At 37.9% G+C, this 60,948-nt stretch overlaps 8 protein-coding genes and 1 long non-coding RNA gene across 15 annotated transcripts; 5 read left to right on the top strand and 4 right to left on the bottom strand.

The window, feature by feature from the left end:
* Nucleotides 1-3,539: 3,539 nt before the first annotated feature.
* On the top strand, nt 3,540-7,269 carry LOC114725164 (uncharacterized). 2 transcript variants are annotated; one of them, XR_003738403.1, is made up of 4 exons: nt 3,540-4,836; nt 6,245-6,589; nt 6,712-6,787; nt 6,903-7,269. XR_003738403.1 is itself a non-coding variant. In XM_028911652.1 (3 exons), the coding sequence occupies exons 1-3, from the start codon at nt 3,898-3,900 to the stop codon at nt 7,005-7,007; spliced, it is 1,587 nt and encodes a 528-aa protein (XP_028767485.1). In that variant the 5' UTR covers nt 3,540-3,897; the 3' UTR covers nt 7,008-7,269. The 2 variants fall into 2 exon arrangements, 1 of the variants encoding a protein (XP_028767485.1); XM_028911652.1 differs by having other exon boundaries at nt 6,245-6,787.
* A 4,752-nt stretch (nt 7,270-12,021) lies between these two features.
* On the top strand, nt 12,022-13,635 carry LOC114725148 (phosphoglycerate mutase-like protein AT74H). Its single transcript, XM_028911633.1, has 5 exons — nt 12,022-12,568; nt 12,642-12,761; nt 12,847-13,060; nt 13,138-13,218; nt 13,298-13,635. Exons 1-5 carry the CDS (start codon nt 12,094-12,096, stop codon nt 13,389-13,391), a joined length of 984 nt encoding a protein of 327 aa, XP_028767466.1. The 5' UTR covers nt 12,022-12,093; the 3' UTR covers nt 13,392-13,635.
* A 1,369-nt stretch (nt 13,636-15,004) lies between these two features.
* LOC114725145 (BTB/POZ domain-containing protein At1g63850) lies at nt 15,005-19,102 on the bottom strand. 2 transcript variants are annotated; one of them, XM_028911628.1, is made up of 3 exons: nt 17,718-19,102; nt 16,351-17,393; nt 15,005-15,529 (listed from the first exon to the last, which is right to left on the bottom strand). In XM_028911628.1, exons 1-2 carry the CDS (start codon nt 18,705-18,707, stop codon nt 16,458-16,460), a joined length of 1,926 nt encoding a protein of 641 aa, XP_028767461.1. In that variant the 5' UTR covers nt 18,708-19,102; the 3' UTR covers nt 15,005-15,529; nt 16,351-16,457. The 2 variants fall into 2 exon arrangements, with proteins under 2 accessions (XP_028767461.1, XP_028767460.1); XM_028911627.1 differs by having other exon boundaries at nt 16,405-17,393; nt 17,718-19,101.
* Nucleotides 19,103-25,971: 6,869 nt separating this feature from the next.
* LOC114725150 (E3 ubiquitin-protein ligase RHA1B-like) lies at nt 25,972-26,725 on the top strand. The gene has a single exon (XM_028911636.1). It carries the CDS (start codon nt 26,022-26,024, stop codon nt 26,514-26,516), a length of 495 nt encoding a protein of 164 aa, XP_028767469.1. The 5' UTR covers nt 25,972-26,021; the 3' UTR covers nt 26,517-26,725.
* A 3,053-nt stretch (nt 26,726-29,778) lies between these two features.
* LOC114725149 (uncharacterized) lies at nt 29,779-33,606 on the bottom strand. Its single transcript, XM_028911634.1, has 8 exons — nt 33,288-33,606; nt 33,155-33,176; nt 31,513-31,569; nt 31,336-31,417; nt 30,859-30,954; nt 30,627-30,751; nt 30,524-30,542; nt 29,779-30,434 (listed from the first exon to the last, which is right to left on the bottom strand). The coding sequence occupies exons 1-8, from the start codon at nt 33,385-33,387 to the stop codon at nt 30,186-30,188; spliced, it is 750 nt and encodes a 249-aa protein (XP_028767467.1). The 5' UTR covers nt 33,388-33,606; the 3' UTR covers nt 29,779-30,185.
* A 3,666-nt stretch (nt 33,607-37,272) lies between these two features.
* LOC114725151 (uncharacterized) lies at nt 37,273-37,555 on the top strand. The gene is made up of 2 exons (XR_003738402.1): nt 37,273-37,355; nt 37,438-37,555. It is a non-coding gene; the product is annotated as an uncharacterized LOC114725151 (long non-coding RNA).
* Nucleotides 37,556-40,534: 2,979 nt separating this feature from the next.
* On the bottom strand, nt 40,535-42,583 carry LOC114725153 (uncharacterized). Its single transcript, XM_028911638.1, has 2 exons — nt 42,567-42,583; nt 40,535-42,458 (listed from the first exon to the last, which is right to left on the bottom strand). Exons 1-2 carry the CDS (start codon nt 42,581-42,583, stop codon nt 40,535-40,537), a joined length of 1,941 nt encoding a protein of 646 aa, XP_028767471.1.
* Nucleotides 42,584-44,310: 1,727 nt separating this feature from the next.
* Nucleotides 44,311-46,049, top strand: LOC114725146 (zinc finger protein CONSTANS-LIKE 4-like). 4 transcript variants are annotated; one of them, XM_028911630.1, is made up of 5 exons: nt 44,311-44,558; nt 44,592-45,133; nt 45,232-45,384; nt 45,494-45,622; nt 45,746-46,049. In XM_028911630.1, exons 1-5 carry the CDS (start codon nt 44,534-44,536, stop codon nt 45,848-45,850), a joined length of 954 nt encoding a protein of 317 aa, XP_028767463.1. In that variant the 5' UTR covers nt 44,311-44,533; the 3' UTR covers nt 45,851-46,049. The 4 variants fall into 4 exon arrangements, with proteins under 4 accessions (XP_028767463.1, XP_028767462.1, XP_028767464.1 ...); XM_028911629.1 differs by having other exon boundaries at nt 44,311-45,133; XM_028911631.1 differs by having other exon boundaries at nt 44,311-45,100.
* A 6,706-nt stretch (nt 46,050-52,755) lies between these two features.
* LOC114725144 (general transcription and DNA repair factor IIH helicase subunit XPB1) lies at nt 52,756-59,955 on the bottom strand. 2 transcript variants are annotated; one of them, XM_028911625.1, is made up of 20 exons: nt 59,800-59,955; nt 59,660-59,703; nt 59,494-59,563; nt 59,221-59,389; nt 58,862-59,084; nt 58,699-58,755; nt 58,020-58,160; nt 57,520-57,600; nt 57,291-57,378; nt 56,557-56,894; nt 56,395-56,470; nt 56,111-56,304; nt 55,626-55,789; nt 55,467-55,539; nt 54,736-54,849; nt 54,405-54,485; nt 54,226-54,285; nt 53,904-53,987; nt 53,680-53,822; nt 52,756-53,596 (listed from the first exon to the last, which is right to left on the bottom strand). In XM_028911625.1, the coding sequence occupies exons 1-20, from the start codon at nt 59,813-59,815 to the stop codon at nt 53,503-53,505; spliced, it is 2,310 nt and encodes a 769-aa protein (XP_028767458.1). In that variant the 5' UTR covers nt 59,816-59,955; the 3' UTR covers nt 52,756-53,502. The 2 variants fall into 2 exon arrangements, with proteins under 2 accessions (XP_028767458.1, XP_028767457.1); XM_028911624.1 differs by having other exon boundaries at nt 59,657-59,703; nt 59,800-59,954.
* Between the last annotated feature and the right edge of the window lie 993 nt (nt 59,956-60,948).

Here is a 60,948-nt window from a genome sequence, read left to right on the forward strand (position 1 = left end):
GTAAGATACTCAACCTCTTGGATCCGCCTCGGCCAAGCTTAAATTATCAGGATATATTGGGTGGAACAGCAATATGGTAATGTTACCAGGATCAGATTGGGCGTTGAATCGGTCAGCGTGTTGCTTTCAAGATAGTGATCAGACCAATCTCAGTTAACAAACTCTGATAATGGGGTGGAATTTTCACAATATTTTATAATTTAACAAAAATTGTTGAAATTAAGTATTTTCTGTAAATATTTACGAGGATATAATTTCTAAAACAGTTATTATTGATCATATATATATACACACACACTTAAAAATGAAGCATGATTTGTTAAAATCATAATATATAACGTGTAAAGAATTTTGACAGGCTGCAAATAATACAACTCCCTTTTCAGATATCATGCATTCGTATTGGTTAACCAATACAAAATACTCCTCTGGTCCTTAATATAGGAACTAATTGTTGAATTGGTTTTAGTCCTAAATATAAGACCCATTTCTTATATTTATCGATTTTATCTAAATTATCCCTATAAATATTCCCTCAACCATAATCAAATAGAAAAAGGATAAAGGTATTAAGAAAAATGATTATGGTGTTTTAAGAAAAACATGTCATATTTCTTATAATTAACTAATTTACCTAACTTTTTTAATCTCATCAAATTAATTAAATAGGTCTTATATTAAATATTGGAGGAGTGGTATTTAACACTCTCCTTAATAAAGACAAAAGTGAAAGATTTTATCTGTTTAATTTTTTTTAGTATGTGAAAAATTCCTTCAAATGACAAATAATAAGGACTAGAGTGATATAAGTCACTCGTAGAGTCATTAATGAGTTTTTTCTAATTTGTTTCTTAATAACTCAATAAATGCAAAAAGAAAAAAATAGGTGGAAGAAAACATAAAACACATTATTGACACCTTTTTTTAGTGAGAGCAAATGTGAAAAAAAAAAAATCAATATAACGTATTGTTTAATGTACAAGTTGAAAATATTAAAAACTTATAAAATGAGTGATATATCTTCCAATTTGTGTGCCAATAATGCTGTGGAAGAGTCTAATATGGAAGCCCGCTTGTCCCAAAGTCATTATGGACCTTGTTTTGCAACACTACGGGTAGGGATGTTCAAGTTGTCCTATCCCAGTTCCGGTGAGTTCAAAACAGGGCAGAACGGTACAAAAATAATTTCAGGATGGGACAAGTATGAGACGGGACGGGAATAGTGCCCGTCCTGAGATATTTGTTTTTAAAAAAATTATTTATTAATAATTATTATTAGATTATTCAATTTACTTATTAATAATAATTATTATTTTTATAGTGATTTTTAACTCTTAAGTTGTAGTATTATCTCAACAAAATCTCATTTCTCAGTAAAATAATTCATAAAATCATTATATAATGTTTCTTTTACCGTATTTTTTTACAGTATTTTTTTACACATTTTTATACTATATAATTGAGCTTTCTACAAAATAATTTTATAATGTTTTTATCTTTAGAAGTCCATAAAAAAGCATTATAACATTAAAACAAATTATATGAAAAATTATAATATTTTTTTTAAAAAAGGGGGAAATGGGACGGGACGGGCCACGAGACTAAAGCCCTGTCCTATCCTGTGAACACCCCTAACTGCAGGTGTGTTTGGATTGGCGTTGGGCAAAACTGACTTCTAGTCTAACTAATTCTTGTAACTAAAATTAGAGTAAAAATCAGTTAGTATAATGTGATTTGTGTTTAGATAGATGCTTATAAAAATCAATTAAAAAAGTTAAAAGTTGTTTGAATGATTAAATAAAAAAGTGAGTTCAATTATAAAAATCTATGAGAAAACGTGAAACTGTAATTTGAAATAGAAAAGTCACATTTTCCTTTATTGAGTCCAGTTGAAATTGAAAGCCACAAGTTAGTTGGGCTTTTGGCCCCATCCAAATAACTATTTGGTCATAAATAAATCACAAACTGCAGTTTCATGTTTTTCTATGGATTTTTTTCATTTCAAACGATAATCCAAACATGCTCCGCTTCTTCTTCCGTTTCCCCGTTAATCACTCAGTGGCATTAGAATTTGCTACAAAGTATCTGCCTGTGTCCCTCTTAACCGTGTCGGCATGTGTACTTGCTCCAATCCTATCCTTTTCATCCTACACCCAACACACCATCTTTTCCTCTTTTATTTTCATTATCTGTGTCCCTAAAATATGAAAATACTACCTCCATCGAATTATAAGTACAAAACTTCAAGACACTGACCTTCTAAATTTATAATACTTTGTTCAAAGTATTTTAACTGAGTGCACGTATTAAGAGAAAGTCCCAAATCGAGCAATAATTCTAATACACATGATTAAATAACATAAAAACTCACTTGTTATAAATAATTAAATTAATTAAACTTTTTAATATCAGGAACGGGAGGGAGGCGGTATTTAGTATTTCAGACATATTCTATTCTGACGAGCCTGCTGAGCGTAGGGCACTGCCTCTTTGTATTAAAGAAATAGGGAGCTTCCTGCTTATAGTAAGATACTCAATCTCCTGGATCCGCCTGAGCAGAGCTTAAATTAAGCGAGTGTCTTTTTATACGGAGACAACTCTTTCAGACCACCTTTTAATCCCTCACTGTTCACGATTCACGAACCAATAATAAATCTTCAATTCTCTGATTCTACGTGCACAGGGACGAAAGCCCAAAATGGAATTAACTTGGCATTAATCAACAGGAGTAATCCACTTGATCATAGCATTGGACGGAGGGAGGGCCCTCACAATTTGCCGTGCACATTACAAGTCCGAACCCCAACGTGGTTGAGGTGCTGGATTTGTAATTACAAAACCAAATCACTGGGATCATTCATTTATTTAGTTCACTTTATGAAAACACCGCTTTTTGTAATTTCCAAATGCTATTCACAAACAAACATACATCGCATTAGCTGTTATCTGCTAATAACTGGTTGTCTATATATCAACGTCTGTGAAGGTTGACAATGACATCATACAAAAGGGAAATTATTGCCATCCCCGTTCAAGGGGTTCCCTATTACCACAACTAACCTCTAATTTACTATCCAAAACTGGTAAAATTGTCTCCCATACGCTCTTCTGTTATTAGTATTACTCTTCGCTGAAAAAAACACTAGTCCTTTTTTTTTTTTTAATGAAGGGAAGATAAATTCGGGGGGACCACATCGAATAAGTGCGATCCAATGATACAAGCGTATTTGCGAAGAAGCTACAACCGCAGGGGAGGGAGACGAGGTGAGATATTAATCATCCACACCCACCGGTTTTGGACCATTGGATTCGGGGGGGTGTTGATTACGTACACAAGGGGGGACAGAGTGGTCCGCCTGTCATTCCCCATTGCGAGGGACCCTCTTCTTTTGACAGAATCCAGGATTCATACACGTGCCAGCAAACGACACTCACATATGCTCGTCCTCACGCTATAACTATCCCGCCAATTTTTTTTTAATATATTAGAGAAACCGTATTATAATTTTCTACCACTCAAGATTTGTTAAAAGAGAGTGTGAGACTTGGCACCTGTAGGCTTCGGCTATATGCATGCTCTCTCTCTCTCTATCGCCTTTACCTGTCTGCAACTACAGCTGCCATCTCCTTCGCTTCTTCCTTCATCTTGCTCGCCCTTTCTTTCTCTTACTTCCATTGTATTGTTTTCGCTCTGATCTCACTCCTCTGTTCACATTTCTTTTTCTGAATGGAGGTCGCCTTCGTTGTATTTTGTGCCCCCTTCTATCGGATCTGGCTCTCGTCAATCTGGTAGTTCTTACCAAAATTTAGGGCTTTTCAGCAATGCATTTGTTCTGATTTCTTCTTTTTCTTCCTCTTTATACGAAGAATTCACTGAAGATTTGAGATACTCGGGAAATGAAAGCGACCCAGAAAGATTCGCAAAAGTTAATTTGGGATGAGACGAGAAGCCCCTCCGCTTCCCCTATGGCAGGAGCTGCCACGCATTCGCGAACCTTACCCAAGCTGCTTGTGTGGCTCATCCTCTTCGTTTCTGTCACCTATATTGTTTACACGCTCAAGCTCGTTTCCACATCACGCGCTTGCGATGATGGACCCTTCTCTACCGACCGCCTCTCTTCATCCTCTGCCGCCACGCTTAACACTGTGCCCAGAATCAGAATCAATGTCACTGCCTCCAGGCCGATTCGAAATCCAACGTCCATAGCTGTGAGTCGAGAATCTCAAGAAATCAACAACCAAACGGAGCTCCGCCACGTGGTGTTCGGAATTGCCGCCTCCGCTAAGCTCTGGCATCAAAGAAAGAACTACATCAAGCTGTGGTATAAGCCCAAGGAAATGAGGGGCATAGTGTGGCTCGATGAACGAGTTAAGACCTATGACAACGACGGCCTCCCGCCGATTAAGATATCTGGTGACACTTCAAATTTCCCCTACAAGAACCGGCAAGGTCACCGGTCCGCTATTCGGATCTCTCGCATTGTCTCCGAGACTCTACGATTGGGGCTTAAGGATGTGAGATGGTTCGTGATGGGGGACGATGACACCGTTTTCGTCACCGACAACCTCCTCAGGGTTTTAAGGAAATACGATCACAACCAATTCTATTACATTGGTAGCTTATCGGAAAGCCATCTGCAAAACATCTTCTTTTCGTATAACATGGCGTATGGCGGTGGCGGCTTCGCCATTAGCTACCCATTGGCCAAAGCTCTGGTGAAAATGCAGGACCGCTGTATTCACAGGTATCCAGGACTCTACGGCTCCGATGACCGAATGCAAGCGTGTATGGCCGAACTCGGTGTTCCACTCACCAAAGAAGTCGGTTTTCACCAGGTCAGGTTCCTTGATACGCTCTCATCTGCTTCTGTTATTGTCACTCTGTTTCTCTATCATTATTGAATGACTAATTTTACTCAATTATTGTCGGCCATGTTTGTGTGCATCTCTTTGATTTGCCTTATTCGTAATTTCATTCCCTAATACAGTGTTGGCTTTTACGGTCTTAGTGACCCTTGTACGGTGGTTAAAGCTAGAACTTTCCATTTCAATGTTACTCTCCTTACTGGTTTTTGGTCCCTATACGACGAGTGTAAGCAATGGCGTTGTGTCGGTGGATTTTGCGATCAATTTATTTTGGTTTTTCTTAAAGCAAAAGACTTCTCTCTTCCGCAATTAATTTCTCTATAGTGGAATTTAATTATTCTCTGTCTCCTTGCTGGTGCTGTTCAATGTTAAAGAAAATGCGGATTCATCTTGTGCGAATAATTTCCTAAACAGACAATAATAAAAACAAACATTGAGGTCCGTCTTTTATGACACATTGACACCCGCTGCATTCACTTTTTGTATGGGAAAAAATTGAGGCGAAACGTTACCATTTTTTTAACTGTGAACCGTGAAAGGCATTTTGTGGACTCTGTATGCTTTACTGATAACCTTACGCTTCAAAATGACTGAGGAGAGGAATGGACTTAGCAGGGGTCCTGTCTAAGTCTTACATGTTGGTGAAAGTTCTATTTCACTTTCCTTAGTGAAACCTCGCAGCTTATTTGGAGGGGGATTGAACCAGGTTTGGATCCTCTCGAAATGCAAGATTTATGATGTGCAAGAAATCATTAGGTTTTCTTCAAAATATGTCTACTTATATGCTTCAGTTAGTAATACCTTTTAGAAAATTCAATAAAACAGATATACTAGTTCCTGAAATCAATTTTTTTGATGTTGAACATTTGACCCGCCAGCGAACGTCATTGCATAGACTCCCACATTTTTGTGAATGGTTGGAGGGAATGCTCTGTCCTGTTGGGCCCCTTATCTCTCAAACGACATGAGTATGAAGAATTTTGCTTTGTTACATAATTATTGGCGTGCTATAACTCCATTTGCCGTAGATAGTTAAGTGTTCTAGATTTGGACTTTCACAATTCAGGTCTTTTATTTGTTCCTTGTGCCCTTGTAGCCGCGGAAAGGGAACATAAAACGATGATGGTTTATGTCTTGCCTCCTAATGCATTGGTAACTTGTTGTGCTCAGGCATGAAGAATTGAAATATAATCATGCTGTCATTGACCCCTCGGTGGTCTCTGAGAGGGGGAACTCTGTTGTTCTTCTTTTGTTTGCTCAATGAACTAATAAAATGGAGCTGCAGTTTTTTCTTTTTCAAAACCATAATTAATGTAGTCATGCTTGGTGATGTCTTAGTTTTACTACTAACATGTACTTCTTGTTTAATTGAAACCAGTATGATGTGTACGGGAACCTGTTTGGGCTTCTTGCAGCTCATCCTGTGACCCCACTTGTTTCACTGCACCACCTTGATGTTGTTGAGCCAATCTTCCCCAATGTGACTCGATTGGAAGCCCTTAAACGGCTTACTGTACCAATGAAGTTGGACTCAGCAGGTCTGATACAGCAATCCATCTGCTATGACAAAAAAAGAAGCTGGACCATATCAGTTTCATGGGGTTTTGCTGTCCAAATCTTTCGTGGTGTGTTTTCACCACGGGAGATAGAAATGCCTTCGAGAACATTCTTAAATTGGTACAGAAGAGCGGATTACACTGCCTATGCATTCAACACGCGCCCGGTTAGCCGAAACCCATGCCAAAAGCCTTTTGTGTTTTACTTTTCAAAGGCAAAATTCAATTCTACAAAGCAGCAGATAGTGAGTGAATATGATCGGCATCGTGTCCCCCACCCTGAATGCAGGTGGAAGATGATTGATCCTTCGACTTTTGACAAGGTGGAGGTATATAAGAAGCCTGATCCTTATCTCTGGAATAGAGTAAGTACTCACAGCTTGATGAATGTCTATGGATTTGGAGTTTTCTTTGTTTTGAATCTTGGTGGTGGAATTGGTCAGAGATTGATGCGGATCGGTTTTGCGTCTGTTTTTGCAGGCTCCCAGGAGGAACTGTTGCAGGGTGATGAAGTCAAAGAAGTCAGGAACAATGGTAATAGATGTGGGTGTATGTAGGGAAGGGGAGGTCAGTGAAATCTTGTGATGACTACTCTATTAATAGGGAAAATCTTTTTTTTTTTTTTCCTTGTTTAGATCCTTAGCTTATTTGTTTAATTTTTTGTTCCTCAAGTCGAGTCAGCAAAAAATTTTGCAATTTTCCTCCGGGTTAAGTCAACTGCCACGCAATTATTTAAAAGGGAGAGATTGGGGGGGAAGGTCAATGTACAAAAAGATTTGTAGTTTAAACAGGTTCTATTATATTGACTCCCTATAAGTTTAATTTAATTTGTAATTTTATTACACCATCTCCTCTGAGGAGGGAGGCTATTTTTAAACTGGTGAGTGGTGAGCACATAAAAACTGGTCTGTGATTCTGAACTGTTGTGCTTTCCATGTTTGGACTGTGAATACAGTGAACTCTGTAGTGGGGGCAATGTTTTAAAAGCCGGACCGGAAATCAAACCGGAAAGATCAACGGGTCATGGTTCAATCGGTCGGATCGGTTGGACCGTTCGGTTAGACCGGTGACGCAATAATTAATTTAAAACAATATTATATACATATAATTAGTATATACGAAAAATATCAAATTATTAAATAATTTAGAAATGTATTTAAATAATCTAAAATTATAATGAAATCATTGAAAATGGACTAAAACCTTATATATTTAAATTTATGTATGTTTAAAATATTTAATGATATTACAAATTATCAATTCATTCAAATCAAAATATTTTTTAAAAGATAGACCAAATATCGAAATAAAAAGACTAGCGACTCACGATTTTAACACCACAATATATGAAATTTTCAATGAAATAATACTATATGGTTATAAATAGTCTAAAAATATATTAGGATATTTAAGGGGATCAATTTTTTATTTTTCTTCTATTTTTTAAAATTTTTTTAGTATTTTTAAGTCAGGCTAAAAAACCATCCGGTTTTCTGAAAACCGTTCCGGTTTCCGGCTTAATAACGGCTCAACTCCGGTCCAATCCGGCTCAACTATGTGAACGGTTTTTTGGTCCAAACCGAGCCGTTAACGAGTCCGGGTGATGGTTCAACCGGTCCGACCGTCCGGTTCGGTCCGGTTCTTTAATCATTGAGTGGGGGGATAATTGCTGTCATTTTGGAGGAAAGGTAAATGATTGAATTTGATGCAACAATTAGAGGGGTCCGCATCGGTGTTAGAGAGCGTCGGTGGCAGGTGATTGCCTTTTCCGAAAATGAAAGGGACAACGAAAAGGAAAGAGGTGTTATTTTCCCTTTTCAACGGTGCCGGGTCGTTCTAGGGTAGGTAATGACCAATAAATAAATCTATAATCCCCGACGCTCGTCCAAACGCATTGGACCCTTGTGTCTCTGCTAAAAATTCAGGAAGGACAGGGTTCCAATCAATGATGTCCTTTTATTAACATAGGCTGAATTGCATTATCGCTTAACTTCTAAAATTCGATGAGAAATCTCCATAAATTTCTAAATTTGTGCAAATAATCACTTTGTTAATATTTCGCTTACAAAACATCATATATCATTAATGATTCATGTACCTTAATTTTGTGTTTAGTTCTGGAAAATCATGTGATAAAAATTGATTGTTAAGTTACCTTTCATTAGACATTATAAGTGTCGTAGGAAAATTGATTATGAGAGATCTGTTTGAGAAAGCAATATTAACCAGGTAGCCAACGTATCTGGTTCTTTCCCGCCTCATTTTTCCTTCAGAACTTTTTTGATGTTACATGAGGATTATGATCTGAAACTTCTAATTTGCAATCTCAACAATATACTACTACTAATAAATAGGGACTCCACAATACATGAATGCAGAGAGAGAGAGAGGGAGGGAGGGAGGATTGGAGGGAGACATTTGACAAGACTGCGTAAGCTGGCCAGAGATGTCACTATTTCAATGACGTGCGTAATGACTAGGATTGTCTTCCCAATTATTTTCAACTTTCATTTAATTATCACTGAACCTCCCCATTTATCATTTATTGATTTATCACCCCTCCTCTCCCTTCTTCCGTCCCCCCGTCATCCATGTCATTAATATTTATTAAAACATCCAATATAAAATATAAAATATATTAAGGGGGAGTTTATTTATCGATTTATTTTAAAAAGAAAAGGTGATCTTAGTTGGGAGAGTGGGAGCGAAGTAAAGAGGAATTGGGAAAAATATTTTTGAGATGAATTAGATACAGAGATGTGTTATGATTAATTTGTTTTTAACTTGTTTTTATAATTAAACTAAGCGAAAAATATACTTAAATGACAGACTAATATGTATTTTTAAAAAAATTAAAGAAAAACCGATCCTATATTTCCCACAAACACGGCAAACTTGATCCTCTCTCAATAGAAACAATCCCTTTTCTATTGGTCATGTGCAGAAAGCCTGGTTTGTTAATTTAATGGAAGCATGGGTTAAATCTTAAATGACACTCATATACCAAATATAGGGAACACGCATTTCTTCCCCCCCTTTTCCCCCATCATGATGTGATTTGATTCCCGACTTGTTTGCCTTTACTCCAAGAAAAATGAAAATAATTCATGAGCGATAAAGAGTGCCTAAGTCAGCGGCGCCTATGGCTATATAACAGTTATGATTATCAACAATCATTACAATATTAATTATGTCTCTCACTAATAATTAATTATCCTTATTGCCACTAAATTATTTTGACGCCATTTAGTATTAAAATCACATTAAAAACCTCTAGTGTTAAAAAAAATAAACAAGCAAAAACTATTTAATTCAGTGTGTTGTAACCCGGGTCAAGGAAAAATGATGTGTTGTGACCAACCAACCCACAAAATAGGGGCTACGTGGGGGTTCATTCTCCTGTGCTGGCCCCTTCCTTTTGGGCTTTTCGTCCTTCTCAGAGGTTTTCTTTTAATGAGCAGTAACAACCCTATTTGGCAGGACCTCATAAAGCACTTATAAATATACGAGTATTTTATATAAATTCAGATAAAATTTTGCTCATATATTTCTTTCATATTTTATAAATTATGATTAAAAAATTATTTATAAATTATTCTAAACAGGCCTAATAATATCAATGGTCTGCCCAAAGGAACAGCATAACTACTGTTTTCCACCTAAGGTGAAGAGCAACAAAAAAAAAAATTGCTTTAATTTTAAAGTTAATTTAGGGGCAGAAGTTAGTTGTACAAAACGCAATACCAAACATGAGTTATGAGATCGAAATAGGTTGAGAGCCGCAAAATCAGTTTGGGACAATGACATGTGGTTTCAAACACAACTCTAACGCTCTATGATTTTTTTGTGACGTGGTTTAACCAACTATTTACTCTCTTTTTTTTCCCCCAGCACAATCCCCCACCAAATGCGAATAACATGATGAAAAAACATTTCTAACATAAGGACGCAAAGCAACTAACCGTGATTGGCTCGATAGATATTATGTTATCTTGAAGGGTATGGAATGTGAACTGGGGACCACAAACCATTAACACCGAATTAGGATACATAAGAGTTAATTAACTAATTTAATTATATCAAGAAAATTTGTTAAGTTAGTTATTTATAATATATAGGTGCTGTCTTTCTTAAAAATATTTTTGTTAATCAAGTATATTAGCATTAACATTTGATGAAATATTTAATATGTGTAATTAGAATAAGGATTACCTTAAAAAAAATAAATAAGAGATAAAATAAATTAAGATATTATATTTAGAATTAAATTAAAAAATATATTTTTTCAGCGTAATTCCGAATCATAACTCTACAATTAAATTTTAGTTGTCCTTTTTGACAGTTTGATGCTGACAGGGCACTCATTCATCGGTAGAGAGAGGTGGAGAGGACAACGTGTCGGTGAAGCTAAACACCATACTGACCAAAAAGGCGGGAAAACGGGGGAATTAATTACCTTCGTATGTTCCCATAAAAAACAAAAAAAAAAAACCTTCGTATGTGCTTCAGTCTCTTGATGATGCTAATCCCATTAGAGGCCATGATTTATGAACAATTATTAGGCATTGATTACTTATTAGATAATCCCTCCGTCTTTTTCTTATAAGCGATCTTAAACTCCATCACGTAGATCAAAAAATTATTTAAAATTAGTTAAAGACAATAATAGATAGAAATTGAAAGTTTTTCTTCAAAAATACTCTTATTTATAGGATAAAAAGAGTATAAGAAAAAGAAAATTATTATAATAATAAAAATTATGAAAGAAAGAGAATGTGTGATGGAGAGATATGATGATTTGAAAGATAAGATAATAAATATATTTAGTAGTAAAATAATTAATTAATAGGTGTAAGATAGAAAATTTGCTATAAAAATTTAAGACAACTTACAAATGTTATTTATATTTAAATACAAGAAGAAGACAGTAGTTGTTGTTTATAAAAAAAGACAGAAGGGATATTGATTAAAGTAAAAATGCACATTACGTCCTTTAATTATTGCACTTATTCTAATGCTATGATTTTTAAGCTGATAATATCCAGCCTACAACAAGTCACATTTATTAAACAAGCAAAAAAAAAAAAAAGAATAACTCCTTTTGGATAATTTTTGAGAAGCTGCGGGCACATTGTCCATGGGCCCAAGTGGATGAGACCTTTTTGAAACGGGGAATCATATCATGTGCAGTTTTTGTAGTAAAACAGAAAGACATCAGTGTGGACAGTAATTGACACATGAAGGTGAAGCCCATGTACAACAGTGGATCACGAAGCCCGGAGAATACCCACAACGATGAGTTAGCCTTTCGCGTGTGCCGTGGCTGGCTCTGTGCCGTCTGATCAGTGAACTCAAACAAGGGAGAATAAATACAAAACGTCGTAAATTGACAATTGGATTTGTATTATGACATGACCCCTTCACACCTTAATGGGACCTACTTTCAAGCCTCTTTCCAATGTCGTCCTTGTCATCACTCATCTCTCACAGTCATTTGATCCATTTCCACCTCAATTTTTTGGCCAATTTCGACTTTTCACAAGGTTCTCATTGCTGCCCAAAGCTAGGCCACCAGATTTTACCAGGAGGAAAAGAGGCAAAACTGTAGGAATCACAAACTCTGGGAACTTGTTTGGTTGTCTTTTAATGCACACTTGATAACAGTCAACTCATGTCTGCTCTTACCTTCACCTCTATTTTTCCAGTTGCTCGGAATTTCAATCGGATCCAATGCTGCAACGACTTAGGACAGACCACGAAGCTACCCAACAACAACAATGGAGGGGCGAGATTTCCTGAGAAGAACGTTCTGATCCATCCATCTTCCATAGCACCACCTCCGAGGCCTCGAAGGATCATCCTGGTACGACATGGACAGAGCGAAGGGAATGTCGACGAGGCTGTCTATACCAGGGTCGCTGATCCCAAGATTGCTCTCACCGAGAAAGGCAAGGCTCAAGCAGAGGAATGCGGATACAGAATCAGAGACTTGCTTATCAAAGACGGCGCTGAAAATTGGAAACTTTACTTCTATGTGTCCCCTTACAGAAGGACTCTCGAAACCTTGCAATGCCTGGCTCGTCCATTTGAACGTTCCAGAATTGCAGGACTGAGAGAAGAGCCCCGTCTCAGAGAGCAAGATTTTGGTAGCTTCTCTGCTCTTTTACGGTACTGATTTCTTCAGCTGTATATTCATGTTCTTTGTCTACGATCGTGAAGGGAATTTTCAGAATAGAGAGAGGATGCGAAAGGAAAAACAAATGCGCATGCTTTATGGTCGTTTCTTTTACCGATTTCCCAACGGAGAATCCGCGGCTGATGTCTATGATAGAATCACAGGTTAGATAATCCTCAAAATAATTTATATATGATCATTGAAAGTAGGAGCTTATTATTGTTGGCACGTTGGGAAAACGCCAAACAGGATTCAGGGAAACTCTGAGAACGGATATTAACATTGGGAGGTTTCAGCCGCCTGCTGAAGAGAAGATAGACATGAACCTAGTCCTTGTGTCGCATGGTCTCACACTTCGAGTATTCCTCATGAGATGGTACAAGTGGACCGTCCAACAATTCGAGGGACTCAACAACATGGGCAACGGACATATGCTCGTCATGGAAAAAGGCTATGGTGGAAGGTAGTAACTTTTCTGAATCATCTATCAGTAGTATTGTTCTATGGAAATCTGAACTGTATACACTTATGAACAAACAGGTACAGCTTACTGATGCACCACAGTGAAGAAGAGCTAAGAGAGTTTGGATTGACAGATGAAATGCTAATTGATCAGGAATGGTAAGAACACAAACATGACCCGATATTATTTGCTTTGATTGTCGTTGTGGCTGAAACAGAGTATTTGTGGTTGGTGAAGGCAAAAGTTCGCAAAACCAGCTGATTTGAACTATGAGTGCCCAATGGTCAATTACTTCTTCCCGCATCTCAATGAAGAATTAAGCAGGACATAAGAAGCGTGATAGGCAGATGTTATCCTTCCTTCTCAGAGGCAGTTAAATCTTGTAGTAGCATGAGAAATGATCATATTAACCCTCTTCTTCCTACTTACTGTAAACATATACATGGGAATCAGGATTTAAGTTTCCACTGCCAATTTACTACTTCTTTGTTGTAATCGATTAAACGTTTAGGAACTCTAACTTTCATAATCGAAATAATCATGGAATGTTAATAATAGTCTCTTTTGAATGATCATTTGCAGTGAGGTAGTTTCTTTATCAATTGAGAAGTTTTTCCTGAGAGAGATCAAACATATTGTGTGCGTGATCGTCAACCAAGCAGAGATCTTTCCTAACTCTTAACCCTCATCTACAAGCATCGTCCTTTGTCAGCATCGAACAAACCTTCCAATTGTCAACCTTCTCCCATCTGCAAGAACCATTCATAAACTACCCTCATGCACCCAGCGGCTCTTCCTTTTGGAACGCTTGTGATTTTCCCCCCCACATTTTCATCAAGTTTGGCAACGGACAGCAGCTTGTCATAGGAAAGGTTCATGGGGGAAAGTATAAGTCTTCTTAATCATCATATCTATAAGTCAGTGTTGGTATGGAAATCTCAACTTTATCGATAAACTCATGAACAAACTGCAGTTTACCATTACTGATGACAGTGAAGAAGAGCTGAGAGAGTTTGGATTGACAGATGAAATGCTCATTGATCAGGAATGGTAACAATATGAACATGACCATATCCTTTTTGCTGCTTCTGATTTTACAACTAGCTGTCACTGCTGCTCAAATTGACGTGTTTGGGGGTTGCTAAATGCTGATGGATGAAGGCAAAACTTTTCGAGACGTTCTGATTTGAACTATGACTGTCCAATTCTCAGTTCCTTCTTCCCAAGTCTTAGTGAAGAACTGAGCAGAAGCCAAGAAGCATGACAGGCGGGTTATCCTTCATTTTCACCTGTAGTGATATCTTGCACTAGCATGAAAAATGATCGTACGCCTTCCTTTTACTGTGCATATACATGGGTTGGCAAAAAAAAAAAAAGGGAGTTGACGTTCATGTTTCCAGTGCCAAAAGCTTTTTGGATATTTTTTCCCAACAACTTTGTGGGTCGAAAATAAGAATGGATGTGAATTAACAAGAGGAGTTTTTTTTTTAAAAAGAAAAAGGAGGGGGAAGGGAGGCCGGTCACCGGACATCTGGCATGCTAAATCCCCAACACAAAAAATCACTGCGCACTTGCCCAGTAAATGACTCCGAGTCCGACCAATGATTTACTAAATTCACTTTCAAGTTATTTCTTCACAAAATCATCATTGTAAACCCCGCACATTATTCATGATTCATATAAAGTACAACTCATCTCCCAATGTCAACGTAATACTTTAGCCCACATCATTGGGGGGAGGGGGGGAGGGGGCGGGGGAGGGGAAGCAGAAAAAGTCTAACAACCCACGATCCCAATCACAGAATAGTTTAGAATGGTAGGCCGCAAAATAGTCCATGATTTTTTATTTTTTCCATCCTGCTAAATTAATTGGAATGGCTGTTTCTCACTTTCCCGCGCCAGCGCTGCCCGCCATGATCAACTTAATTGCGACTTCCACAGTGCTAGCATCACGATTCCAGGTTGTAATTTTCACTCAACGAAATTATAGAATATAGACCATAAATTTCGTGTCTTCCGGTTCGATACACCACACAAACCAAGCTCAAACTTTCCCACCCCTCCAGCTAGGAAAAAGGAAAGGGGAAAAAAGACTCATCGGTAATTAAAGAAAAAAAATCATATTCTTAGGTGTCACAAGTGATTATATTCCCCGCAGCTAAACTTCCATAGAAGTTATTCCTATACAAGCAAAATCGGTTCAATATATTGAGACACATGCCCATATTTAAGGATCAACATAGACTACTCTGCAAGGAAATACAAGTATATCTCCATCAAGACCTTTCTTGGCTCCAAAGCTAACGGATGCTGATCCCATTAAAGAGATCCGCCTCACCATCCTCTCTTTACCTGCCAAGAGCTGCTGTGTTTGTTACATTTTAACGAAGGACCAACCCTGCCTTCACTACCATGCCCTCTTCTGCAGTTTTCGTGTCCATCCATCACAAACTCATTATCATCAATAAACTGTAAAGAAACGAAAAATCATATCAAAACAGATATTTTAGGAAGGACTAGCAGGTGGTAGGTAGCAGTACAGAACATGGCAGTCAAAGGCATGCGACTGCAAATATTAATGCAGTTCAGAATTCAGAAAAGAAAGACGCAACATTCTGACAAAAAACAAGAGAACCAAAAGAGCTAGCATGACGGTAGTAGCTGGCTAATTTAGCAACTTCCAATCAAAGCGGACAGTAACGGAAAGAACACAAAAAAATACTACAAGTCAGTGCATATAATATCAAGCAACTTTATGATTCAAATGAAGCGCCGGACAAAACCTAGATGGTTTGCTCCGGAATAATCGACTAGTTAGCAGTATATAGGTGTAACAATAAGCAGTATGCTCTAAACATCTACCAACAAGTATTGCACACCAAATGTAGTTTATTTGAAGGTGTACGATACTGATTGATAAGCTGTTCACCTGTTTCATGGGTGTGTTAGGAGTTGGAACCTGAATTTTTACTGCTCAGCTAGTAATGTGTTATTTACTCAAATTTATCCTTCTTAGAGAGTGTCTTCCATTCACCTAACAAGACAGACTTCATGATTTAACATGAGTGCAAATCAAATAGAGCAGCGACAAAGAGAGAACCAAAATGATTCTAAGCTTCCAGTCAACCCATAACAGCGATTACTTCCAACAGGATAGAAGCTGCGTAATGATAACTGATTTTTTCCGCCATAGAAACTGAAGACATCAAGTCTAACACACTTCAACCAACTAAAGTCCCCAGGCACTCTATTTAGCTTGGTTTTAAAAGGAAGAAGATTTAAATACTAACCATCATGGAGTAAACATAGTAGAGAAGATCATGAGAATGTATAAGGAGACAGACCCAGTTAAAAACATTGTGATGTGATAATTCTTGCACCCCGAGATCATCGGTCTTCAAGGGTTGTCTATTGTGGCAGTTGTAATTCGTAGATGCTGTGCCCGTTCTTGCTCTCCATTTCGCTTCCAAAAAGCCCGTCTCCACCAAATTTCGAAACCTCTTTGTATGTTTGGGCAGTCTTCCCCAGAATTCAAGAAACGGTTAAACCAAGCAAGCAGGATTTCCTGTTGCCAGGAGAGTGGTAGAGTGAGGATGGTGTTGCTAAGGCCATCCTCAATTAGGTGACGATCAAGGCCTTTGGATCCCCTCCTCATCCAACCAAAATCATCATAGAATGGCACCAACCATGTTTTTAGTAGTAAACACCTGACATCTTTAGAAGCTAATAGTTGTCCCTTCCCAATCCCAACAAACAATCTTGCTGTAACCCTGCTAACCTCAAACCTATGAACTGCAGGCACTTTAGAATGAGCTTCAGACAATTCAGATTGAGATGCCCACGTTTTCAGGAAATCCTCAGCAATCTGCCTATCAATTAAAATATCCAAAATCCAGTACAAATTATCTGCTTGTCGGGCAATTTGACCCACATCTTCCAAGTCAGAAGCTGCAGCTCGCAAAAAATGGTGACTGAGCAGTTGCAGACAATCATCACAAGCCAAGTATAAGGACTCTTTGCGAAGATCATTTTGAGATGAATTCTCACGAAGCATCTTTGACACTAACCCTTTCATTTCACGCCTGGCCTTTTCATCTTTTCCTTCAAGTACCACACGAATAAGTTTTAGCAGTACTTCCTCACTATCATTTGCCTCTTCATTTCCATCAGTAACTTCTGTTGAAACCCTCTTCAAAACTTCCCCGGCAGCTTCAAGACGAAGCTCGGATAGAAGTGAGGCCACTTTCTCTTCTTCGTCCTCTGCCCACGGGGCTGCTTCCAAGTATTCCAAACAAGACAGAACCCCAGCATCAAACCCGATGGCCGCAGAAACCTAACAGACCACAACAGCAGCAATGCGTTCTATGTACGTCAATCAGACAACCATAAACAAGGAAAATTTGAAGGAACTATTGAAAAGGGGGGGAAAAAAGAACAGACTTAGAATTATAAAATAATTTTTATGTGACATACACAAACTCACGATGTAAAAACTTGAACATTAGAATCTCTACCCCACTGAGTTTGGTAGCACTTTTCTTCCTTAGTGGCATAAACAGTTGACACCTCAAATTCAAACTTCCATAATCTACCCAATCACAGCTTATAGCACCACCTAAAAGAAAAACGAAATCTAAGACATTAAGAATCGGGTTACCTTCAAGATACCAAGAACTCTGGAAACATCCTCCTTCATTAGCTTCTTCCTAAGATCCTTACAGTACATCAACCTCAACGTCTCAATGTAAATTTCAACGTCATCGCAGTCAGCGATTTCAACAATGTGCGGCAGCGTCTGCCGCTGCTGCTTCGCCCAGCGATCAGAGAGCTTGACGGAGAAGAATCTGCTATGGGCAACAAGAATTTGTCGGTGAACGTTCATGGAAACGCTGATTCCATCTCTGGAACTGAGTGTGAGCTTGATATCACTGGAGGAGGGATCGTTGAACTGGTTACCAGGGCTGCGGGTGGCCAGTATGTCCGATATCCGTTGCATCATTAGAGCCTGCCTATCCTGCACTAGAATTTGGGGCTTTTGCGCGGAGGAAGGAATATTGTTTTGGGGGATCTGAGTTCTGGAATGGACGTCGGGCTCGCTGGCCATCATTTCAAAAAGGGTGGGGCTCGATCGAGCTTTATCGGAAGGGGGCGGCGGCGACATTGGATTCAGCAACCCCGCGGTGAGGGCGGAGTTGAATTTGGTAAAGCCAGAAGGGAAAGATTCTTGAGAAGAGTGCCCATTGGCGGGGCTCCCCGAGTAGCTAAAATCCATGGTCGGGGAAAACCTACCAGGCGAGAACCGAATCCTGTAGGTGGACGGCGAATCCGAAGGCGAAGAAGGCAATGTGGAACGGCCGAATGAGGAAGCTTCAGGAGAATTTATAAGACGGCGAGGGTGGTCGGAGGGAGCAGGGATGGGTTTAGAGGCGGGGCAGCACCAAGACTGGTTGGGGGAAACAACAGTGGGAGGATCAGGGTAGCGAGAAGAAGAGGAAGAGGAAGAGGAAACGGCGTCGTTGGGAGCGGAGGAAGAAGCAGGGGCGGAGATAGTGGTTTCGCGATGCTTGCGACGCTTGGGCTTGGAGGGTTGGTTTTGGACCTTGAGGAAAGCAGTAGTGGTGGTTGTTGTAGTTGTCGTGGCTGCCATGAAATGTCCAAGAATTCCGTTTTGTTGTCCTTTAGGGCACAGAGGGGGGGGGGGGGGGATTAAATGGCGATGGAAACGAGATGATGGAGGGAGCAGGAAGGAGTCAGTCAGATACAAGTAAAAGACATGAGAACATCGCAGGGTGACTGAGAAAAGGCCATTAAATTAAGAGAGAAAGAGAGATTGGCAAATCAAGTGTCTTGTAGTGAAGAGGGTTTTAGGAGCATGGTCCTCATATGGAGACTAGAGTCCAAATCTCCAGTAACGCTCAGCTCAGGTAATAAGGAAATTGTTAGCGTCGTGAATGAGACGCTGAGACAGCAGGGCGCGGGCTTCCCCCTTTGTTTTTTTCCACCATTCATTTTCCAATTCAGTATTCAAAACCGTTACTTGCACTCTTTGTTTTATTTTTTGGGAGGGCATTTTATCATTTATCATTGTGTCGTCTCCATCCTGAGAGTTAACCATCATTTGTTTATTCATACATGCGTGCCCCAGCTTTCTTTTCTTCCAAGGAATATGTACGCCTCAAGTTATTATTTTCCATCATCAAACGTGACATGTGTTCCTCTCCCACTTTCAGTTCCATACTTTCTCTCAAGGCCAGTGGCCCCATGCAGCCCTTCCATTGCTGCAGCATTCCATTCAATCTCCTTTGCTTAACTACTTTTCTCCACGACAGAACGACGCACTCAGTGTCTGATGGAATTGGAACTTGGCCATGACAAGAAACAAGAGCTGGTTTTACCTGTTAGGGTCTTGGGTCTTTTCTTTCCTATTGGGAACTGTGGTTGGGTTTTACTGTGTATGGAAGATCCTAAGAAGGATGGACTGCAAGATACCAGAAAGTTTGATTTTGATATGAAGGGGGCTCTGGGTAATTAGGCAACATGGTGAGTTGGTTCAGATATGGACCCCTCCTTAGATCCCTTTCACAACCCGTTCGGCAGGATATACATATAGCTGTGTGGCTTCACATGCTCAATATTCCACTACAGACACTGTTATTTGAGTCGGTGGCTATGGATTAAATGTGTCCAAAAAGACTTTCTGAAGGATCCGACAAGTTCAGCAAAGGATCTTATACGCACTGCTTTACTTCACTCGAAGGAAAACTATAATTGCTGTAAACACAAGCATCATGCCAATTTCAAGCTGTTAAAAAATGACGCCCTCAGTAGTTTTCCACGTCTTGGCTGCTTGCTGATTCCAGCAAACCAATGCTTGTGTCTTTGTTTTATGATATGGGTCTCGCTGACGAAGTGAATTGGGTTACGATCGAGCTCGCTTTTGTGTGCCTGGTTGCTCTTTTTCTCAGAGTGGGGCACAAATACTTTACTTGATCCTAAATGTGGCTTATTATATTGAACTATATGGACAAGAGGCCAAATATATCAATTAAGAAAAAGGGGGAGAAACGAGCATTTGTCCTGTTCTTCTATGTTGAGGGGTAAGCATCTGTCATTCCAAGCTTTAACAACAAAGCTGTCTTCTTGGCTGGTCTCCCTCGTGAATTTGGGGTCCCATCTCTCAATAATTAAAAGACCTGATCATGGGGTACTATTGCTGGCCCATTAATTTAATATGCACCTCTTAACCCACTAGAACAGGAGAGCAGAATGCGGAAAGTGCAGTGCTGTGCTCTTGTACTAATTTATTTTGCTGACATAAAGGGCATTGTTTCACACAGGCAAATGGCAGAGTTAGCCTGCCACTAGTGGATTGGTTTGTTTGACGGAATAAGTTGGGCTTATAGGCCCACAAGTCTTTGGATCTTTCATTATTTGAATAGGATAAAATAAAGGATGGTGGGTCGGCGTCTTTTCATTTTCGGCCCAATTAGGTGGAGTTCAAAAACTAGATTTACCATCCATGCACCCAAATAAGAGCTTCAATTAAATGGATACAACTCTAGAGGCTGTTAGGTCCACCCGAAATTTCTTTTCAGTAATAAGAAGAATACTTGCTCTTCATAATTTTTTTAAGGATTTTTATTTAAGCATTTTCAATCAATTACATGCTTTTTGGAACTAAACAACGCAAGAGAGTTAACAATGACTCAAGACTGGTTTTACGAAATAAAAAATCAAATCCCTTATTTCACAGTAAGAATCAAAGTTTATAAAACTTCAAATAAATCCAAGAGGACCCCAAAGAACAACAAGAAACGTGGCTCATTATATATATATATATATTATATTAAAGAAGAACAGATGGGAAGTAACAAGAATTGAGATCAAATAATTAGAGGATTGGTGTCGTTTGGATCTCAACAAGCATCCATTGATACAAACACATGCAGTAGTGATAGAAATGATACTGTACGTAGAGAGAGATGATACATAAAATACGGAAACATAGGCAAGTGGGAATCCGTGGGAATTCACATGAGTGTTTGGAGACACAGGAGGTGAAAGCACATTTAGATTCTCCAAAACGGCAGACACCCCACGTGCCAACCTGTCCCTACCCTTGTCTCCTTCTCCTCTTTTACCCCTCCCCATCCTCCTCTTCCCTTTCCTCTCCATTATCATTATATATATATATATATATATATATATCTCATTCAAACACTATATATGCTTCACCACCAAGCCAAGCAAAAACCAGATATTACAGCTTAACCATACCCATACCCAGTGTGATTATTCCACCTTAATTCTCACGGCTTTCAAAACAAACGTGGGGACGCATCATTACTCATTCGGAGCCATACACCGGATTGTACTGCCTGTTTCTTTAATTGATTTTCCACTATCGATCCCCCTGGTCTTTACGGTATACCTATACGGGACTTCTCATTTTCAGACTGTGGTACCCTCATGTGCACTGCTTCTCTATTCTCTGGATCAGATTGAATACGTACAGTACTAGCTAGCTAGCTTGCTTGCTTGCCTCTCTCTCTCTCTCATATTATTTCTTTATCATTCAGGCTATGTCAGAAGTGCACGCCTGCATTTATTGCGTAACAAGATGGAAACGAAATTTGAGGTGAGATCGATGGATATAACGGCATAGCTGCTTCGCAATACGAAGGAGAGACATCGAAATGAAACGTTTCCTGTGTATGAGGCTCAATGATTAGCGTTTCAATACTCCAAAGATTCAAGGAAAATAAAATAAAAAAAACAAAGGACATACGGAAAGAAGAAAGTGCGCATATGGTCCTCTCTTCTTCTCTCTGCCTTCCAACCTCGCGTGTCTTGTGTTATTTTCTTGTTTCTTGCTGAGTTTTGAACATTCTCTGTCCACATCAACGTGCTCTCACATGTCTGATTAAGCAGCAGAGAGATAATATCACATAATAGTCACAGAGAACCATTCTGGTTATGCCCTTTAAAAATGTGCAACTCGATGCGAATTGTCTCATAAATTAAACTATCTGGTGATACACCAAATGAAGGCCTTTGTCGTGAGGCACGGACAGTATCTGACAAGCTTGGTTGTATAGAATTTCATCTTCAAACCTACCACTAACATAGGATGTGATTAGCAGTTTCAAGTTTGAACCTAATGGCAGGCAACTTCTGATTCCTTGATGAAAGCTTTTGGAAGTAATAGCCAACAAATGGGGCGTTCTGCCTGAAAGATATGACCGAATTGACTCACATGTCAGCTGAGAGTCAGATATCTTTCTTTAAAAAATCAAGTGGGAAGAGGGAAGTAAACTAAACATTTGTACTTTTAGATTCTAAAGAGAAGCAATCATAGTTGGATTTAGCTGGCCTAATGACCTGTTAATCCTATCTAAAAATACAGCCATATGCCAGAAAGCCTGACCAGAATTAATAAGGAAAGAATCATCTGCCTCACTCATTCATTAACCGGCTGTAAAGGCGCAGATCACTTGAACAAATCAACAAACACTTCACTGTAACAACAATAATATATAATTATAATAATGCCGGAAGATTTACTGTAGTCGCGTAGCAGTATACAAGCCAGAAATCTGGTATATGTATGCATATGCATATGACAACACAGAAACCGAAAGTAGAGCTAGAGGGACAAAAATCAAAAGAAAAACCGAAAGGGTATCGCAATAACCAAAGATGAGAGAGAGAGTCAGGTGAAGAGAATAGAGGAAGAAAGAAACAAAAGGGAAGATGGGGGGGTACGTGGATAACAGTGAGGGAAGGTTGGACACTGGACAATGAATGGTTTGAATGATTCAGGAAAAATGGAGAGTGGACCAATGTTGTCTTGGCTGTTTTCAGACACTTTGTCAGACCAGCTAATTTACCCCCATAGCAATATAGCATTACAAGTCCTTTTCTTGATGTGGGGTGCGTATTGGTCAAACACGTTGCACCTTATAATAGCCTCTTACTCTCTCTCACACCTTCATCTCCTTTCCAACCCCACCTTCTCATGCTTCTTCAACGAATCTTTCTACTTAACCTCACTTTATTGAAATGAAAAACGAGTTTGTGTAATTTAATGTTGTTCTGAAGCTGTCATGGACGGACGTACGTACATATCAACATGGCAATTAATACTAGGTGCCTCTGTGTGTGGCTGTGCCTTAACTTGTCCCGGTAGATCAGATTACCATGTCAACAAGGTCGATGCTGCGCCACGACAAACTCAGGATTCTTTAGTTTATGCTCTAGGGGATCTCGTTACAGATTATACGATTAACAATCTTTTTTCTTTAATGTTTTGGAGTAAAACCTATAACTACGTAACGTGTGTATGTATATAAGCCCCTCTTAAAATTTGAATATTCATGGCCGGCAATTAGCAGAAATGCTTAATTACGGGGTCGGACGATGATCGGAGACATTCGATGTTTAGTTTCAGTTTTTTATTGGATTTTAAAGCTAGGGTTTGTTGCCCACCAGCGCAAGACTTTAAGAAATTGAAATAGATTATGTTTTTTCTTCAAAAAATAAAAAGACTTAATCACGTCAAGGGAAACTGGAGATTTAGGACTTTCTCAACGGCCAATCTTGAAAAAAATTCCAATGACTTGATGACCAGATCGAAATGTGATGTGAAGTCAAACGTAACAGTGACACAAAAGCGACTCTTTAGGTTCGCTCCCTAAAATGAGTGGGATGAAACTGGCAATAAGAACCCCAAGAATAATGAAGACAAGTGAGAATTGATGCCGGGGTCTTTGATTTAAGACCTTATTAAGAATTGCAGCATTCCAGCTGCTGATGATGAAAAAAAATCTCAAAAGTGATTGAAGGCATTAATTGATGGCAGAGATGCGCTAGTGACGATAATATTATGATGCACCCAATTGCAAGATACTCCCTCCCGTATTTTTTATAAGAGCCAAAAATTTAAATTTTCTTAATAAAATTTCTTCTGATTGTCTAAACATTTATCATATTTGTACTATTTTTTGTCTCTAATTAATTTTATATATTACATTAATTAAAGGGTTTACTATGTTCTCTTTCGTTTTTTTTCCCCTTATTTGCCTTTTATAAATAAGAACTTGCTTGGAAACAAAAAGTTTATTTCTTACGTACATATTATTTTTAACTAATTTTAACTACTTTTTTAAACTATATAATTTAATTATCATGTTGTTATGAAAAGGACGAAGGGAGTATATAGCTTGCTTGATTAGATTATGTATGAGCCCACCACAAGCTCTATTTCTAAGAACAGTGTCATTAAATGGGAGATTGTTGAGGCCATTGTCATAGGATCTTCTCTTATCTTTGCGTATATATGAATGCTTTCTCCACTGAAGCAAACAAATCATTTAAGATCCTGAAGCTGATGACAGAAAAAAAGGGGAAATCATTGAAAGAGCCGGAGCTGGGTAAAGTTGGTTGGTGTGCTCTTAAATAGAACCAACCCTCGACTTCCTTCGTCACCACTGATAAATATATCTCACTACTCATCATTATGCACACCCATTCCGGATACGATAGCGATCGGTCGATTTAGTAGCTGCAAATTCATCACCCACTTTAATTTCTTGCCTTTTCTTCATCCTCTCATGCCTTCCCAAATTGGATATACATGAGGTGTTGTTTTTAATCTTGCCACTATCTTTATTATCTTTCCCCTTTATCTTTCTCCAAATGAACAGTTTTGTTTTCAACAACTTAACGTCTGGCAAGTTCAACTTTCCGTCGTATCATGCTAGATACTGTTCTAATGAACTAAGTGTCTAAGCTGTTTTTGAGGCCAATTACAAAATTTGAAAACTCTGATAAAAAAAAAAGTGATTTGAGAAAATGAAAAAGAAAGCAAGTTTAGAAGAGAGCTCAATCTTAAAGTGATTGAAGACATTAAATCAGGAAGGCAAACAAATATAAAACATGCATGATACCTATAGCAGATCGATATATCGAAGTGCAGGAAGATAAGTGTCATTCATATTTATAACGCGAGGTGTATTATTTAGTAGCAATACTCACAAATTTGGTCCCCTTTTCAGATATAGTATTAGGAAATATGTCTGAAACAACAAAGCTTGGGAATCACGCAGCTTAAGCAATTAATTAGGAAAGAGACTGATCCAAGAAACCATTATTGAAGCCGTTGATTACAATAAAGAGCTCTGGTTTAATTTTGATTCTTCATGATGAAGCCAACTACTATATTTAGTAACACAAAGCAGATTAAGAGCCGTGGATCATGCCCTGCGTGCGGACGCTTAGGAAAACTGCTGGATGCAACAGGACACAAATCCCTTGCTTTCTCATCTTTCACTATGTTTTGTTTCCTCAAAAGCTGTGACCCTTCACTATCTATTTTCACTATCACTTCAGCTTTTACTTATTACCCCTCTTTTGACCAATGATTGAGATTGTTGCCATTCTTTTATAAAACATCCACCCAAAGATCTTGCCTTTCGCCCTTTCCCACCTTCACATTAACATAGGATCTTAACATCTCAAATTATTTTCAAGTAAAAAGGAAAAGAGAAAAGGGACGTGAGCTCTCTGAATTTCTTATGCTGTTATATTTTGTTCATTCATAGTAAAATTATGAGAACAAACTACATCTTTTTTTTTGTAATTTCCCCAGATTTGCATCCATGCAATTTGGAAGCTACATATCTTTCACATTCATGAATAAGACATCAGTAAAAAGTGGTCTGGGGAGGAAAGAGAAAAAAGATCACTCACAGACATTACACCCTTATCTTATTTTAATGAAGATTTGTCCCGTTCCCACATTGTAGCCTCCTGTCATTCTCCACAAAGTCGAAGCCCATTTTTGTCATTTCAGCCTCCTCACTTCAAAGTTCTATATAAACCACCCTTCTCTCTCTTTCTCACCCTCTTCTTCTTCAACCACAAAAGCAAGCGAGAAAGCTCCCATATCTGTCTCTTCCTCATGGGATTCCCAGTGGGCTACACAGATCTCGTCTTCCCCAAGATATTCCTTCACGTCCTCTCTCTTCTGGGTTTCATCCGAAAACTCATCACCATTCTCTTTCGCTACCTGGGTCTGCACGATTTTCTCGAGCCCGACATTGTTTGGCCCCACCCGGTGCCCGAATTTCACTCGGTGTCGGCCATGCTCATCCGCGAAATCCTGCCGGTCGCCAAGTTCTCCGACCTGGTGGACCCGCCGGATAGCTGCGCCGTCTGTCTCTACGAGTTCGAGGCCGACGACGAGATCAGGCGGCTCACCAACTGTAGGCACATATATCACCGGGGATGCCTGGACCGGTGGATGGGTTACGATCAGAGAACGTGTCCCTTGTGTCGAACACCTTTCATACCTCACGATATGCAAGCTGCCTTCAATGATAGGCTCTGGGCTGCTTCTGGCATTCCAGAATTCTACGCTGATTCTGAAGAATATCCTCATCTTTCTTCTTTTTAGCTCTGCAAATACTCTTCTGTGGTTTTTTTCTTCCTTCTTTCTCATTAGTCCTTAGGCTTTACAGGGAAGAAAACCAGGAGGGAAAAAAAAAGAAAATTGTACTGTTGAGATATCTGTATATATACAGCAGAAAAAGAGAAATCCAAAGCGAAGTCTCTGTAGTTAGATGAATTTGTAAAGTTTATTCTCGCTTCAGATTTTGGATCTCAGTTTCTGGCCTTTGATATTTCACTTCATATTTACATAGATTTGAAAGAGCTGCGAGCTCTTCTTGCATCGTACCAGATTTAGACGAAACGCTAAACGATGTATCCGGTAATGAGATGAGAGATTCAGTGTGTTTTTTAGGCGCAAATCCATGGATTAACGCAAGACTGAGTAAGTTCCAGGGCGGTTCCAGGCGCCACCTTACATTTTTCAAGTTTCTTTAATTTAATCTGTTTTTTTTTTTTGGCCTTCTCTTTTGGGTAAATGTGAAACCGTATACGTAAACAAGCCTACTAAAATATATTTTAATAATGATATCAACTAATTTTTAACGTTGATGGGGACAGAGAAAACCTAGTTTTTATTGTTATCTACGCCAAGCACATATTAATTTATTGGGTGAACAATCTTTCTGGGGCTAAAAAAACGCAGGCAATTAGGTGTAAGCAAGAAAGTGAGATGCACAAGATCGAAGACATTACTATATATACTAATATTGATTAACCAACGCAGAAAACTGAGTTTTATAGATGAAGCAGACCAAAGAACCGCAATTGCCTGAGAGAATTCAGATCTAATTATGATATCGTCGGAAGCAAGGAAAAAGATGCGGGGAAAATCATTTCCGCCTACAACAATTTAGTTACTAAAGGGTGGTGAAAAGAATAATAGAAAGTGGTTATATGTAAGAGACATTGTAATCAAATCAAACATTTGAATCTCGTAAATGGGGGAAAAAAATCACTTTAAAGATGTTCTTTTGATTCATGATACCCCACACAATAATAATATCGGATGTAATGTATAATCACATCAAAAAAAGGAAATAGAACAATGATTCAATCATTCTTTATTTTTCTCCATCCAGGACTCTGAACCCACAGGCATGTATTGAGAAGAATTGAGCAGCCTTTTGTTTGTGTTTCCCTCTATACGGGGGATTAGGATCATATATACATATGTGCTTTATTTCTTGCTTCAAGAAATGCCTTCACTCAAAAAGTGTATTGGTGAGTATTGCTTGTTCTTTTGTTGATTCTCCTGATATAATTTACAATGACACCATAATAGAATAGAGGCCTACACGCAATCATATAACTTCCAAATTTAGCATCACATGATTAATTTTTTAAAAAATAATCACAAATATATATTAATAAAATTGAATGAAGTGCTATATATGCAATGTAAAACGCAACAGATAGAGAGAATTACAACTAAAGATATGCTCACATGAGATTAATTATCTTCCCGGTGACTACTCCTCCCATCAGATATAAATAGCCTCACACTACTTCAGTTTGGCTTAGCCTCACTCGATGAACTTCTTGTTTTTTCTTTCTTTCTTTCTTTCTTTGGCCTTTAAGGCTGTTTCTTTTTCTTGGCAGGTCCACAGCTTATTGAATGTAACTTTTGACAGATAGTAAAAAATGATGGATGCTAATTAACGTGGTTGAAGAAAAAGCAAGCTAGGTTATGATATCCAAGACGACAAACCTAGCTAGTGAAATATAAAAGCCATCAATTTTCACTAATGACGACAAAACTAATAGTGAATTACTGATGGGGCTCATGCTCTGCTTAGTGAGGGTTTTTGGCTATATATGGCTCATCATGCGGCCTAAGTTACTGAACCTGTTTCCGGCAGGTAAGCTGCTAGCTGTTGTGTTTGTGTAGTCTTTTGTTTACATCATCAGATTCTTGCATCTGCAGCTACTCTACTCTTCTCGTCAACCATAGGAAGCACTTTCACCCGTTTCAAAGCTGAGATTTCTGCCGTCAAGCCCAAGAGCTTTGGCAAATTCCCCACAACTTAGTTACTGGCGGTTAAACTTCATTCCTGCCCCCGGGGCATAGCTATACTTTTACCGTGAGCAATTTTGTTTGAGAAATTATTAGGCATTAAATATAAACGCCTCTCTCAGCAAGAATTCAAATATTAATTTGTTATATTGTAAGAAATAAACTCCTTCCATTGTGGTGATTAAACATTTTTTTTTAATATGCAAAAGTTTAGGTGAGTCATGTCCGTAAGGGCTCATCAAGGCCAGGTCATATCTCCAGGTCCAGAGAGCGTTTACAAAGATACTTATAGATTGTCTACCAACAAAGTTCTCACGTTGACAGTAGGATTCAAACTCATGACCTTATAAATTATAGGCCGATTTCTTACTAACTGAATAAACTTTTTTTTTTTGGTTGCCCACCCAGTTCACCGGAGCTTTGCTCCGACTACATCTAGATCCGACCCGCGTCGCGCACCTGGCTATGGTGGGTGAGTCTCCCAACAGAGATTTCTACATACGCTGAGGCTCGAATTCGAGACCTCACTTAAGCGGTACCAAGCCGCTTACCATTTGGACCAACCCCTGTTGGTAACTGAATAAACTTTTGTTAGTTGGTGATTAAACATTTTAATGCCGAAGACAAACCGTAAGACAAAAGCCCAACATTGATGGGAATATGGGCTGGGGATGAAATAAATAGACCATGACACCTGGTGCTATTATTGAACTTCCGCTGCTATGATGGCAACTCTTTATTCGGTTTCGATAGCCCTTTTTTTTTTTTCTCCCCGACATCTTTCATGGCTGAAACACATCATTTTGCGGACATTGAGGCGGAGAATTGTTTTCTTCACACCTCATGATTAAGGGAAAGGATTCTCTTCTCTTGCTATTCTCTTTCCTTCAGTCCCCCCCCCCCCCAAAAAACCATTAGACCAATATTTTAGTAGTTCAAATTTAATAAATAATTATATCAAAATTGGTAAAATCTAATCTGAACAATTCAAAATGGCAATAAAAAAAAATATTTAATCAAATTTAAACTGTTTAAATGTTGATCTCATAGTTAGGGAGAAAACAGAGAAAAAGGATGAAAAGAAAAGAGTAGAGAACGTTGTCCTCACAATCAAGCATCCTCATAATATAACCTCACCTCTCATCTTCAAAAGGCTCTGAACTCATTATTCACCCACTCATTACATGCCAGCCCATACTCCCACTCGGTATCATATCCATATCAAGCCATTGAGAATAAAAACAGAAAAGAATTATCCAAAAGCAAGTTTTCTTAGTATTGTCGTTGTCGAAGAAAGCCAGAGCTCATTGTTATTACATCCTTGAAGTCGGATGGGTAAACTAATAATCTACCTCACATTCACACCATGACATCGCAAACATATCGTTAATTAGACTACTACTAATTGCACATCATCAAACCCAAATTGTTTAAAGAGATCACAAGGGCTCAGAATGAACAACGCTACAAATAGTCTCGTCATTACAGAAGATATTAAATCTGTGAGAGAAATGTAACGTAGCCATTGCATTTCGGCCCACAATGCTACTGCCTGCACATGTTTACCCAACTAGGCAAAGTTTGAAATGGTAATGCTTTGACACTGAAAAACTCAACCGGAACAGGAGAGCAGGAAAAGGCATTCTATAACAATGTCGATCACCTACTGTAACCAGAAGGGGGATATGCCGGTGGAGGATAGCCAGCAGGGGGGTAATTTTGTGCAGGATAGCCCTGAGCTGGAGGTGGATAACCATAGGGCTGTCCGTATGCAGGTTGCTGTGGATATCCAGCTGAAGGAGGAACTGGTTGATCAAAGCGTGACATCTGTTGAATAGGAGGAGGAGCCGTTACTGGCTGAGGCCCAAACTTGCCATCTCGCTTGTCCATTTCAATCTTGTGCTGAGTCTGCAAATACAATTCGCTATGTGTGATGTAACACATTACACGATGTTAAGATACACTAATGGGTCGTGCCTATTATTTAACAAACTCACCTGCATGCATGCACAGACCCTGCATACAAGATTTAACATACATCAGTAAAATGTCCTCTTGAATAAAAGTGCAAGATGAAAGAGAAAGGAAAGGAAGCCTTACGTGCAGTACACCATATCAGCCAGACAGTTTAGCAACTGAGAAGCTTGTTGAATTTCATCACTTCCAACAATCATTGCGATTATGGAAAATATGCATGCAACTTGTTGAAGGACAAACATAAAACCCTAAACATGTAAGGAAAGTTAAACACTGACAGAATATCACCAACAGAATATTGGCATTAGAGTTCATGTGCATGCGTTTGTGAGTGAGCGAGAGAGAGAGAGATTACAATAATGCAATTGTCACATTGCGTAGTTTGGATGTTAAATTCATCTTGCAACAGAAAGCGAGTTGAGGCCACTGAATTTCCAAAGCAGAGGAAAACCTACAATAATGGAAGCATCATAGCAAAATTAACAGGAAGAGAGAGCACATGTAAATTAACCAAAGAGCGTCAAAGTAGAGAGCAAGTCTCGAAAGAAGAAAAAAAAAGACCATCCTGAAAATGTCCAAACATTGCATGCTCTTTATTTACATAACCGCCAATTTAAATGTCACTTTCTGTTTTTTAGTCAATTTCTTTTAAGCAAAATCACCTGATACATAAACTTCAGTACCACACAGGCACAACCTTTGATTTTAAATCTAGCTTTTCAATTAAGTGATAACTCAACAACCTATAAAAAAAACACAGAGCGGAAAGCCATTTTAACACCCATGGCTTCTGCCGTACATTAAGGTGAGAAACACACACAGAGTAACATACCTCAGTGCAAAGACAAAATTCAGGACATCTACTTTCTCCACACCTCCCACTACAAGGCAAGTAACCAGCACAACATGTGTATCTGGAACAAAAAAGACATCAGCATATCACAATAACAGGTTATGTAAGTCAGCTTACAAGCTTAAAAAACTGAAACAGCATCAAGCTAACAATTACCTTGACATGTCATCGTAGAGAGCTCTTTTGCGGAGCAGGTATGAAACGCATGGTGCACTATAATTAAACAATATCATTAGATTTCTTGAAGCAAAACACATACACAAGTATGCTTTTACAGCTGTTGTTTAAAAGGTCAAACGGATGAGGTTATTGGAGATATAAAAAACACTATTATAATTTTATGACTGAATTGACAAGCACAAAAGTAAAAGATCACATATACTGAAACAGGTGAAACAACCAGGTCATTCAGAAACTTTGGAAAGTCCATAATCTTATTTGGGAATGTAAACTTCTTAATGAAAATGCCTAAAGAACATGTCATGCGGCAAGGACACCTGGTACTCTCCAATAAACTGATAAAGCCTGAAGGTGAATTCGCTGTCAATGACAATTTGGTCCGTACTTTTAGCCTTGACCACATTATGGAAGAGATGGCTCCTATGCTCAAGGTATACAGTATCCACAGAAGACATGCTATGATCTAATCTAACAAGAACTTTACAAAGGAAACCCACACCACTTCATGAAGCAAGACAACATATACTTCGTCTTTCCATTCTTTTGGATGAACAAGAAATATTGACAGACACTAACTGTGCCTCAAAACAAAGTAACAATATGGTTTCCTTATAGAGACAGACTAGTTTTCTATAATCCACTTTGAAGATAAATGACGCTATTTTATCTTTTTACAATGATGATACATATTGACGTAAATCCTATCCCCTGATGGAGAGTAAAATTTCATGAATTATAACAAGTAAGTTCTCAGAAGTCTACGATCAGTCTCAGAAAACGTCAAATTTAGTTTCAGAAATCACGAGTATGAAATTGCTAAGAAAAGGAAGCACCATCCATAGGGTCGGTACTCCGGGGTTTGAGCTATTAACAGCAGTTCCCTCAGGAAACCGCGCAATACACCAAGGCACAATCACCAGATACCTCTTCACTCGGGACCTATATATTATTATCCCATCGTCTCGATGGCTAAAGACTGAGATCCCCAATAGCCATTTCAACAACAGTCCACCCTTTCCTGGGATAATCTGAACCCTCTGGTTCGCCCCCGACATGCATTGCGACAGCACAATCATGATCAAATAAAGAAATAATACTCAGCTACCGGCATTGAAAAGAAATGAAAGACACAATTTTTAGGTATGGATTCGACAAAGTGATTTAATTTCAACCGTGACCTTCCATCTTCAATATTATACTCACTGGGAAAGATATACTTCGAAAGTCAACATATGTCAATGCAAGTCGCTCTCAATCCAAGATTTAAAAGTTTAAAATGATAAGCAGCAGGAAATCAAAAGCGAACTTCCATTCTCTCCGAAAATTTGAGGCACAAGGTCTAGTAATTTGTATCCGTATATCATTGTCTCCACGAGACCAAATCAAAGTAGGCATACAGTAGCCAAAAGACCCAGATTGCATATGGAAAGATCGGTGGCTTATGGATAGATAATTCGCAGAGTCATGACGATGGAAGTCAAAAATCTTAATTCTAGATCTGAATCTCTCGATGACAAACAGCTGGGAATCGAATGCGAACACCCATTCTCTAGGAAAATAAATCGTCTAATAATCAATAACCGTGCAGCAAGATAACGAAAAGATCCAGATCGCTTACCACCACAACGCAAAGCAACAATCTGCACAAAATTTAATTTTACAGTCAGTTTCAGAGAATCAAATATAATAATGGTGGGGGCCGGGGGGGTGACATTCCCCGTCACAAACTCGCAGGGGAAGAAATTTCATACAGGGGGTGTCGGCCTGGATGGTCCTCATGAGATCGGTGTGCCAGAGATTCCGATAATTCTGACGAAGCTGCATCTTCTCAAGGTGCTCCTGCGACGCCATGTCTTCCGCCGGTCTTGACAGCGACTAAAACTATTACCCCCCAAAAGCAACCGTAGAACCGATAATTTTCAGGGAATCCTGCAAATGCAATGCCACTGTATATACACACACAAAAGGAACCGGCTATCGAAGACAGAGTCAAGGAATTTCGAAATTGGCTTCCACGAGACTTGAACAGCACAGCTCTCAATTGGCGTGCTCGCTCAGCCACCAGCCATATTGACCACGACGCAGCTGACCCGTAAAGGCCCGAGATTTTTTTTCCCCTTTTATATTATTAATTTTTAATTCATTAATAATCACTCCTCTGATTTTTTTTTTTTTAATAGTAACATCCGAGCTGATCATGCAAATCAAAATACTAATTAAAGTTAGTTAAAAATAATAAATATATAAAAATAAAATTTTTTCTATAAAATATCTAAGAGGAAGAGTATAAAAGAGATAATAAAAAAATTATTATAATAAAAAGAATTATAGAAGAAAGAGAATGTGTAATGGAGAGATGATAGTTTGCGAAATAAGATAATAAATATATTGAATATTAAAATAAGTAATTAATGAGGGCAAAATAAGAAATTCTCTACAAAAATTTAAGACAACTTATAAATGTTGATTATATTTAGGAACAAAAGAGATATGGTAGTTGTTGTTTATAAAATAGGATTGAAGGAGTATAATTTTAGCCTGAAAAAATCATTTTTAACTAATTATTGCCTCCAAAGTTATCATTTTCTTTGTTTCGAACTTTCACAACTGATTTTTTCAAAAAAAAAAAAATTGGAATGATCATAATTGGTTATATTTTGGGAGAATGACATTGAGGTCCCATGGAGAACAAAATACATCAAATTGGTCCCCTGAAATCTGATAATTTTTTTGAAGTCCCAAAGGGACTTGGATGCAATTTTTAGAATCTTCAAATGACTTATTTGCCCTTACTCATGATTTCCCATTCGAATTTTTTTGGACGGACCATTCGAAATTGCTGAGTGAATTTGAAACCCCGACCGAAGAAATCGTCTGGCGCCTTCGTCCTGTCCGAAATCCTTCGTGCTGAGAATTCGGCCACAACCCACCGTGCTGCTTCAAATCTACTCACAACCCACCGGAAATCGTGACCGAAGTCCTTGAAAGCCTGCCGTGGTGGCTCTGTTTTGGCGTGGCGGAGCGAAGCGCAGCGGAGCGAAGTCCCGGTTTTGGAAGGGAAGCGGAGCAAAGTGCTGGCGTCTCCGTTCATCAGTGTTTGAAGCAAAGTGGAGGTCGTCCTGGTGTTTGAAGTGAAGTGCTGGCGTCTCCCTGTATTGAAGACCGAAACCGAGGTTGGAATCATCATCGTCGTCAGAGGTCGGAATCATTGTAGTGAAGACCGAAACCGAAGTCTGAAAGCATCGTCGGAGGTTGGAATCATTGTTGTCACGGTAAGCAGTAAAGCAATGGATTTTTGTGTTTGAGTTTGGTATTTGGTCATTGTTCGTTGTTGTAGCTCTGTTCGGCAATGTTGAAACTTTCAGGAGCCATAATGATTGAAAAATAGAATTACTTCAAATTGGATAACTGATTATTTGAACCTCTGTGATGGCTTTATATGTGGAACTTTGTTGTTCGGTAACCTTACGATACAAATTACAGGGCACATGCATTAGGTTGTATGATGAAATACCAGGGAAAATCCAGCCGTTATTCACCCACCCGCCTTTATGTCTGTGTTTTTAGATCCTTGTATTAAACAAATATTACCCTCCACTTTGAACAACAACAATGAATATGCAGGGCACGGACACAATAAATTTGTATACCATTTAATTAGTGAATTGATAGTATTGAAAAATAGCCTCTTAAAAGAAATAATTTTGGCATGATTGATGGTTTTATTTACAGAAATGGATTTAGTGCTGTTTGATCCATAACCTTTAATTTGATTCATCATTTGTTATCATGCCACATCATCAAAAAAGTGTCAGAATTTTTTTTCTTTGTTTCGTAGTGCTTTTAAAAAGATGGGGAAGGATGGAACCAACAAAAGTGCACAACAAAGAAGCTGTAATTTTTCTGGGTATGCATTATTCACAGAGGAATTCCATAGGAAAGGCTCAAGGAAATACAAATCACTTGAATCTAGGAATGAACATGTGAGAAATGCTTGGGACAAATTATCTAAACAGCAAAAAGAGGAGTATTGTAACAGAGCTAAGGAACAAAGAGCTCCCACAAAGTCCAAGAAGTATATAGTTCCTTTCTACACTAGATGTGCACCAAAACAATTTATGCAAGTTTGCAAGATAATCAAAGAAAGGAAGGATCTAATGGACAGGCTGAAGAAGATAGGTTTTGACAAGCTAGTGGAAGTATGTTGCCACACAATTCAAAGAGAATTGTGTGGAGAGTTTATGTCTGCATTGGATCTTGCATCAAAAAACATTTCAATAAGAGGGAAGAGAAGGGAAATGAGGACAAAAGATGTGCATGAATTTTTGGGGCTACCATTTGATGGAGAAGAGATTAAAGTAGTTGTGAATAATGAAGATGAAGTGTTCAAGCAGTGGAGGAGTGTGTATGGCAATATTCCATACAAGAAGATAGCATCATTGTTGAGTGAGGAGAACCAAGATGAAAATTTTGAGGTGCTGTTTGTCATGTATGCATTGGGAACATTGTTATGTCCTAATGCAAGTATTTGTGTCGGTGATTATTTGTTGAAGGTAATACTATCAACAAAGGATAGATTGGATAAGTTTGATTGGTCCTCTTATGTGTTGCATGAACTATATAAGGGGATTGGAGTGTACAAGAAACAATTGGAAAAAGGCAAGTTGACTGAGAAGAAGAAGAATGTGCCAGGTTGTCTATACTTCCTAATGGTAAGTGCTACAATAATTTGTATATTTCTGTTGTCATTTGATGGTGTGAATGTTGTCAATGGTTGCTGTTAACTTATCATTCATGTCACATGCAGTTATATTGTCTACAAAATTTTCCATTGGGAGAAACAAAAGCTGCACATGTAAAGGATGCTGTTGCATATTGGGATGAAAAGAAAGTGCAGCAAAGAGTTAAGGAGGAGAAGGAAAGCAATCGAGGACTCTTGCATCCGGCAAAGCAATCCACCAAATTTGATCCTGAAAATTTAACTCACCCGGTATGTGGACTTGTGGGCTTAATGATTAATTTTTTGTTTTTCTACTATTGCTTACTGTTCTGAATTTTATTTGTATAGGAGATAAAAAAGACATATACTCGATTAGTGTCTATGCTGGGGGAGGAAATGATGGCCCTTCAGTCAAGACTAATGGAGGGTAGTGGCAATGTAAGTGAAGAGGACAAAGATGAGGAAGAAGAATCTGAAGCAGAAGAGGAAAAAGTTGAGAAAGGAAGTGATTCAGAGGATGAGGAAGAAGATGACAGAAATGAAGAAGAAGGATCTGAATCACAAGATGATAGAAATGAAGAAGAAGAGCAAGAAGCTCAATCAGAAAAGGAGATGGGTGGACAAGAATCACATGACAAGGAAAAAGAAGAGGATGAAGAGGAAAAAGAGAAGGGAAATGAGGAGAAAGAAGATGAAGAAGAAGATAAAAGAGGAGAAGAAGATGAAGAGGACAAAGAAGTGGATGAGGCCACCCAAGGGGAAGGGAGTGAACATGTGAGGAAATCTACAAGGGTGATAAGTAAGGGGAAAGCTCTTAGGTCTCCATTTCTGGAATTTAAAAGCAAAGCTGGGAAAAAGAGAACAATTGATGACAGGCAAGCTTTATTTGACATGTGTACAGCAAGGTGTAGCCAAGAGGAGCAAGAGAAGTAAGTATTATGTTTTGGTGACCAATTTTGTATTATGTTACAGAATTTACTGAATTTACTAACTTTATAATTGTTTCATTTGTGTTAGATACTTTGTATCGATGTATGGATACTTCCTAACCCGTGGTGAGTTGCAATGTCTCCAACGTAGAAGATGGATAAACGACAGGGTGAGTCACACGTACATAGTTAATAATATAGTGAGTTATTGCATGCTAAGTAGTTGTAATTTGTTTGTATTTGCAATTTCAGTTTATGACTATGGTGGCGAAGACATTCGTTGGAGATCAAAAGGAAAAAGATGGGCGAGTCAACCGTCATATATTTTCTGCAGATTTCATGCAGAAAATGGTGGCGAATCCTTTAAGGTGGAAATGGGAGGACCATCAAAGAGAAATATTACCTGAATATATTGGATACAATATCGGGGATTGCGATTTCATTTTTGGTCCTACTCTATTTGAAGATCATTGGTTTTGTTATGTTTTTGAGACAAAGACCATGACCTTCCACGCCCTTGACTCGTTGGTTGATAGCATCACATTCATAAGATTACAAGCCGAGGAAGAAGAAGCAAAGAAGAAGGGGGTGAGCAACATGACGCAAAGAAGAAGAAGAAAAGGACAAGTAAAAGGCAGTTCGACCCCAAACAGTTCATGGCAACACAAACTGTGAGTAGTTATTTACAGCTTTTACACTTGTCAATGACTATTATAATTGTTAGTAGCAGTCTGCATAGTTCTCATTACATGCTCTGGTAGTTGTCACTGGAAGCTGTACTAGTTGTCACCGGATGATCTGTTACTTATCACTGGATGCCATGCTAGTTGTCACTGTATGCTCTGTCCCTTGTCACTATATGCTGTCGTAGTTGTCACTGGATGCTGTGCTAGTTGTCACCGGATGATTTGTTACTTGTCACTGGATGCCATGCTAGTTGTCACTGTATGCTCTGTCCCTTGTCACTATATGCTTCGTAGTTGTCACTGGATGCTGTGCTAGTTGTCACCGGATGATTTGTTACTTGTCACTGGATGCCATGCTAGTTGTCACTGTATGCTCTGTCCCTTGTCACTATATGCTGTCGTAGTTGTCACTGGATGCTGGGCTAGTTGTCATTGCATGCTCTGGTAGTTGTCACTGGATGTTGTGCTCGGTGTCAGTGGATCATTTGTTAATTGTCACTGGATGATATATTAGTTGTTAGTTGTCACTTAATGATCTGTTACTTGTCACTGGATGATATATTAGTTGCCACTGGATGCCCTGTTAGTTGTCACCAGATGCTCTGTTAGTTGTCACTGGATGCTCTGTCCCTTGTCACTACATGCTCTGTGAGTTGTCACTGGATGTTCTGTCCCTCGTCACTGCATGTTCATTATGCGTGTGTGTTTTTTTTGCAGATGAACTGTTTCCATTTAATGCTACGTGCTGTTAAGCCAGAATTGTTTGTCAATGAGGACAAAATTGACAACGAAGTGAAATGGGCTAAAGTCTATGTGCAGAATGATACGTAAGTGTAGATGTTCTGTTCGATTGTGTTATGTTGTTTTTGTTCACAATAACAATTGCAAGGTACTAACATATTCAATTTGCTTGGTAGTGATTCATGTGGAGTTCATGTTATCTCTTGGCTACAAGAGTGGGATGGCACCGTTCGGGATGATGCAGGATATACAATGCCACGATACTCTAATGATGAGCTACAAGATTTGAAGGTTGGCTGTTTGTGGTGGTTGGTAACCCATCCAAGTAATGAACATGGGAGTGAAGTGATGTCGATGCTATCGGACTACAACAAGACCAAGAAGAGGAGATAGAGTAGTCTATGAATTTTTTGTTCTCTTGCCCATGATATGTGTTGTTAAGATGATTAGCAAATAGGTCATTTTGTAACAAACTGATCAGGTTATGTTTATAATATTATTACCTTTGTCATCACATTGTAATACTAATTTGTTAGGGTTTTATTACATTGTTAATTATATTTCTATTATATATGTGCAGAGATATTATGGTTGGTTATGAAATTAACAACGTCAGTTATCCAAAATAACAACTAATATAACAGGAGTTAATGACAAGTGATATGAGAATTTCAAAACAAGTCACAGTGCTCCATTGACAAGTCACAGTGCCCCATTGACAGGTCATGGTGCCCTATTGACAGGTCATGGTGCCCTATTGACAAGTCATAGTGCAACCATTGACAAGTCATGGTACTCCATTGACAAGTCACAATGCTCTCTTGACAGCGACCATTGACAAGGGACAGTGTTCACCAAACAAGTCACAGTGCTCCATTGACAAGTCACAGTGCCCCATTGACAGGTCATGGTGCCCTATTGACAAGTCATAGTGCAACCATTGACAAGTCACGGTACTCCATTGACAAGTCACAATGCTCTCTTGACAGCGACCATTGACAAGGGACAGTGTTCACACAAACAAGTCACAGTGCTCCATTGACAAGTCACAGTGCCCCATTGACAGGTCATGGTGCCCTATTGACAAGTCATAGTGCCCTATTGACAAGTCATAGTGCAACCATTGACAAGTCACGGTACTCCATTGACAAGTCACAATGCTCTCTTGACAGCGACCATTGACAAGGGACAGTGTTCACACAAACAAGTCACAGTGCTCCATTGACAAGTCATAGTGCCCCATTGACAGGTCATGGTGCCCTATTGACAAGTCATAGTGCAACCATGACAAGGGACAGTGAAGCCATTAACAAGTCACAGTGCCCCATTGACAAGTCACAGAGCTCCATTGACAAGTTACCGGATAAACCATTGACAAGGGACAGTGTTGTCATTGACAAGCAACAGTGCGCCATTGACATGTGACAGTGTTGTCACAGAGCCACCACTGACAGGGGACAAGGGAGAGGTAAGTTTTTGACACTTCATTAATAATGATTATATATGACCATACAACCAAAATATAATATGACAAAGTGATTGTAAATATCATTTCATGGTAAAAAAGGTTATGTTACTTGAATTCATGTTGTTGACAACTTACATCAGCAAATTCATTGACAAGTCGTAGTGCAATGATTGACAAGTCATTACAGGTCTAGTGACAACTCAGGGTGCAGGTAATGACAACTAAAATGACAGTACAATGTAACATGCCAATTCATAGCCAACTTTCATTTACACCTTCATATACATGAAACTACACCTATTTCACAACCCATCCCAAAAAAAATATAGGGGTTGCATGTCATAATGAAACTAACCAGTGGTGTGTATCCATTTACAAAAAATTTCCTTCACACCCATTTACAAAATATTCTCTTCACATCCATATACAAAAAATAGCTGACTTCAATATGTTCTCAGCTGGGATTTGGGTTCTTGCATGTCTTGGCAGTGTGTCCAGGCTCTTTGCATCTTCCACAATGATAAACCTTCTTATTTTGGAACTGAGATTCTATCCTATTAATCCTTGGCCTTCCTGGAGGCCTTTTGGTTATCGGTGGATGCAAGAATGTTTGGGTCAGCATATGACTCACAGTAGGTGCATCAGGCTGTGGGCAATCATGTGTTGCAATTGGCCTCATGCTATTTGCATATATTTTCTCCTGTGTGGACAATTTGTAACAATCATCTACATAATCATACACACTACGGTGAACTAGTTTGATTGCTGCACAAGCATGTGGACAAGGTATTCCACTCATTTGCCATGCCAAACATGTGCATCTGTGAGAAATCAGATCAACAGCAACATAGATGATGCGTCCCTCACGTATTGTCTGCACCGAAATATGGTCATCACCATAATATGTTGCCTCCATACACGCACCTCTTGCTATTTGTTCCGACAACTTTGATTCAATATTGGGTCCTACACCATTTTTCCAGCTTTTCATCCCCATTTTGCTAGCAACCATCTTCTTGGCCAACTTCTCTTGATGCTCTTGTATCAAAACCGGCAAGGCGTGCTTCCTTTCTTTCAACATCCATGCATTAAAAGACTCAGCAAGATTATTGGTGATGTTATCCCATCTCTTAAAAGGAAATTTACTTTGCGCCCATCTATCCACATCCCCATGAGATTCAACCCATTGTGCCAATTGAGGACAAAACAATCTTAAATTTCCCATTGCAACATTAAACTCATTATCATGCCTTGCATATGCAATTCCATCAAGTAAATTAAGTGCATTCTCCTTGTTATTTTCTGAGGTCCGTCTCACACCTCTATTGATTTTCACATACTGCGCACTATAATTTTCTTTCACATGTCGATAGCAAAAAGCATGTCTATCACCATCAAATACTGTCTTGACAGCACCGATAATAGCATTACTCCGATCTGAGACAATTGTCACTTGTGCTGATCTGGTTATCTCTTTCAGATTCTGTAGATACCAAGTCCATTCATCATTTGTTTCCCCGCTAACAATACCATATGCTAAAGGAAACAACTCATTGTCTGCATCAAATGCACAAGCTGATAATAAAGTTCCTTTGTAAGGACCACTCAAATGACATCCATCTATATAAATAATTGGTCTGCAACCTTCCACAAAGCCTTTAATTGAGCATCCATATGCAATGAATAGCCTCTCAAATCGGTTGCTATCTGAGCCTTCCCATCTTGCAACTGTGTCAGGATCAGTTTCCATGAGTCTCTCACACATCCAAGGGATTACCTTATAAGAATCTTCTACTCGACCATGTAATTCCATTAGTGCTCTCTTCCTAACCCTATATGCTTGAGTATAGTTCAATTGCACTCCATATTCTTTATACAAGTCCTTTCTGATTTCATTAGGACTCTTGTCAACATTGCACCTCAAGTCATCAATCACAATCGAAGCAGCTAAGTTTGACCTTCCTGAGTGAGGTACAATTAAGTTGTCCTGTGCATGATGAATGTGTTCACTTTTGTACGTTCTGATAGTTAAAAACTCAGTATCTTGATGTGCTCCCATTGAATATGCACCCATATACCATGGACAACCATCAACCTTGCACTTCACAATGATCTTTTGCTGATTATTCTTAATGAAAACGTACGAAAACTTCTGGCATAAGCTGTACTTGTATAATGTTTTCCGGAGAGTAGTGGCATTTGGAAATATTTGTCCTTCTCCAATAATCAAATCCTTCCATTTTGTGGAATTCATTTGTGGTGTAGGTGTTGGGATCATTTCAACAGCACAAGGAATTGATTGTGGCTCTCCAATCACATCAAATAAGGTAGGTGGAGACATAGACAATTCATTGACACCTCCAAATGATTGATCAATCCTGCAAAAAATGACAAGTCAGGGTGCATGTATTGACAAGTTGGTAGCAATACAGTAACAACTGACATACTAAGAAATCACAATAACAGTTTTCTTAAACTATACTTACACATCTTGCTCCTCCATTGTATTATCTCTTGTTGCTTCTATGTGGTCCTCATTTTCATTTTCTTCGACATACACATGACCACTTTCTTCATTAAACTTTATCAAATGTTCCACCCCATCATCATCTACCAACTCCACAAAAGTTTTTTTATCAAACACAACAGAGAATTTCAGAAGAAATGAGTTGCTTTCTTTTCCAGCAATTGATGATATAATTTCTTTCAATTCTTCATAACTTGTGCCCTCCTTTACATTGGTTGTTCTTACACTACCTCCCACATATCTCATATTATCTTCTCCATCATTTATAAACTTTCCCCCTATGTGAACAAAGCAAAATAGATGTTTTCCAGACGTAGTCGCCATCAGTAACTGAAACCTGCATCAACCAGCACGCAACTGTCATTGACAACTTAAGGAGCTACATTGACAAGTGTAGCGGCACACATTGACAACAATCGCGGCCTGATTGACAACACAGTCCCATTTCCTGCTAAGGGTTTCTACCCTCACTAACCTTCATCTTTTTCTTCCTTTGCCACTGAACTAGCATCAGAACAGAGGAAAACCACCCAAAAACAACCCAAAAACAGAGCACCCATTATCATTCTACACACCCAACTTAAATCACAACACACACCAACCAAAAACACAGCTTTTCCATTCATTAACATCTGAATCCTAAACCAAAAACAAAAGCTTTGAAATACCATCAGTAACTGAAACTTGCATCAACCAGCACGCAACTGTCATTGACAACTTAAGGAGCTACATTGACAAGTGTAGCGGCACACATTGACAACAATCGCGGCCTGATTGACAACACAGTCCCATTTCGTGCTAAGGGTTTCTACCCTCACTAACCTTCATCTTTTTCTTCCTTTGCCACTGAACTAGCATCAGAACAGAGCAAAACCACCCACAAGCAACTCAAAAACAGAGCACCTATGATTATCCTACACACCCAACTTAAATCACCAACACACACCAACCAAAAACATAGCTTTTCTATTGATTAACTTGTGAATCCCATTTCCAAAACCACCCACAAGCAACCCAAAAACACAAAAACGATTTTTTCATTCCCCATTTCCAAACAAAAGCACAATCTGTCAAGAAAGTAGGAGAGAAGAGGAAAGAAAGTTTCACACCTGAAAGTTTGTGGAGATTCACATGGAAGCTCTTTGGAGCTCACTAATGGTAATAGAGAGGATATTTCATCATCAATGGCTGCTTCCCTCTTTCCCAATGTCTTCTTTCTCAAGCATATTGCGCGGGAAGTCTCACCCAAAATGAAACGCTGCTGCTTCGTTTCTGATGGCTTAGGGCAGGGCAAGAGAGTAATTTACAGATTCTGAAAATTGCATCTAAGTCCCTTTGGGACTTCAGAAAAATTATGACATTTCAGGGGACCTTTTTGCTGTATTTTGGCTTCTGTGGGACCTCAATGTCATTCTCCCTTATATTTTTGGCTCGAACAGTGACATTTGATTTAACATTGATGGCCAAAAACAAAACTTTCCGTAGCTGTTTTGGTAAGAATGAAAGAAATAAAACAAAAACAAAAACAAAAAATGGACGTAAGTTTCTACGCCCACGGGGAATCATTTGAAAAGGACCAGGAGGCGGAGCAAGAATTTCGAGAATATCAAAAGTAGAGGGGCAAATTTGCAAAGACAACTCCTATATAAACCGGAGCTGGGACTGGTCTCTCCTTGTGCTGTTCGATAACGTCCATAGGAGGGGAAGAGAGAAAAGAGATGATTGGGATTGAATGTCTTGTTGTTCCATGAATAGCAGGCCTCGGCATAAATTATTCAAAGACCAAACCCTTACAGACAAAACAGTACTCCTTGCCAACCAAAGTTAATTTTTTTATCTTCATCGTATCAAACAAACAGCTTCTGTCAGTCGCTCTCGTGGATTCAGGACTTCAGAGTTCAGAGCTTCATTTCATTTCTGTCACTCATGAATTCTGCTTCAATGTCTTCAAATGCCTACGCTTTTGATTCTTCTCTTCTCAGACATTCGAGCTCAGACATGGCCTCCTTTGATGAAGGCGGAGACCTTTTCTTCTCTGACCCTCTTCCTTTCCCTTTCTTCAGCCCCACAGACGTCGTTCATCAGATTCCAGACAACGAAACATACCAACAACACAAACTGGACGAATTTTCTTCTTCTCTTGACCCCTTTTCCTCTTCTTTCTTTTCCTTTTCTCCTCCAAGCACCCACCTGGAAAACCTGAGCCTTTATCAGCAGCATCTTTCATCAACTGCAACAAATTTAGGAGCTGAGTTTGGAAATGTCTCTGTGAAGAGTGAAGATTTACAAATGGGTGCTGATTACAACGGCAACCAGAACTTTGTTCCTCCCAGTTACAATGGTTCTGAAAATGCACACAAGTCCATTCAAAGGAGTTACAGCAGCAACTGTTTTGATGGGAAGCCTGGTTTTCTCTTTCAACCCCACTATGATACTCTCATAGATTCCTCAAACTTTCAAGGCCAGACCGTGAATTCTCCTGAAAACGATCAAGTAAGAAGAGTGTGCAGTACAGGAGACTTGCAGGTTAATTTAGTCTCTGATCTTTCTTCTGGATTGCCAACTAGTGCCCGGTTCCTTTATATTCAGTTCCCATAAATATGGTTTTGTTTCTCTATCATCAGAACATGGGCTCTACTCAAACGAACCACAGGGAAGGCTCGTTCTTAGAGGAAGCAAACTTCAAAGTGGGGCGTTACAGTGCCGAAGAAAGAAAAGAGAAAATCTCGAAGTACAGAGCCAAGCGAGGCCAGAGGAACTTCAACAAGACGATTAAGGTAAATTTAAGCACAAAAAATTACAAGGCCAGAGGCCAGAACACCCTTTTATTTACTTCTATATATAAAGTTCTGAATGCGGAGGTTGCTCTGTTTTACTTGGCACCAGTATGCTTGCCGGAAGACACTGGCAGACAATCGGCCACGCATACGTGGCAGATTCGCACGAAACGACGAGACCGGCGAGAATTCCAGGGTTTCATGTTCAACCAGAAACGAAGAAGACGACGAGTATTGGGTAAGCATTAAAAACTGTTGCTTTTCAAGTTTTTATTACAGAACACAGTGTGATTAGCATTTATTATCAGTGGGATTGAAGAAGAAGCAAGTTTTTGATTTAGTTGACGAATGTGGATTGCAGTTCGAAGGGTTGCATGAAGAACAAGAATCGATGACGTTGAGAATGATAGGAGGACAATACTTGAACAGTTTTGGAGATCCTCATTTCCAATACCATAGCTTTTGAGATTGAGATGGGAATTAGAAGCAAAAGCATCATCAATTGGCAGCGTCAGAACAAGAAAAGGCCCCTTGCTCGCTTAGCTAATCCTACTCCAAAAGGCCTTCCACCAGCTCTTTTATTTTACATTTACATTTATTCACACTTATTATTATTGGTGATATGTAGTGTGGGATTTATTTTTTTTTAAATTTCTTGGCATAGATATGTAGTGGGGATGAAGTAGATATGAGTGAGAAAATACAAGAATAAATGAAAAAAGTTAATATTATTCTTGATACTTATAGTTTGATGTAATTTTAGTTTTGATTCTTATAATTTTAAATAATTGGTTTTAGTCTTTATAATTTCATAAAAACCAGGCATAAGATTAAGTATAGGGACCAAGAACAAAACTTGTCAAAAGTATAAAGATTATTCGTTAAATTTAAATCAAATTCTTATCAAAATTATGAGGATCAAAACCAACTATTTAAAACTACAATAATCAAAACCAAAATTCGATCAAATTATAAAGACTAATAATAATAGTAATAAAAAAATAGAGGTTTGGTATTCACTCGCCCCCCCAAGGTTTCACCCTCCTTCATTTACCCTTATTGATTTTTCATATAATTTATGTACATGAATTCAGTATATGATTCTCTCTTAGGGATTTTTCCCCTCAATTATGTAAGTATCAGTACCTTTTGCAATCTTAAGCTGGTGGTATATTTAGTTCATGTGCTTCAAAGCGCAATACTCATTTAAATTTAATAAAGAAGGACTACAAATTAAATTTAAGATTAAGTTAAATATTAAAATAATAAAAATATTAATACCAAATATTCTATCAACAAGTAGATTTTATGATTTTTGTGAGATATATAATAATCTTATTTATTATCAGTTTTCACTGCATCTTATTCTTATCTTTAAAAAAATCATTAGCTCCAAATTCATAAGTGAAGATAGTTTAAATTAGTTTTTTATAAATCTAATTATCAATATATTAATATAAGATTTTGAACGAATTCTATTGTATATTTATGAGTTAAAAATAATACAGTAAATCTTCGCATTCAACAAATTTAAATAATTAAATTATAGAAAATATCTTTGTTATAGCTATACAAAGAATTATACTTGGAGATAAGATTATGATCAATCAAAGTATGTTCGTGAAATGTCCCGGAAAAAAAAAAAGAATGCAATAATATATACAAAAAATGAGAACAAAACAAAAAGGGAAAGAAAGAGCATCGCATGCTGCTTCTAACTTTCACAAACATAATAAACATTACCCTATACGTACGATACATATTAAAATAAAATTATGAGGGCATAGAGCAGATAAGAATCAACGAATATTGGATCATCAGTTTAGAATTCGTTTTTTTTCCCTCCTCTTTAGTTGTGGGGAGCCAGTCTGTCGTTTGTTTTTCCCGTTAAATATATTCTCACCTTTAATCTTTATTCGTGTTGCTATAAAATTATAAATAATGAAGGAATTAATTATAAAAAAAATTATAAATGACCACAACATTTGAACTCAAGAAAATAAAAAAAAATTCCTTGTGATAAATAATTCGAGCTCAAAAGGCTGATTTGTTGATGGATGAGTAATTTTTTAATTTTTATGTTAAAACAACTTGGTCTCATTTGTCGAGATCCAATTGAAGGTTATGTTTTCACTTTTAATTTTTTTTAAAATTGGTTTTATATAATATATGCGTGTAAATTAAGAGATTTCACATATTGATATCAAAAATGGTAAGTAGTCTCAACCCTTAAGTAGGAGGATATAAGTTTGAATCACGAAAACATATTTGGACACAGATTAGTCTCAAACTCAAAATGACCTGAGGATTTATAAAGAAACAAAAGCAAGGTTGATTAAGAAATGTAAGATATATGCAATGATTTGTATTGAACCACAGTTTCCAAGTCCATATAACAAAAATCGAAATGGCTGCCAGAAGCAAAGATATATCAATCAAGGCGGGGAATATGCTCTAGTTTCTTCACTTGCTAGCTTTTAAACTCAGCCAATTTGTCAACTTGGCTCGTCTTCATTACGATCAAATTCATGCTTGCCCGCACAAATTGGTCATATAGAGCTATAACAAAACAAAAATTGGGAAGGAAAAAAAAAAAAAGATGGTTGGCTTTGTTTGTTACTGTTTCTACTTTCCTTTCTGAGACTGTAGGATGCCTAAATTGGGGGGCGCATCAATGTAAACAAGAAAAGATTTTCATTCTGCTTTGATGGCTTCTCAAGTGGCAAATATAATATAATTCTCTCAAAGTAAATTTTCTGGAGTGGGACTTTTCTCCTCCAATCAATCATGAGTCAAAATTCGTGAAATTCCACGCACAGATGCTTCTGAATAACTAGGTTATGACTCCACGCTCTAGTGATGTCAAATCATTAATTCTTGATTAACTCTTAATCATGCGTTAACCCTACTCTTCTTGAGTCTAACCATCACGGTTTTAAATATATTTTCTCTGCTAAGCACGCTGTCAGATGATGAACTCAAGTTAAATTGCCCTTAATTTGCTTGCTGCTGTTGCTGGCTAATTGAATTATTTAAAAACTCTGGAAATGATTATCATCTCGTATTATTTAAGTTCTTTTAAGCAGCATTATCATTAAGAGGAGTGGGCTAATCATGATTAGTTTCGTCCTCAAACCCCAACTTTTCCTATCTTCTTGGTCTGCAACTGAGTAATCTCATCAGATAACATCCATTCAAAGTGGAAGTGTGTGATTCTGACTATAGAAAGTAAAACAGTAGTAAATGGAACTCAAAAAGAGAAGAGAGAAAACTCATAAAAGAGTGTAATAAAGGGATAGGATTATTATTTGTGATTTCCAACTTAGTTACAGTTTCAGCAAAAAGCAACAGAAAAAATGCAGACTTTATGGGTTTCAGAGAGCATAAAGGCGCGAACTGGCTTCTGACTTAAAAAACGTCCAGATTATAATGCTGCGATTAAAGCTACAACTATATTAAATGATCGCATAAAGCAAGATACCATGTGTCAACCTACCATTTTGTCAGCAACAACCCGATCGAATAGCATAATTATATTCATGTCAATATATATACAGTGGGAGGAATGCTCCCACTTTTACTGAAAATTGAAAATCAGATGCCAGTACTGACTCCACAGATTGTCTTCTTCAACACACACACATATATGTACATACATACATATAAACAAGCATATATATATTTCTGATTGAAAGAGATGCTGCTGATTGTAAAGGTTACTGCAAGCTTCCTTTAAAACTTTTTGTGGTATGATATATGTGATAACGTTCTTGTTATTGAAGCTTCGCATCTTTCCTGCACAATTTTGACAATAGGATCGCGTACTTTAAAGGAAAAGATGAAGGTTTCTGAGTCATGGGGAGCCTCAGATAAGAACCAGATTTCCATGCCGAAAACGTATATAGTCCAGATAGTAATTGATTATTGAATAAAGAAATGGAGACTCAAGGACAATGAAATAAAAAAATAATGAGAAGATAATAGTAGTATTGAATAAGGCAGCACGAACAAGAGATGCAAAGACCGAATCTCTTCTACATACAGCACCCCATATTCTCTTTCTGATATCTATCACAGTTAAACAGGAATCAAGTAATTTCCTGTTATGATAAGGAAGTGATAGAGAAGGAAGAGAGAGAGAACGAGAGAGAGAGAGACAATATAATGCAAGTAATGGAAAGAGCAGTAAAGAAAAGAATGCTTATAAAAATTTAATGTAAGCATCTAAAATGATGCCAGAAGCCCACTTTTGACCAACACAACATCGCAACAATTCATATTTTAAAACTACTTCAACGTCCTATCATTGCAATGCTATAGATTACTCAAGTGTTCCCTCAGGCTAGGCTAGGCTTAATTATATATATTCCACAGTAATGATATCTTAAACCAGAAAATAAATGCTCAAGAAAGTTGCCACTGGACCTGTCCTTTTGTTCTGTCCATGGAAAGCCTCCTGATTGGTACATCATGCAGAACAATATTTTGATGAACAATAATCAAACCAGAAAAATCTTGCTTTTATGTGTGTTTAGTGTTTTGCACACGAATGGTGTGGTGGGATCGTCTAGTGGAGAGGCCAAGTATCATAAAATATTTGTCAATCGGGAGACAAGAAAGGAGGTCATGTTATTGAGGGTGGAGCTTTTTGTCTGGGTTAAGACTGGAAAGGGTGAAAACTTGGGTGGAGAATCCATTAATGGTGATTCAACAGTAAAAATCCAAGCTATGGAAATGGTAAAAAAGCGTAAATAGATCACAACTTGCCAATTGTGGCAAGCACAGCATCTTGTTAAGCATGTAGTTAATGGAAACTACTGCTTTCACAAAGTGCTGCCTCATCATGTACTCATTTCTTGTTTTCACTTTTCACCACTTTTCACCCAAGGATTGAATTGCTGCTACCATATCCTACTCCTTCTGTTATCTAGATAACTAATTTGCTAATATTAAGAAGATTAGTTAAATTAGTTATTCATAACAAATATATATTAGTTTTCCTAAAATACTTTTTCTAATCATATATACATTGTAACTGCCTGCTGATTAGAACCTCTTTACTATGTGCAATAGGGATACTTTGAAGAAAAAAATAACAAATTTAGGAAATAAAATAAATTGAGATATTATGTTGAGTATCGAAGTAACTTTTTTGTCTAACTCTTACATTTGGTATGGGAGGTAGCAGTGCATTAGGTGCAACATAACTGTTTTGTCTTGCATGAACTGAGTCACCTGAAATGGTTACAGGCATGTGGCCAGAACAAGGGTTCAACTTCGCTTCGTCCACATGAATGCGGTTTCTGGTTATTATTAGGGTCAAGGGTTCTCTCAAACTGTGAGTTATTCTCTCGCTGAGTGGTTGGACACTTTTTCCACGGCGTGTGATGATAAGAATGCATATTTTTTTGGCTGTCACTTGGACTCCAGAAGCATGCATGATAATAGAATTAATTAAAAGATGAAAGAATAGAAAATGGGTCGGTTTCATTGAACCTAAAGAGCCTGTTTTCCATTGTTACTGATTGTTGTTACAGGAAGTAGCAAATGTAATGAGTGGTTGTGTTGAGTAATAAGGTGCGGTTTGCAAAGACCAATGGCAAACGCCAAAAGGCAAAGAGAATGTCTCGTGGGGGGTCAAATGCTTGGATTTCCGTAGGTCTTCGTCGTCTCCAGTGAAAATTCTCACCTACTCTGTTAAAGTAACTTCTTTTGTTCCATTCCTGCTTCTTATTTTAACTTAAAATTAGCAAGTATCAGAAGATTCTGTGTTTTATTATAAACTATGAACGAAGCCACATCTCTTTTTAGAAAAGTTTAGTGTGGTCATTTCCCAATGCTCTCTCCCCCGTTGGTTTTTATCGTCTTAGAGTGTGTTTGGATGAAACCAAACCATGATTTAGAGAATAGATTCTGTGAAAAATAGATTTTGTAAAAAAATGATTTTGAGAAGTGAGAGTGTTTGGATAGTTGTTATCAGAAGTACTTTTTATATATACAAATTACTAAAAACACATAAGTTAATATGATAATTATATACAAGATAAATTTTATGATATATTTTAATTTGAAGGAATAAAATTGTTAATAATATAGTTTTTACCAACATAATTAATAATACATAAGATAATATAATTAATAAATAATTAATATGTGTATATATGTTTATAAGATATAAGGTTAAATATGTTTATAAAAAATAATTGAGAAATATTAAAGTCATATTATTATTGAGATCTACTCTGACATACACAATCATCTCTCCAATTTGAGCCAGAAGCAGAATAAATTCACTTCTTCTGAAACCATGGTTTTGACCCAAACCATGGTTTCAAATTATTGGCTCAAAATTGATGTTGTTTGGATGACATCTCACCAAAATCATTGTTTTGCCTCCCAAACCATAGTTTTGAGCGTCACTCAAACAGGTCCTTGTTTCAACAACAATAGTAAAAAGCTGTCAACATAATTCAGTTCAAGTAAAATAAATGCGTCAACTTTGTTCCTTTCAAAAAGCTGCTTTCGAGCTCGCTCACCACATTCTCTCTCTGATAGTGACGGGACTGCTGTGTTTTTCTTGTGACCAAAATCAACGCCAGCAAAATTGATTCTTTCTTTTTTTTTTCCCCACTTGATAGCACAACAAAATTTTTTAACTGTTTAAATATGAAATCTTAAGTTTGAATATGTACGAATGTAGAAAATATCTTTATAAGAATTAATAATAATTAAACCCCATAATACTCAAATTTGATGGCCAGATGATCCCCAAGAAATACGTTTATGGATGTGCGGCACTTCCCCCCCCCCCAAAAAAAAGGTTTCACGTTAACACGCCATAGTTAACATGCTAGATTGCAAATACCATTGCAGCCAGTTGTGCTTTAGTGCCTACCTTCTAATTATTTATCATTTCAATCTCCATCGTATCAGTGACGACTCAAATTTTCCATACGTCATGATAGGTTTCGACATAATCATAAACTCCGCGTCCATCTCATTAGCGTAATGTGCAAGTTAGTTGAGGTTAATATTAGCTTTTTAAAAAGCATCTTCTAAATGTGTTACTTATGAATTAGTTCTCGTTTTGAGAATAGCCACATTTGTTTGTTACCATTTATCATGGTTTATATTCTTGTATCCTTGAAGTATTCACCATGATGTCAAAAGTGATCTCAGCCATTAAATATGATCTCAGCAAGGTTTTACTTGCTACCATTAGTAATAGGCAATTTCTCTTGAGCACTAGACATTATAATTTTGTGCTACAAAGACATTCAGACAATTAACATGTGTCATAAAATTAGGGAAACAACAAACAAACATGAGCTCTTCAAATCTTAAAAAGAGATGAAATAAGTTTTGATAACCTTTTTTTTTTCCTTCCAAATATGGGATGGCATTAATAAAAACAGATACTAAAAAGGCTAAGATTCATAGACAATAGACCTCATAAAAATCATAATTTGTGACAATCTTCAAAGGCTCAAACAAAAATATAAAATTCGCAAATAACCTCTCAATTCGTAAATAACCAACTAGGACAACTATTGACTATGTTCATAAATAACACTCAATTTCGCATTATGAGCCTTCTCATATATTCTAACAAGTTAAAGGAGAGTGGTTCCTGACCTGTTCTGTTCAGGTTGTCATCTAGGGCTTCCATCAAATCCTTAGACCTCCTTATCCTTCTAAAACCAGGCGCGCTAGATAGTTATCTACCTAAAAGCTCCATAATTGTGCTTGGAATCCACTATAATTTCTTCGCAAAACCTCATTCTCCAATTGCCATTATCATCTCAGATCAACCCCCCATAAGTAGTTTCATCAGTGTGGTTGATTGGGCCATCCAAATTCCCGGGGCTTCCAGTGCATTCATTTAAAAACTACTTAAAAAGGGTGGTACGGTTTTCCCTACTTCGCGTTGAATACAGTATGAGGAGTTGCATGCATTTGAAGCCGAGTAACACGAATCACGGAAGGAAAACTGCTTATATATGATGTTGTAAATTTGTAATATAAAGCATAATGTCTTTACAACTAGGGGGCCATAGACTGCAGTTGGATACATTCACTTTAGTTGGATATGTAGTCCACGCCGGTGAAGTAAACCATTTATGAGCCATAGCGCCTTTTAAATAAAATGTGTCGCTTAGATGGATCTTTTGGCTTGCTCTTGATCTGCGCTTGACCTTTGTTACGTCCAGTACTGCGTGGGTAAGGAGGTAATCATCAATTTCAATACACTAACTCTAACATATGTCTGTTCAACTAATCAAAGCAATAACCCACCTGTACTCCATGTAAACCATTCCCTTTGCACCCGACATGGCGCTCATGGATCCTGTCGAACGCCGGGCATTGTGAAGAGCTATTTCATCTGCATCTTCTTCAAGTTGCTCGAGACCAACAGCATCGTCACCAGCACTCAAGACCTAATGGATGCAGGTCAGTTGTCCCCTAATGAAGAGCTCAATCCATTCAACTAAAAGTACAAGGGGAACAAAAAAGGAAACCTTTCCAAGAAGCGCCAATTGATCTTCAAGATGATAATAACTCAATGAAACTTCTTCTCCAGATGGAGGTAAGCTTGTAATTACCTGTCACTCAAGAACAATCAAAAGTTATGCATATAGAAAGATTATGATCTTGAAAAGATGTTAAAAAAACATGTAATCACATTTGTCAGATTTCACTTCATTTTAAATTCCTCAAGTCAGTTCTCAACAGTTTTAAATGTGACAAACAACACCAATAGGCACGCTAACAGGTGGGAGACACATAGCTGAGGCGGATTCAACCAGGTTTCCTGGAGAGCATCAAATGAAAAGATTATACCTTAAAACTATAACCCTGATCAATCAAAAATTGCTGCCTTTTGGTTGAGTAGTACATCTCCTGCACACAAAAGCAGTCTAAAAATGTAAACTTAAACATCAAAATCATAACGTGACAACTTCAGATTAATTTCATTTCCAACGATGACATGATATGTTGATTTGAAAACATAAACATACCTGGGTATCTGTTGACACGAGAGAATAAAAAAATGCATTATACTCCTCCTTACCACCTGCCATCCTATCCTGAAGCTTGCCCTGCCATTTACATGATTAATTGAAGCAAGTCAGCCAGCGACAGATGCAATGAATTATTTACAGAACTATATACAAACAGAAATTCCTCCCTTCTCCAGAAATTAATTGAAAGCATATGATTCAAAATGTAGGTGTGGTGCCACACAAAAAATGCAAAACTGTACTTCCAAAGTAGATCAAACGAAATTCAACAAAACCTAGCAAGTACTAAGAGAACAACCACAGGTACAGGAAAAGATCAGAAACTAACCTTTGCCCTAAGAATACGGCCTAGACGTTGGGCTTCTTGACGCCTTGAACCAGCATGTGAAGAGATCTGAATTATAACATTGGCTTCTGGAATGTCAATTGAGTTATCACCCACCTGAGAATATTAAAAGGAGGACTCAGTCATTCCATAGAATGATAGTGACATGAAGCACCAAGTCAAACAACAATGTCACTAAAGAAGCCTCATGTTAATGCCAACTGCCAAATTGCCTCAGCGCCTCTCATGCTATACGAGGGGCTGGCATCAGTCAGACATCAAAATGAGCTCACTTTTTGACACCCTTGGCAGGGTAAGAAGTGGACGACCTTATTGAAAAAAATAACTTGGATTGACATGGCAGCTACTTTTATATACTGCCTGATCATGCGTCCATTTTTCAGAATTTACATGTAAAGGTTATTTCAGGTTAAAATTCTCTGCACATCATTTTCTGCCTTATTCTAGTGTCAGCTTCCTAGCACCTCTCACTTAAGGCGTTTTATAGGTCTGGTGCCATGAGAACTTATTTCACCTTTGGCTAAATTGGTGAATAGGTACATAAAAATATTAAGTGCTTTACAAAACACTAATGTTTTTACTAACCCATAAAAATCAGAGATAACCATTCAAAATTTATCAGTGAATTGTTCTGCTAGTGTGTTGACTGACAAATCTATATAAAATGAAGTGCACAAAGCTCAATACAGAACAAGATAAACAGGAACAGGTACCTTGGAAAGGAATATAGTGTTGACATCTTTGCTAGTTTTAAATGCCTGTAGAATTTTTGTCCTCTCAACATGGCTGCACATGATATATATAACAGAACTTTAAGAGGCAAAACACTGAATCCCAAAACATGCTTAAGAACCAAAACATGTCCACTGCACCTTGTAGCACCATATATCATTGGTTTGCGAAGTTTCATGGCATACTCAGTTAGAGCAAATAGATTATCAGCAAAGACTATAATTTTATCACCACGCTGTGTTTCATGGTATTTTATGAGAAACTCGCATGCTCTGAACTTATTTGGATTCATCACATAGAGCGCCTGGGACAAGTAAAAGATCGTTAATTCAGATGAGGGAATTCAAGCTAATAATAAACTTGAACATGCAAAAGATATGTGCAATTACAGGTTTTGAACAAAGATTAACCAGTCCACTAATAGAATCAAATTCAAAACAGTCACTTCACCATAGAAATAGAACTGATACAACAGAAAGCTAAGAATGAATAAGATATAAATAAATACAACAATAATGCTTAAATGCTGAAAAGAGGGCAAAAGCAAGCTGCTCATAATACAAGTCAGTAAAAAGTAAAACCAACTTTCTATTATTACTATTCACAGTTGTCCAAGAGGTCTAACCTGCCTCTTCTTGGAATTCTCCTTCTTCAAGTACTCGGCAAAAAATTCTTTTGTCATTGGACACCATACTTCAGCACACTGCACATTTGCAATAAACCCACCTTTCACTAGATCCAACCAATTTGCTTCATACAACTTGGGGCCAATGAGGAAATTCAGATCTGTAATCCTTTCATCCTCTCTCACAAGTGTGGCTGCATTATTAACAGTCAAGGCCTCAGTTTACATTAGAAAAGGCTAAGGTCATTTCCAGTGTGACACTAAGCCAATGCTGTTAGGCATACCTGTGAGCCCAAGTTTGCAGTGAGATTTAGTAAGACTAATGACCTTCCGAAACATATGTGCAGGAACGACATGTACCTGTTTATTACGCCATCATTATATGCATAAGGATCAACCTTGAGATTACAGTCAAGAAGGTTATAACCATAAAACAACTTGATTACCTCATCCATGAGAAGCAATCCCCATTCTCTGTTTCTAATTTCTTCAATGATCTTCTCAGACTCTTCAGACCGTTTGCCACCAAAGGCAACCATATTATATGTTGTCACCACCACTCCAGCATTACCACGGAACCTCTCTTTGCTATCAGATGTGAAACGACAGATATTCTCATCTCGGATGGTTGACCATAGCTTAAACTGAAAAGCCCACTGGTCCACAGACACGGCATTTGTTGCCAAACAAAGACAGCTCTTTTTTATACGGCAGGCTGCAGAAACACCAACAAGAGACTTACCAGCACCACAAGGTAGAACTATGATACCAGATCTTGCTCTACCTGCGATTTTAACAATTCATTATGAATTCACACATCAATAATCAATATTGTTAAAGCCATGGAGGAAATATTGAGTTTTAGCAACAAGAGAAAATAATTAAGCCCCATACAAGCAATTTGGAAAATTGTAGTTAAATAGCAAAAAAGGAAAGTTCGAAGCACAAGATATTGTAAAAGACTGCAAATCCTAGGCACAGACCTCAATTTGATGTCAAAAATACGCCTGATTTCTTTTACCAAGACTTTACTTTTTTTTTCACTCCACACAGCTCATGAGGTGGGGCAAGGAAGAAGTGCAAAGTTGCAAAACAATGGTCAATAGATGCTCTAAATTTAACTTAATTGTGTGAGCTTCTAGCACACATCCCTGTCCCCATGAACAGAGATCAGCCTTACCATTTCCAAACATTTTGCTCAGGCTCTTCTCCTGATATGGGCGTGGCTGTGCTTGAGGCTTTAGTTCCATATCCAGATCAGGGTTGACCTGCAAATAGAAGAGTGACACTTGAAAGCAGCAAAAAAAAAAATTCTGAACTCCATTACCATTTGCAGAAATTTGAGCAATAAACCTAATGGTTACCAGCACTTGAAATTTAGCAGCATAAGAACATAAAGCATTACTCACTGTATCATTTCTAAAGTCGTACTCCTCCAACATGGGATAATTCAATGCATTTGGCAAGCATCGTTGCTTTACATTTTCAACCTGTCAATGAATTTACAAAGAAAGAAAAAGGATGGGACATCTTATTGTTGATCAGTGATGATAAGCCGATTCTGATTCCTTAGAGTGAACAAGTTAAATATTTGAGACAGTTCTCACTACAGTTTCCATGAATCATTAGTGAATTTGCTTAATATGTTCCAAGTTGCCAAACTCAGCAAACATTTCAGCACTTCGTTGGTCAATCATTTTTATTCACCATTATGGCAATTAACGGTGTCTTCAGAACATTACAAGAGCTACAGCATAGATAAGTAACAAAATCGCATAATAAAATTATACTAAATATTATCACTTGTCAGTGACTTGGCAATGTGATGCAAAATGAAAGGGGAGTGGGGAGTAACTGAATGCATTCCAAGCCTAGACTGTAAGTTTCTTAAAGCTAACATATACATTACCTGAGAAGGATCAATTTCAAATGAATGAGTTTCTTTCTCTTCTGCAGCTGCAGCTACTTCTGCCTCATTCATCAACTCATCGTGAGTGCCTTCAATTTCACCTGCTGTTTTGCTAATTGTAAATCCATCTCCAGCTACACCCTACATCAATTTTAGATTTCCACAAATACAAGGAGCCGGAGAAGTTGGTGATGGAAAATTTGCACCGACATCAATTTTAAATTCCACAAATACATGGTAACTGCTAGAAAGTGCTAATTTTGTGCAGCGAAGGGTCTAAATTAGCACAAAAACCCCACATTTAATTTCTAGAAGACCATTTAAATCATGGCATATGCACCTCCACTGAAAAATAGAAACGACGTGGCAGTATAAGTATTTACCCCAAGCATTTTCCTCAACCATCCCCTCACGTGCAAACACTAATGAACGTAACACGTGGTTCTCCAAACATGATTATCGTGTGACAACAAATGTAAGCCCAAAAAAAAAAAAAATCCTTTTCCTGCTGTTACGTTTCTTTCTTTTGCACTTTCTTTTTTTCCTTCTTTCATGTCATTACACCAGTCTGGACAGACGAAAGAAAAAAGGAAGAAGAAAGAAACAGCTAACGAGGAATGACATGAAACGTCCAAACGTGTTTAAAATAGTTCTGTGAATAAAAGAATGAAAAACAAACCTCAGAAGTGATCCTTGATCGAGATATAACTTCATCTCTGAGCAGTGTCTTCAACACCTGCCAATATTGATATGATGCGTAGCAGGTGACACTAGTTACCAAAGGATCCATCATAACCAGTTAGAACAAAACAAGACTGAGAGAGCCATATCATTCCATTTACCTCTGGAAATGGAGATTCAATAAAGTATCGATTTTTCTTAAGTACAAGCTTTACTTTGCCATAATTTGCAGTTGAATCCTGAATAAACTTAATCATCTCTTTAGGAAGCATAGTCTTGGATAACTTGTTCAAAACTGATATGATCGTTTCTGTTTCCAGACCAACTGAAACCGCGGCATACAGGGAATGTGGAGTCAGGTTGTATTCGTGCATTGACTCCGGCCTATTCATTGCATATTAAAAAATACAACAAGTTAGTAATCATATGAACTGAACTCCCCTTCCAAGAACTACATGATAATGCGTGCGTCAGATTCAAAGGGAAATTATAGCTATTATATTTTATAATATAACAATACCTGCAAACGGGTTCCGCTATGGCAATAAGGAAATCGTACGCTTGTTTGTACAGGGGAGAGAAGGTCTCAAGGAATATCCGACCATTGCCACAAGCCCAAAGTGGTCGGTTCGCATGATCCTTTTTCAGCTCTAATTTGCTAAAATCTTTGGTTTTGGCTTCTTTCTCACCTGCAAACCATTCAAGTACATAGTAAACAAATGATTTCTGGATACCAGGACACAGTAACAACAATGATATGCAACCGAGATATCAGCCATGGATGGTATATTACCGTCATCATCATAACCATCATCGCCCATATACACATCGTCGTCGTCGACGAATCCTTTTCGGGGATCGTCCTGCACAGGACGTCAACGAGTGAACAAGGTGCGAAAACGTAACAATCAGATAAAAGGGATTTATTTCTTTTGCAGAAGGGAGAAATGGAAAACCAATTTAGCGGCGGCCTTGAACTTTTTGAAGGGTCGACCTTTGTCGCCTGGAAATATAGAAGAACGGCAAGAGTTAATGTTTTGGGATACGGTAACAAAAGATATTGAGGCGAATAGAAAGAGTTGAGGTTATTCAGTGTTACCGTGTCCGTGTCCCATGATCGGAACTTTCAGCTGAGCAGAGATTGCACCACTATTCCACACAGAATATGATCCAGAAACACCAAAGCTTAATGAAAATATACGGGACAAACCGCCCTCTTGCCGCCTGCACTTCTGTTACAGCTGGGGGAAGATGGCAAATACCACTAAATCAAGAGGTGATTACGGAAAATGCGAAAACTCTTTATTTATCCACTTTTTTACTTTTAATTAAATTATCAGTATGAATCTAAATTAATATCATCAAGATCAAGTTTCAATTTCCAAAAATACACAAGAGGCGCAAGTAGGCATATAAAATTGAAAAAAAATGCCCGGGCATTTAAATTTTTAAAATAAACATATAAATTTGGGAAAAAATATTTTTATACTAAAAAATTTCTACATCAAAAAAATAATGAATGAATGACAATTCATTTAGTATTCGATTGACATCAACAAGGAATTTTATATTTATGTAATTTTAAATTTTAATTTCAGTCACTTAGAAAAGTATTGAAATTGAAAAAGGTTAAAATGGGGAAAAAAATAAAAGATAAAAATCACGAAAACCACAGTTTAGTTATTAAAATCAGCTGTGTGCGGTGATCATTTTTGAATGCAAAGTCCACGGTGAAACTATACCAAAAAAATAAAACAAAACAAAAAAACCAAATAAGTACAGGCAAGGTCGTTGATGAAAAGTCTATGCATTTTAGAGAGTGTCTGAGTAAGAATAAAATTATAGTTTCAGGAGTATTTTTACGGTATACAAAATAAATATGTAAAAGAATTTACTTCGATTTGCGAAAAAATATTTTTGAAAAGTGCTTCCAAAGTTTCTCAAATACCCTTTTAGAGGAAGATCATCAAAAAGTAATACACCCTTCATCCCCCCTCTCTGCAACTTCACTCATTTCTTCTAATCTTTTTTTTAATAAAAAGAAGAGAATTATATAACTAGGGACAGCATTATGGAGTTTGGGGAGTAGAGATGAATACAACATATTGACTACAACAAGATTGAAACAACATGTTGACATCTTTTTTTTAAGATGCTATTAGAATTAAAGTGGCTAAACAGATCATTGAAGAAAATTTTCTCAGAAATGACCTGACAATAATGATGTGATTCAAGGATGCACAAAGAG

This window comes from Neltuma alba, unplaced genomic scaffold (assembly GCF_004799145.2).
Source record: "Neltuma alba isolate B1F8T4 unplaced genomic scaffold, ASM479914v2 tig00012228_pilon, whole genome shotgun sequence".
NCBI lineage: Eukaryota > Viridiplantae > Streptophyta > Magnoliopsida > Fabales > Fabaceae > Neltuma > Neltuma alba.

What these genes read in the sequence shown, in the direction of transcription:
- LOC114725145 (XM_028911628.1), bottom strand. Translation starts at nt 18,707, where the DNA reads ATGGCAGCCACGACAACTACAACAACCACCACTACTGCTTTCCTCAAG. An exon ending in GAGTTCTTGGTATCTTGAAG is followed by an intron (nt 17,394 to 17,717) that starts GTAACCCGATTC and finishes GTGGTCTGTTAG; the next exon opens with GTTTCTGCGGCCATCGGGTT.
- LOC114725164 (XM_028911652.1), top strand. Translation starts at nt 3,898, where the DNA reads ATGAAAGCGACCCAGAAAGATTCGCAAAAGTTAATTTGGGATGAGACG. An exon ending in AAGAAGTCGGTTTTCACCAG is followed by an intron (nt 4,837 to 6,244) that starts GTCAGGTTCCTT and finishes AATTGAAACCAG; the next exon opens with TATGATGTGTACGGGAACCT. An exon ending in ATCCTTATCTCTGGAATAGA is followed by an intron (nt 6,788 to 6,902) that starts GTAAGTACTCAC and finishes CTGTTTTTGCAG; the next exon opens with GCTCCCAGGAGGAACTGTTG.
- LOC114725144 (XM_028911624.1), bottom strand. An exon ending in GATCAAGGATCACTTCTGAG is followed by an intron (nt 58,161 to 58,698) that starts GTTTGTTTTTCA and finishes AAATTGATGTAG; the next exon opens with GGTGTAGCTGGAGATGGATT. An exon ending in TCGTGTCAACAGATACCCAG is followed by an intron (nt 54,286 to 54,404) that starts GTATGTTTATGT and finishes TTTTGTGTGCAG; the next exon opens with GAGATGTACTACTCAACCAA.
- LOC114725150 (XM_028911636.1), top strand. Translation starts at nt 26,022, where the DNA reads ATGGGATTCCCAGTGGGCTACACAGATCTCGTCTTCCCCAAGATATTC.
- LOC114725148 (XM_028911633.1), top strand. Translation starts at nt 12,094, where the DNA reads ATGTCTGCTCTTACCTTCACCTCTATTTTTCCAGTTGCTCGGAATTTC. An exon ending in TCTCAGAGAGCAAGATTTTG is followed by an intron (nt 12,569 to 12,641) that starts GTAGCTTCTCTG and finishes ACGATCGTGAAG; the next exon opens with GGAATTTTCAGAATAGAGAG. An exon ending in GAAAAAGGCTATGGTGGAAG is followed by an intron (nt 13,061 to 13,137) that starts GTAGTAACTTTT and finishes ATGAACAAACAG; the next exon opens with GTACAGCTTACTGATGCACC.
- LOC114725149 (XM_028911634.1), bottom strand. Translation starts at nt 33,387, where the DNA reads ATGGCGTCGCAGGAGCACCTTGAGAAGATGCAGCTTCGTCAGAATTAT. An exon ending in CATCCAGGCCGACACCCCCT is followed by an intron (nt 33,177 to 33,287) that starts GTATGAAATTTC and finishes AATTTTGTGCAG; the next exon opens with ATTGTTGCTTTGCGTTGTGG. An exon ending in CTCTACGATGACATGTCAAG is followed by an intron (nt 31,418 to 31,512) that starts GTAATTGTTAGC and finishes TTTTTGTTCCAG; the next exon opens with ATACACATGTTGTGCTGGTT.
- LOC114725146 (XM_028911629.1), top strand. Translation starts at nt 44,534, where the DNA reads ATGAATTCTGCTTCAATGTCTTCAAATGCCTACGCTTTTGATTCTTCT. An exon ending in GCAGTACAGGAGACTTGCAG is followed by an intron (nt 45,134 to 45,231) that starts GTTAATTTAGTC and finishes CTCTATCATCAG; the next exon opens with AACATGGGCTCTACTCAAAC. An exon ending in ACTTCAACAAGACGATTAAG is followed by an intron (nt 45,385 to 45,493) that starts GTAAATTTAAGC and finishes ACTTGGCACCAG; the next exon opens with TATGCTTGCCGGAAGACACT.